The sequence below is a fragment of the Erpetoichthys calabaricus genome, chromosome 3, assembly GCF_900747795.2.
Source record: "Erpetoichthys calabaricus chromosome 3, fErpCal1.3, whole genome shotgun sequence".
NCBI lineage: Eukaryota > Metazoa > Chordata > Cladistia > Polypteriformes > Polypteridae > Erpetoichthys > Erpetoichthys calabaricus.
In genome coordinates this window covers 308,204,300-308,276,388 of record NC_041396.2, presented here as the reverse complement: position 1 = coordinate 308,276,388, position 72,089 = coordinate 308,204,300, and positions in this window count along the sequence as shown.

Genomic DNA, 72,089 nt, shown 5'->3' with positions numbered 1-72,089 from the left:
CTGCCCTGAACTTAACCGGGAGCCAGTGTAAGGATTTAAGAACTGGAGTTATGTGTTCGTATTTTCTTGTTCTTATAATAATTCTCGCAGCCGCATTTTGGATTAACTGGAGGCTGTATAAAGAACAGTTTGAACATCCAGTGAACACCGCATTGCAGTAGTCAATCCTACTAGAGATAAATGCATGAATTAGTTTCTCAGAATCCTGTTTATTTAAAAAGCGCCTTAATTTCCTAACATTTTTAAGATGGAAGAAACATGTTTTGGACAACTTTGTAATATGCGCTTTAAATGACATGCTAGAGTCAAAGATAACTCCTAGATTGCGGGCTGATTCAGTAAAATTGACTGGGATTCCCATTGAGTTAAATGATGACAAAATATTATTGTGATCAGCATCATTCCCTCCAACAATTAACATCTCTGTTTTTTTCCTGTATTTAAAGACAAGTAGTTCTCATTCATCCACTCCTTTAATTCACTAACACAACTAATTAAAGACCACATTGGAGAAACTTCATTTGATTTAAATGAAAGGTATAACTGGGTGTCATCTGCATACGAGAGAAAATTAACATTATGTTTCCTAATGATAGATCCCAGTGGAAGCATGTACAGTGAAAACAGTAAAGGTCCCAGTACTGAGCCCTGCGGGACACCATATTGAACTTCTGTGTATAATGATGGAGTACTGTCAGCACATTTCTGTACATATTGGAATCGATTTGATAAGTAAGAACTAAACCAAGCGAGCACGGTGCCTGTAAGCCCAACATCATTTTCTAGCCTGTGCAGTAAAATAGAATGGTCGATGGTGTCAAATGCTGCACTTAAGTCCAACAACATAATTACAGTGGAGTTTCCTTCATCAGAGGATATCAGAATGTCATTTACAACCCGTGTTAGTGCCGTTTCTGTACTATGACCAGTGCGAAAACCAGACTGGAATTTCTCAAATAAATTGTAATGCATAAGGTGTGTCTGAAGCTGACTGGCGACTACTTTTTCTAGTATTTTAGAGAGAAACGGTAAATTTGAAATAGGCCTATAATTATTTAGTATATGTGGGTCAAGGTCTGACTTTTTAAGTAATGGTTTAATGACTGACACTTTTAGTGTATCTGGTACTGTGCCATGCAATAATGAACTATTGATAATGTTTAGGATAGGCGCTGCAAGAACATCCATTGCACTTTTTACTAGTTTTGTTGGCACTGGATCTAGGGAACAAGTAGTGGGCTTCATTTTAGAAATTAAACTTAAGACTTCCTGCTCAGTTACAGGATTAAAATTACTAAAGTGCTGAGTGCAAGGTGAGACAGGGTCTGCTAAGCTAGTATTTGGTTTGTACTGTGATGCAGAGATCTGGGATCTTATATTTTTAATTTTCTCATTGAAGAAGTTCATAAAGTCTGTACTGCTAATGTCTGTTGGTATTTTGCACTGTTGATCTGAATTTCCATTTGTTAATTTAGCCACTGTTCTAAAAAGTGCCCGAGGATTTTTATTATTGCTATCTATTAATGTAGAATAATATTCTGACCGAGCTTTAAAGAGAGCTTTTTTATATTTATTAACACTCTCTGTCCATGCAATTTGAAAGACCTGTAGCTTTGTTGTTCTCCATCTGCGCTCCAGTTTTCGACACTCTAATTTAAGAGCTCGAGTGTTTTCATTAAACCAGAGAGAGTTTCTATGTGCTTTGATCACTTTTGTTTTAAGGGGAGCCGCTGTGTCCAGAGCATCTCTCAAGGTCACATTATAATGTGATGTTAGCTCATCTAAATTGTTTTCCGTGTTTACATTTGATGTTAACTGATCTAAATGGTTTTCCACAATTACACTCGACTTACTCAAAGTATCTATAAATTTTGAAGCAGAATTACAATCTAGATGCCGCACTGTCTTTGTTTTAATCTGGGAGTGTGTTCGCAAGGGCAGGACCAAATCAAATGTAATTAAGTAGTGATCAGAAATAACTTCATTTAATGGAGTAATAATTAAATTTTGAATTTCAACTTTGTAAGTTATAATTAAATCTAATGTGTGGTTATGATTATGAGTTGGACCTTTGACATTCTGACAAAATCCTACTGAATTTAACAAATAAGTAAAACATTTGCTAAAAGTGTCAGTTTCCACATCAATGTGTACATTAAAATCTCCCATCAGTACTACGTGATCATAATTTATAGCCAAGTCAGATAAAAGGTTGCTAAATTCAGACATGAACAATGAATATGGCCCTGGTGGTCTATAGACTAGCACTATAATTGTGTTGGAATCTGTTTTAATATTTAAAATGAATGCTTCAAAGGATGTAAAGTTGCCTAAATTTTTAGAAGTGATTTGCATTTTGTTACAATGAATTATTCCAAGGCCCCCTCCTCGACCTGAATCTCTAGACTTATGAAGGAACGAGTATCCATCTATTGACGCCTCAGCTAGGGGGACAGTGTCACATTTACTAAGCCAGGTTTCAGTGAGAAGACACAGATCAGATTTTGTACTTAATATAATATCATTTACCAAAACAGCTTTAGTGCCAAGAGAGCGAATGTTCAATAAGCAGCATTTAAAACTGTATGCTTCTTTCTGAATTGGTGATATACTTTTTGTTTTAATTTGTAGTAAATTTCTATTACAGATGCCCCTGGTGGAGGGTGTGGTTTTATCCCTTGGTCTAATTATACACCTTATTTTTTGGTTATCAATTAATTTAAGGTTTGTATCAAGACTAAATTTACTGGATGCCCCAAGACAAGGATTATGGGTAACAGCTTCAGGAAAGTAACAGGTGGGATAAACAACAGCCTGTGATTTAAGATCACATGACTGCGGCCTGGATGGTGCTCTAATCAGTCAACCAGGCAGTTTTGCTGCCATATTTTGGGATAATACATAAGATCCCCTCCAGTTAGGATGAAGACCATCTCTTCTGAAAAATCCAGGCCTTTCCCAAATATCATCCCAATTGTTCACAAATGCTATGCTTTTGTTTGCACACCAGGTTTCTAGCCAGCAGTGAAGGGAATGCAATCTGCTATAAATCACATCCCCTCTATATAATCTTGGTAAGGGGCCAGATACAACTAAATTCCGACATTTTCTTTTAGCTTTGATGCAAAGAGAGATGAAGTTCCTCTTTAATACCTCAGATTGCTGTGAATAAATATCATTAGTGCCGACATGCAGCAATAAGGTAGATACTTCATCGTCGGCGACACGGTCCAATGCGGCCTCTATGCCAGAAATCTTGGCGCCTGCGAGGCACTTAACATGAACTGCTGGTTTAACACAGTTTGGAATTCTAACATTCCGCACTATGGAATCGCCAATTATGAGCACTTTCTTATTCTCAGTTTCCACAGGCGCGCTGCGGAGTGCTGAGAATCTGTTCTGGGTCCGAATTGGTGACCTGGGTGCCGGGGGACTACATGCGAGCCACCAAAGAGCTGGAAGATGTCATGTCATGTCATGGAGAGCAGGAACAGGGAGGTTTGTTAACTTCTGTCCATATTTTTATTTTTCAGACTCCCAGAAAGAAACCATCACTGGAAGAATTAAAAGAACTGCCTTTGTGAAATAAAAACTAAACTAAAACTAAAAATACACGCTGAAGGAAAACTAAAACTAAACTGAATTTCTAAGTAAGGTCAGAAAAAACATAGAAATAAAAACTAATATAAAAAGGCAAAACTATAATAACCTTGCATAGCTGGTCTCATTAAAGTCCTGTAGACCTTTCTACTCATTTAGATATGTATTTGTGTGTATTTCTATACATATATATATATTGTGGCAGACGGCCAGAGTCCTTGCCCTGTTGGAACGCCTCCACGCTGGGAGGACCAGGGGAGGAAGCATGGCCAGAGCATTACCTTCCCCGGAACGCTAGATGGCAGCCCCCGAGTTTTCAGTGGCACCTAGGACTCCCGCAGGGCTCCATGGGAGTTGGAGTTTGGTGCAGCCGTGTTGGGATCCGTAGGCACCGCCAAGGGGGTGCTGCAGCAACTGCTGAGCCCTCATGGGCAGTTCTTCCACCACTCCTGGAAGTAGGTCATCAAACACATGCAGCACTTCCGGGTGCCTTATAAAAGGGGCCAGCAGACACTACTCGGTGAGTCAGAGTCGGGAGGAGTGGAGGAGGAGAAGAAGAAAAACAGAAGAAAGAGAAAGAAAAAAGGAGAATTGTGTTGATTATTGTGCTTGTGCTTGGGACTGTGTTGTTGTGCTTGTGGGAAACGGGGAAGACGTTTCTATTTTACAAAGAAAGGCAATAATATCTCTCTGTCTTATTCAACAGAAAAACAGAAGAGTAAACGCACCTTTTGGACTACTGGCAGACGATCTCACACGCTCAAGAACAATGGCATTCTTTCCAACCCCACCTGATGACCTCACTTCTGGCTTCAAGTTTTCCACGTCATTTCCGCCCTACAGTTGTTTCCCAGCATTTCCTCTGTGTCTAATTTGCTGCCAGTTCACTATAAAAATCCATTCATTTCAGACAATGTTGTCCTCTGTTCGATTAATTTCTTTGAATGTTTCAGGCTACTCTAGACCTGATACTATACGGAGCTACCACGCCAGATCTTTATGAGTGTGCTGTCTCGAATTATTTCTTCACAATGTGTATGTTTGTGGTTTTCTTAAGGGCCACATTTACTTGTTAGAACTTCAGTTTTCTGTCCTTTACACCAGTGTTTCCCAACCACTGTGCCGCGGTACACAAGTGTGCCGTGAGAAATCAGCAGATGTGCCGTGGAAGATTATCCAATTTCACCTGATTGGTACTCTAAGGCTGCCTGTTTGGTCTGCCTGTCACTAGAGGGCAGTACAACTTCTCGCTCCAATTAAGCGGGTTGCCAACCGCCAGTAAAACTGAAGAAGATGAAGAAGAAATATGAAAGTACATAGTCATGCTGCGAGTGAGACAACGCCGTAGGTAATAGTGATGGATAAATATTTGAAAAGAAAAAGTAGTCAATCTGACCTGGGTGCTGGAGAAAATTCCGACCCAGATGAAGGCCCTAGCATGAGTAGTGGTCAGAAGAAAGCGAAAAAGGTGAGTTCAAGACAATGCAATGAAAGTTATCATGCCTTTGGATTCACTTATACTGGGGAACCAATCGAGCCAATTCCGCTATGACTGGTGTGCGGGGAAATATTGTCAAACAATGCCATGGATACAAGTAAACTTAAACGCCATCTCCAGACAAAACACCCATCACTTCAAAACAAGAACACGGACTATTTTGTTCAACTGCATGAACAGACTGAGAAACAGACAGCGTTAATGAGGAAAACCACCAAGACGAGTGAGAAAGCACTTAAAGCTAGCTACCAAGTTATCGCTACCAGTAACCAAGCTACCAACTCATCGCTAAATCAAAACAGCCACACACCGTAGCAGAGACATTAATACTGCCTGCCTGCAAAATTATCTTAACCCCTTAACCGCCCCCTGCCGGATATATCCGGCACTGTTGTTTTATTGCTAACGCCATACTGCCGGAATTATCCGGCACATTTGCCTGTGGTTATGTGAATGCCTGGCATGTAGTACAACTGACAGTTTGGCGTGGGTATTATTACTACGTTGTATTTCGACAACTCTGCGCTTGTATTGGCCGATCACGTGATGTGATTCGAAAGTTAAAGCTGTGAATATGGCGAAACGTAAACTGACTTCAAGTGGGTCTTTGCAGGCGATTTTGGACAGTTCTGATCATGATTGTAGCAGATCTGAAGAAGATTTTAGCGACAGTGATGAGCAGCAACGTGCGCTGCATGATACTGTGAATGAAGACGCATCGGATGACGGCGCTGAGTGGGTGTATCCCCAGCATCTCAACTGGACTGCTGCCCGAGGTGAACTACCTTTTCTGCATCCGTTTGAGGGAACGTGTGGCTTTATTGTTGATGTAAACAATTACACTGCTGAGCAGTTTTATGAGCTGTTTGTGTCACCTGATTTGATCAGACATTTTGTTCATCAAACAAATCTGTATGCAGCACAGTTTATTGAGAAAAATCCCAATTTACCTCCACATTCCCGTGTTCGTGCTTGGGTAGACACTGATGAAAACGAAATGAAAAAATTCATTGGGATTTTGATGTTGATGGGAATAATCAGAAAACCAGATATTGAGATGTACTGGTCTACAGATCCTATGTATGCAACACCTATTTTTGCAGCTGTCATGACACGTAACTGATTCTCTTTGCTGCTGAAATTCTTTCATTTGAATGACAACAGAAATGAGCCAGATAAGAAAGATCCAAACCACAACCGCTTGTTCAAGCTACGTCCTTTGATTGATCATTTATTTGAAGCATTTCAGTTGCCCTACATGCCAGGACCGTCAGTTACAGTTGATGAAAGTTTATTGTTGTGGAAGGGCCGCTTACAGTTTCGACAGTATCTACCATTGAAAAGGGCACGGTTTGGTATCAAGATGTTTTGCTTAGCTGAGAATTCAGGTTACATTTATAGATTTTGTGTATACACTGGCAAAGAGGATCCTATGAGTAGTATTTCAGCAGTGTTGCCAGATGAATGTAAGGACTTTGGACTTTCAGAAAAATGCTGTCGTGTCTGTTCAAAGACGTCAAGACCTTCTGCTCAAAGTGTCCCAGCAATCCAGGACTTTCTGCAGTTCCCTGCTTTGGCCTGTGGCACAGCAAACTCAAATACTGGGAATGAAACTATGATTAACTGAACTACTTTTGACTTTTGAATTACTTTTGACTGTTCCGTTTTGTAGTAGACAATAAATCCAGAAGCCTGAGAAAAGGTACATTTTGTGTTTTATTATGTGTTTGCCCATTTCTAGAACTTGCACAACATTTAGTGGTCAATACTGCTTGAATAAATGTAAAAAATGTAAAAAAGTAAAAAAACGAAAATTGTTCAGATTTCGCCTGGCGTGGTGAATATTTAGGGAGTTGGCGGTTAAAGGGTTAAAAGAGATGATCGGCCCTGGCGCTGTTAAAGAAATAGCCCAAGTCCTTCTCTCAAATAATACAATTTCCAGACGTATTGAAGACATGCCTGCTGACATTGAAAAGATAGTTTTGGAAAAGTTGCGCATTAGTGGGAAATTGGCATTGCAAATCAATGAATCTACGGATATCAGTGGACATGCACAACTTATGGCAAATGTGCGCTTTGTACATGGAGACATCATCAGAGAAAACTTTCTGTTTTGCAAGGAATTGCCAGAAAGAACAACAGGAGAGGAAATTTTTCGAGTTGTGTCAGAGTACCTTGAACAAGGAGGACTGAAGTGGCAAAACTGTGTAGGTGTTTGCTCCGATGGAGCAGCCGCCATGCTCGGGCACACCAAAGGATTTGTAAACAGAGTGAAAGAGCAACATCCAGATGTCATTGCGACGCATTGTTTTCTGCACTGGGAAACACTCGTTACCAAGACATTGCCGGCAGACGTAGCTACTGTACTGGAAGATGTTGTGCACATGATAAACTTTGTGAAGACGAGACCAGTAAAAAGTCGCATTTTCGCATCACTGTGTGAGGAAATGGGAGCGCAACATAAAGATTTATTGCTCCACACGGGGATCCGGTGGCTGTCCCGTGGCAAAGTTTCAGACCATGTGCATGAGCTGAAGGAGGAACTTAAAGTGTTTTTGACAAATCAGAAGTATGATGACGCTAAGTTGCTCTCAAGTGACGAGTGGTGTGCAAGACTGGCATATCTGGCAGATATATTTCAACATCTGATTGACCTGAACTCATGAATGTAAGGCCGAAATGAAAACCTGCTCACAAGTACAGATAAAGTAAAGGGATTTTGTTCAAAGGTGCAGCTTGTTGAAAAGTGCCAACCTTAACATGTTCTTACACACCCAGAAACAGCAGGGTGTCAACAGTGCTGCACTGATAGGCAAACATCTGTAAAGTCTTGAGCAGAAGTTGTCATGTTATTTCACTTCACTTTCCACTGATTGCCTTGACTGGGTTAGGAACCCATAGAGCTCAACTGCAGTTGGAAAGGACAGGACTGTGCAGGAGCAGAAGGAATAACTGAGCTGAGACCAAATGGTGGTCTAAAACTGAGCTTTGCTGATCTACCTTTGGACAGTTATTGGCTGACTGCTGCCGAGGAGTTCCCCATTCTGGCAAACAAAGCTATTTCAGTTCTGCTCCCTTTCTCCACAACCTATCTATGCCAGGTGGGCTTTATAAACATGACTGCTATAAAGACGAAAAAAGGAGAGAGACTCCGAGCTGTTGAGGAAGATCTTCATGTGTGTCTTTCTTCAATTCCTGCAAGAATATCAGCTTTGTGTTCCACTAAACAGGCTCAGGTTTCACACTGAGTAAGTAAATTGAGTAAATTGAGACTACATTTTCATTATATTTCAATAAATATACTTTTTGTGACATTTTTGTTTGTGGTGTGCCTTGTGATTTTTCTAATGTGAAATATGTGCAGAGGCTCAAAAAGGTTGGGAAACACCGCATTAGACATTCTGAAAAGAAATAAAAACAAACATTAATATTACATTTCTATTTCAACTTCTGTTTATTCTTATTATCAACTTGGCTACTTTGTTATTAGTTTATATAATAAATAATATTCATTGTATTCTTTGATTGGGCTCCTTATTCTGATGTATAAGAATATCAGATGTATAAAGTGTACACATGTCCAACAATGGCACTGTGTTAAATAGTTAATGGTTGAATGAAAATAAAAAAAGAGACACTTCTAGGCTTTTGCTACAGTAATTATAAAGTTATCCTAGATTTTTGAACTCCATAAAAACAGAATTACTAAACTTGTCAATAACTGGGAGGATGAATAATAACATTACAGTATGCAACCAACCGCATACTATTAGGAGTCACAGAGGCATCGTCTTGTAACAGAACACAAAAACGGGTTACCTTTAAATTAACAACTACACCGGCAGCCATTCGTCACGCTCTCCAGGACAGCTCATCCACCTGAAGCTAAGAACATTCAGGCCCGTCCAGCACTTGCATGGACTGGTGCTGGAAGAGGCCAACAGGGGGCGCCGACCCAGTGGTCTGTGTGTGGATCCCAATGCCCCCCAGTGCAGGCAGTAAATATGAGGAGTAAGACAAAGGTCTCGACTCTCTTTTGTAAGGTGTGTCCCCATGTCCTGTCTAAATTGCCCACCACAGCCAAGTCACTCTGGCCTCCTGATCATCTCCTGCCTGCCCCTAACTGGCTAACTCTCTCTCTCATGCTGTCACCAGCTCATGTGTGGTAGGTGTACTGGTGCGAACATCATCCAGATGAAGCTGCACCTTGGTGGTGCTGAACTATAAGGCGCTATATACATGCAATTATGGTTAGTACTTTATATTTTCCCTAACTAGTCCCTGAAAAATTGCCCAGAAATAACGTTTGTATAACAGAATTTTATACAAGAGTAACGTCAGTAGTTTCACAAAAAGAAAGAACCAAAAGAAAACAACAACAAATAATAAATTATAATTAAAAGACATTCCAAAAGTAAATCTGAGACCAAGAGAAAGTCCCTCTAGTTTTTAACAAACATATCCTGAGGTCGAAGATGCTGGACAAAATAAACTTCGAGGGCTTCCAAGGCCAAAGAGTGCCAGGCCCCTGTGGACCTCGCAACGTACAGAAATGTGGCCTTGTGGTCCAATTACAGATCTATATGAGAAGGATCTTGAGAACGTTTCTTCTCTTTAGCATCAGCGGCAGTTACAGAGGACTTGACCAGGAGGCAGCGGCACCAAAACAAATGTACACCAAGAAATACGGAGTTACTTCCTGCAGCAAATCTTACGATTGTGTGCTGTACCACTCACTGTCTGTTAGCAAGTAATTAAGAAAGAGCGACATGTACAAAGTGGACTTGCCCTTTCTTTTATTGCAGTCCTACAGGGGACATGCAACCTGGGTTGTGATCCAAAGACAGGGGAAATGTGCTCAGTGCTTCAGAAGTTGGGGAGAAAAACAAATGGCAAAGACGCAGCCAATCCGGACCTGAGATTACAGATGGAGGGTTCTGGAGGTGCTGGGCAAGAGGGCCACCCACTAGTCTGACACGTCGCACATCTGTCCTTTCTTCTTCAAGTGCTGCTGTCTAATCCTCTAACTAGAACCAAAAGACAAACTTGGTGGATAAATGAGGACCAAAAAAATCACTAATGTTGACCCTTTGGTTCTCCCTCCTTTCTTAATGTACCCGTAGAGCAGCCAGCCAAGGCTCGGACGACAGGGGAGAACAAGTCAGATGTCTGTATGTGACGGCACACCATACAGCTCAGCACCTCATACGTTGAGATATTCTGAGATTAAAACGCAAGGTCTGCTGCATACTGCCCGTTTGTGAAAGGCGAACAGGTCTCTTAGGAGCCACCGACAAGACACAATCACTTAAGAGAAACGTTACTTACAACATGGAGTAACAGCCCTCTTTTGTTATCACTGGTACTGAGGAAAACAAGTGAGCTATTCCTCTGTAAAATGAAAAAGCCAGTGCTGCTTACAGGACAGAGTGAGCAAAGACAGAAGACAATATTCAGACCAGCAAAATATTACAGATCAAGTAAACCGAAATAGTAAAAAACCATGGGACGTCTTGGTGGAACTGTGAACAAATGAGCGCCTCAGAGTGTGAGTAACGCATCCAAGATGGACTGCACACAATCTCTGATGAGCCAGGAGCACCTGGGCAAAGTCAATCCCACTTCTGACACCAGACTGTGGAGACCATTCAACTTTGGTAAAGAGCTGAAGTCACTATGAGGACGGCTAGTAGAGCAGCTTTTTTTGGAGGAAAGCGTCAAGGAGCCGTGGCAGGTTGACAAGCAGTTCTGATCAGTTAATCACAGACAGTTTGTTTTATGTAGCATCTGGCAAATTCAACAACAACTTCACTTTTCCAAATCAATCTCTGCCGCCTACTCAACAATGTGCCAGTAAAATAAGGGAACATCTCAGTAATGTCCTTTCCATTTACAGCAGACTGCTGAATGGGCACTTGTAGCACAATCAATCCCACAAAGCATCGCTTCCTTTGGCTTCAATGTCTTGACATGACTTTAGTCAGTAAGGCCTACAAGTCCTGCAATGAACCAAAGTGGTCTTTTGTTCCCAGACTTTGTGACGTGTTTCTTAGAGCTGATGAGGAATAGAAAACCCTCAGGTGGGCACAAGTGGAATTGCGTAACGGACTGGTCAGGTGGAAATGGCATGCAGGCCTCCTGGACCCTCAACCCAAACTAAAACGAAGCCCACTTGGCAGTGGAACGGTCCTGTTACGTTACCATGTTTTTATTAGTGTTACTATTGTTGCTGTTATTATTGATTCAGTGTGTAAAACGACACACAATCACACACACGTATAGCGGGAAATAACGCAGAAAGGCAAAGGGTAACTGACTGACAAGCCGAGAGGGACAGAGTGGGCATCGTGGGGGGCAGAAAGGAAGACAACAAAAAGTGCGTTTGCTGCTCTGTGTTTGCTTGCTCTGCTAATTGTATTAAAATGGTAATCGTGTTTTATATGATCAGTGTGCCTCATGAGAAGTTGCACTGATATCTTCTGTCATCTAGCGCACGTCATGTCAAATGTGCACAAGAAACAAACTAATCGGCGATGGGAATGTCTGCGATGTTTTTAGTCGACTGTACAATTCCTAAGAATGTGAACCAGAGGTGTGATCAAGTCCTGCCCTTTCATGTCTGAAGTGATAAAGTTTATAGTCAAGTCAAGTCATTGTTGGGGAGGGGGGGGTTACAATCTCATCAGCAACTTGAATTATTGCAATGTCTGATAACACGAACATCTAAACGAGGAACAGTGAAAACAAATCTTAATGAGAAATAAGAGGAAGTGCTATAGAAATCTTGGCTTTGCTCTGCCGTAGTTGGCATTTGCACTACTGACTTTCCACAGCCTCTAAAGCACACCAGCTTTACAGAAACAGAATCTGGAAGCCACTTCATAGTAATGCACCTTCATACATAATCAACTTTCATTTCATAATAGCTTGTTGTATATTTCTAAATAAAAACAATCACATCATTTACCACACATTGCTCTTCACTTTGACAGGAGGATCCGATCACTGATTTGTGAACGGTGTGGCCGCATCTCAGAAGAGCTGCTCAACAAGGCGACTGAAGAGGCACTGCCAGTACTCTCACTGCCAAGGTGACCGACGAGCGAGAGTCACTTTAACGACAGCCCATAACAGTCGAGTTGGGCCTCTGCTTGTATGGCATGGATGCTCAAGTTTTCAATGCTTTGCTAAAGAGCGATTCATTATTTTATTTCAGGGACCCCAGGACAGGGCTCATCCACTCACAAACAGAGCCACGTAAAAGAGTGACAGATAAAGTATATGTTAACTAAAGAAAGGAAGAAACAAAAAACAATCAGTAAACAAATAACACGTACGAAAATCCCACCCAAATTACCCCAATGGCAATAATTACTTGACACACACTGAATAAATGAAATGGAACAAAACACTAGGCAGTAGACGATAAACAATGAACACGTAGGACAGTCTAAAACACTCCAGTCCAGCCTGTGCGGGTGACAATGGTGACTGGAATGACAAACTCCTGTGAGGGCCCTCTGAATGAAATGTACAGCTGTGTCCTACCAGGTTCCAAAGGTTACATGAAGATCTGCCCTGATTGGGAGTCCTCCTCAGATGAAGACGTCTGCAATCAGGACAACGTGACACAGAGAAGCAGGTCAATCCAGAAGGTACAGCCGAGGTTGTGTTTGTGAGTGTGAAGCGTAGAAACAAACAGACACAGATGGTCACAATCCCTCTTTCGGCTCCTTTTTAAAGACTCCTAGACGTCTAATCGTCCTTCTTGCCAGCAACTCATGTGCCACTCTGTAGGTGCCCAATGGCTGCCTACTGGACCTGCTGGCTGTTTGAGCAGCGCTGCCACACCTCAATTCAACCACTGCAACTTTCAGCTTTTTTGGGTTTTTTTTATGCATTTTATGATGGGTACTGAGTGCTACATATTACTGTACAAGTATGAAAGGCACAAAAAGAAAGAAAGAAAGAAAGAAAGAAAGAAAGAAAGAAAGAAAGAAAGAAAGAAAGATGGGCACTAAGTGGTATATATTAGTATCCAAGTATAAAAGGCACTAAAAGACAGCAATAAACAAATATGGACATTAACGAATTAAACGCTGATTTGCATCGTTGGATTTTATGACGCAATCCTTTGACAAATAAAGAAACAAACAAACATTTGAATGTCATTGGCTGGGTTGCGAGGGCGCTGGTGACGTCAGCCGCAGAGCGGGCAATATTGAAAGGTTTAGCGGTTTACCGGGCATTTTCCACCTAAGGACACAGCAGGGAGAGACGCGATTAGTGAACTCGGTAAGTTCCGATGCCGCTTCTTATGTTTCAGTACTAACAGCAGGTTTCATGTTTTTAAAAAGTTGCTTAAAGTTAACGGATTGCTATACACTTTGGGGTTTAACACTCACACCGTGCGGGCCAGCCGTTTCATTCAAGGGCGCCTTGGAATGTCATATCGTCAAATGAATGTGGTAGTTGTGACTCGGCGTCCTGATGTGCTCGGGGTTTGTGAACTGTTTGGAAAGTGCAGCTTTGTGTTTGTTGATATTTACTTGTTTAAAGACGGGGGGGATGGGGGGCCTTTTTTTTTTAAACACGTGCACGGTTTTTGTAATAACAAGTCAATGTTCGTAAATAACAGTGTTAACACGATCGGGCTCTTTCGGTTCGCAGTTTCAGGCCTCCTCGCCATCGCATCTTTTTGACTAATAAGCCGGACACTACGGCAACACTAATCTCACATAACTTGTGTGGCAAAACTCCCATGTCCAACATATGTCTGTGTCAGTGTCAACACGTGTGCATTTCTGTGGCTAAAATATTATTAGCAGCCACTTACTTCAACTTATTACTTTGAATGTTAATAAGGAAGTCTTCATTCCCACAGTGCCGTCAGTTTGAATTGCAAGACCCAATGATTTTCAGGTTTGACTGCGTTTTGCTTTATTGTTTTGTAAAAGAACAGAAAGACGTGCTAAAGGCTGCAGGAAAATCACAAAAGTTTTACTGGGAAAGGAACAAGAAAGAGTGAAAGTAATATACTGTGCAGAACTGGCCGAGTTTGATTTCCAATGTTTCATTAGCACAGTTCTGTTATGTACCGTTTGAACATCTTGCATTTCTTCATCGTATCAAAAAAGAAAATTATACAAAACAATCTTTAGAAAGCTTGAATGTACAACAGAGCATTCTAAGAATAAAAACGAAAAGTAAAAAGAGTAAATTTATTTATAGAGTACCTAATTTTAGAGTACAGTATATGATTTTTGAAAATAAATGACAAGAAAAAAAAAGAAAGCCGTTTGAACGTAAAATATATATATATATATATGTATACATATATAGAAGAATAACATATAATTTATATATATATATATATATATATATATTTGCAGCTGGAGATCCACAAAGGGGGATCCACAAAAAGTTAGCCGAGTCTTGGCTATCAAATGAAAACGCAATCAACAGACACTTGGACATAAATCCAGCATATCCTAACTTAAGAAGAACATGTACATAATAAATAAACTATACAACATGATCATACCGACTTAGTCACCTCCCCCCCCACTTTAATGTGTTGCTATATATTGCCTTTGATTCTTGTAAGTCTAAGCATTATCCTCTGCTGAAGACCCCTGGTAGGGGTTGAAAGCTCAGGAATAAAAACTACTTTATGATACGTGATTCATTTTTTCTCCCTTTGTGGATCTCCAGCTGCAAATATGCAAACCGTATCACAGACCTTCTCTTCCATTCATATATATATATATATATATATATATATATAAACGGGCAAATTACAAATAGAATACCTTGTGTATTTATCATTATTACTCAAAGTTACTTTTGACAACTCCCAGTGCTGACTTTAAATGCTAAATGTAAGTGTAGAGAATATTTCTTCTGTAGTGTGAGAATAAGGGCTGAAATAAAACCAGTAACTGTACTGTATGAGTGAATAATAAATGAATAAATGTATAATGGGGGGGGGGGGGAATTCAAGAGTTTATATCAGATGTTTTAACAGGTTTTATTAGAGGACAGAAAAATATCTGTTTTCCTGCATTTATTATTTGTTTAATTAGTTATACTATAAATAACACTTTCACATAGTTCTGTTATCCCATTGCTTAAAAAAATATTTAAGTAAGAAAATGTAAAAAATACCAAACAATTTAGCTTATGATATATCAATACCCTATATATACAGTATATATGTGTGTATATTAAAAACAGGTTTATACAGTGTGTTTGTTGTGTATAAATATTTTTGTTTTTAATAAAATAACTACATCATTATATGTTTATTATTACTTTATCATTTTTGGTCTGCAAAGGAATGTGCCCCTGGATGGCCCAGTTATAAGTAGGTCACTCTGTCAGACCCCCTTGACCCTCGTACCGCTTCCAGGGACACGAAAGCTGTGTGATGCGTAAGATGCTTCTGGATAATTCCTTGTCAGCCCGGTGGCTCCCCGTGTGGTAACGATGCAGACGTTTGGCCACACGTAGTTGACCAGTGCCTCTGTCTACTGACTGCTGCCATAATAGTAATAGTTCTACGCTGCAATAATATCACAGACATGCAGACCGTCAGCCATCGGTAGTAGGAGAAGACAGTATAACCGGGTTAAAGGGCGTTATACAGCTCTATTGAGTCTGGATGTTCAAATTTCATGGTCGATACTGTGAAAAAAATAAATAAATAATGCCACCACCCCAGAGTTTGCCTCCAGCAGTGTTTTTCAACAGTTTTGGCAAATGGACCACTTTTAAAAAGTTGAAATGTTTCATAGCCCAGCACTGCTGATTCGAGGACAAGTGTCTTACACCACCCCTCAGCCCACGGCTGCTCGTTTAATGTCAATCGATCATCCCTCCAGGGTTAGGGTGTCCACCTTGGAGTTCTGAACCGCTCGTTTAATGATGATCCATCATTCCTCCATTGATTCCTCTTGGAGTTTCAAGGCACTTGTTTAGGACGGCTCGTGTCCCTTTACAGGTCCGACAACGAGCAGCTCCTATCATCATAATACAGGAAGAGCATAACGGCTTGGCAATGCGTATGTGTGTGTGTGTCTGTGTGTGTGCGTGTGTGTGTATATATATATATATATATATATATATAATAGAGAGAGAGAGAGAGCATTCAGATGATGCTCTGGTCTGCTGTTTTGCTGACCATCAAAAATGTTCTACAGACCAGTGCTGATCTGTGGACTGGGGGTTGGGAAACACTGGCCTGAATGGTCGAGCCAGCACTGGGAACACTTTGGGTACATAAAATGCTTGTCTTTCTTTAGCCATTCACAATATCATCTGCTCATAAAAGGCACCCAATTAAGCTTGTGGTGATTACTTGTCAAGTTGAGCCAACTGTACCCAGTGGAGAATCACAGCCTACAGTACGTTAAAGTCCGCACACTGAGGTCCTGGCCATGGGTCCAAACGGTCCTAAGCATACGCACGGCATTTCAGCTGTGCCTGTGTTCATCAATGTAAACGTGTTTTGTGTCTGCATGTGTACTGTGTGTGTGAGTATAAAGCACACAGCCTACCAGAGTCCATTTGCCTTTATCTAGCATATTGTACTTTATACAGATACGCTCAACTAGTTATGCCTGATGAGAAGAGTGCAGCTTTAAAACTGACCAAGTTTCACTCACAGTGTGACATTGAGGCCAGTCTCTTCTCATTACACTGATTATATTATGTTTACAGTAACGATTCCAATTTAATTTTACTTTTACTCTAATCCTGTTGTTTGGATTTCATGGCAGCTTACGCATTACCTAATAGCTTATAAATGTGTGCTTGTTTTTGCAGATCCTGTACTTCTGACCATGGCATTCAATTCACGCAATCCAGGTAGGACTTCAGACCTGATCCACAGCCATTCAACTTCTCAGTTGTTATGATGTTTGTCCAGAAACTGAAGCTGTGTGTCTCTAAACTGGTGCACTCATTGGCATGTCACTACTGTGTAGGAGGACAGGCTGCCAGGCAGGGAGAAGGACATTCTGGAGAACGGCTATTCAGCTCGGGTGTACTGGTGTTTTCTGGTGTACTGGTCATCCCGCTGTGAACGCTGCTTATGCTAAGCTGGCGTGTAGAGTTCACATAAGACACCTTTTCTATCCAGCAGCACAAGCCCACCAGATTTCCTGATTTATGCCCTCATTTCAGAAGGACATAACTGACAGATTTCATAGGCCTTTAGAGACATTATTGTTTCTGATGACATCTTCTTACAGCTCCTGGAAATCTGAATACACACCACAATTCATAATCTCAATAGCATGACTAAATAGAGACTTTCTGTTTTTTAACACCATTCAGTGTCTGTGGCGTCTCCACGCTCTCCATCCATCTTGAGTTGGTCAGGTCCCTCCGATGGTGTAACAGCCAGTCAGACTGGCACTGAACTAGTGTACACTCTTAGTGATTCGCGAGGGTTTCATGGAGGGTGACCAGGCCTGGCTGGCAGGCAGGCATCTTTTTACACACTCTGTCCAGCCTCAGTTAGATGCACAGAGGTGGCAGGGTGTTTTTTATTACTAAATAAATGTTTTAGTTAACAAAGTAAACTTTAAGGCAAATGAACACATGCCATAGTTGTGAAATGTAACGTTGATTCCCAAACACCAAAGTTATCCTTTAAGCTCAGAGAACTGCATTTTCTCTTTTCCACATTCTCGTAGAGGACTTTATTGTCTTTTTTTCATTAAATATGGCTTCCTCCTCACCGCTTTACCATGCAGCGCAGACTGTTGAGCAAAAACAAATCCTAACCAGACTTTGGCAATCACTGGCCAAAATAAACTGGAGAAAATTAAAGAACAGCGTCATCACACCAGAGTTCAACAACTTGTTCTTTAAATTTTCAGCTTTCCCTTCAGCACTGCAGCCAATTCTTAACACAACATTTAAAATTCCCATGAATGCCCAGATGAAGTGTCTTTGCTTGCTTGCTTGCCATTGGAAGAAGTCACAATTAGCAGACTGCTGGGCTGACCATTCGGCCCCTGCTGCGTCCCCTCGCTTTGAGGAAGTCCAGGTTAATCACTGATTTCCTTACACATTGCTGCCTCCATTTTAAATGATTTATGATTTTTTTTCCTCTCGCTGTCTTTCGTCTTTCATTTATTTTTATGTATTTATTTATTTTTGAGAATCTTTCTCCATTCCCATCTGTCAAGCTGCATCTTGTGCTCCCTTCTTCTTTGCTGCACTTAGGCTCAGTGGGGTGAGTGATGGCAACTTAGATTGTGAGGATCATACGAGTGGAAAGGCACACCTTAGGGGTGGAGTGTGGCCTTCTCACATTGCACCTTTATCTCTTTATTTCTCTCTTTATCTCAAAGTCACTTACCCGATAGTATGGCCCATCGGGGGCACAGCCCACTGGGAATTACCCGTTTGCACCAGTAAACCAATACAAGTCATCTGTGCACTGGTGAGTTGCGGTTTACTCTACTGAGTCATCTGCTCTCTTTGCAGGTTCAGTTCTAATTTAAATTTTACCAACTCCTACTGTTTAATTTAACACCCTTCATGGGTTAATGAGTAACCCATTTTCCTCCTCTCATCATTATCATTTAAGATTTTGCTATTTATCTCAAAATAAATAGTATCAAGAGTGGTATTGTGATCCTTAGCCTCCTTTGGAGCTATAAATATGCTCTTACCACATGTACCATGGAGCAACGTCTGCCAAAAGCTCAGGTTCAGATGAGTGCATCCCGTTAAGCTGTGTGTCTCAGGTTTGGTTTGCTCTAAGCGTTTCAATCTGTGACTTTACACTTTGTTATGCGAGTGTCTTGGCCCGAGGGAAATAACAACAAACTGCTGGTCAAGGATTATGTCTGTCATCCTTAGATAGCACACACCCTGGTGTGTTTAATGTCGATCCCATAAAGAAGACTTGAGCTCAATTCTCTGCTTCTTCAAAAGGTGAATTTGAGGTCCTCTGCACAAGGGCACCCTGTTGTGTGTCTGAAACTAAACTCAGTAAAGACTCGGCTTGGAAAATGGGAGTCCTGCACCTCCATTTCTCCATTTAAAACTAACACACACTCTGAAATGAATCATTTAAAATCCATTCTAAACTATTTCAAGGGACTTGCAGCACTCCAGCTGTGCTACTCTAAGGTTAACATTTTCCTTGAAGGGTTTAACTTTTCTGATGACACAGCCGTCAATCTCTGTTGATACTACGAGTAAGGGAAAATGTTTGGGTCCTGATAGAAAATCCACAAGGAGTTTATGCTTTTTGTGGAAGCAGTGGTCTAATCCATTGTTTCAAACTGTAGTTCGGTCATTTTCTCTAGAATTAATAACCTCAGAATGAATAGAGCCCTTAATCTCTTTGCTTTACTGCCTGACCTCATTGGTTGAATACGAGGCCTACACACTGTTACTCATCAACTGATACACCCAGATCACACCGGCGTTTCGCCAAGCCTCTGATAACATCTTCTGTATGTAACTGTCAAGGCCCCTTTTCTCTGCTTGGAGAAGTAGAACTTGACGGTGTGATGGGATTAAGTGTAGAATTTATCGACATTGTCAAGGCTCACTGTTATTCTTTCAAACTCTAATATCTCCTCCTGTCTTCTTTTTACTTCCCAGTGGTGTCAGACACGGTTATCTCCACTCTTTGTTTATCATTAATCAATCTCTTAAATTTAATTTCTAACTCATGTTAAAACTAATATGACAAAGCTCACCATTTGTATTAAAGTAAATGAAATCGTTTAAGCTCATTGGCAACAGAAATTAGGCATCTTTAGCCCAGGGGAGAAAAATAAAAGAAAATTTGCAATAAGCAGTTGAAAATGACAGTTGGCAGCAGAGTTTATCAATTGATGAGTCACTTTATCAAAAGGATACGGCCTACTGTTTCTGAATCCTTGTCCAGAATGCCAAATGCTAAATGTTACTTTAAATTTAACTCCCACTAAACTCAAAAATACTGAAACCCATGGCCTGTTTGTCAAGTTTGCCATTGGAAGACAAGCTGTTAGTGTTGGACTTTTGCGGAGCTTTGTCTTCAAAATTCAACTGCAGAAGAGTTAAATGAGTCTGTAGGAAAACTGAGCTATGAGTCAGAATATGTAAAAAGCACATTTTCCATAAACACTTCCCCAAAGATGTCAGTCGCACCCCTGGACTCAAGGACAGATTTTATTCAATAGTCATTTGTTCTAACATTGACAATGACAATATGATCCTCCCTGTCTTTACCACGTCCCTACCTACAATTCCAGCAGGAAGGCCCACCATACGAGCCTCTCTGGTCTTAGAGCACATCATCTTTCTAATGACGAGTCCCCCACCATCACTACTTCTCTCCTCCTGGGGACTGGTTTTGAGATGAGGTGTTGAGATTCCTCACGCCTGCCTATCATCTGAGAGTTAACTGATTCTTCATCCTGCTCTGCATGGCTGTATAGAAGTGAAGATGCTTTCTTAAAGTCCTAGACTGGCACATTTGCACTTATTGTAGAGTGGAGCAGATGCTGTAATGCTGAGGTGACGTGTTCATTTTCTTTTTATATCTAATTGTTCTGTTTTGCTCATTAGGTCCAGGGGGAGATCAAAGAGGCCCGCCAGGAGTAAGTTTTTGTTTCTTTTAAATATCTCATAATTTAATGTGCATTGTGATTGGAACTTTATGGCTGCTTGTTAAAGTTCATCTCTTCAGGCAGGAAAACAGCTGAATTGAAATCCAATTTTAAAGCTTTGAGTTCTCACTGCATTGTCATGTGTTTGCTTGAGCTCGTCCGTTTGCCTGTTCTCCCTGCTGCAGTTCTCTCCATTCTCTGGTCACTAACTCACTTCCTTCCATTCTCTGGTCCAGTGTTTCTCAAACTGTGTGCCGCGGAAGATTTGCAGATGTGCCGCGGGAGTTTCTACAAATATTTGAAATTTATACAGGTTTTCAGAACGCTACACGTGCAGCGTTACACAGGTCTGCCTACTATTACATTTTTATCCTACGTTGCGATGATGTCCCCACTTGCAACGACCAGTAATAGTAGCCCGCACTCTCCCCTTTTTTCTGCCCTGCTAAATCGGAACGCTACATTTTGACGGAAAGGGGTGTTAGATATTCAGGTTATGGAATTTTCCACTATACATATATTATTATAATGACTAAAATGTAGGCCGCCCTAGCAGACGCAAAGCAGTTTTTGAATTGGTAACGATAATAATAAGCGATGTGTTTCATTTAAATTTTTTAGGTGTATGCTAATAATAACAAATTATCAATAAGCGTTATTCATTGTTATCCATGGAGAAATACGTTAGCAAGAATGAAACTGCGAAAGCGTTAAAAAAAAAGCAAGGAACCAAACGAAGGTACAAAGAAGATTACATCGGATATGGTTTCATATCTTCGGGACCTGAAGATGCTCCATTGCCATTCTGTCTGATCTGCAATTCAGCTCTGTCGAATGAGGCGCTTGTTCCAAACAAATTGAAGAGACACTTGGAAACAAAACATCCAGCTGTAAAAGCGCAACCGAAGGAATACTTCGAAAACATCAGGGCTCAACAAAATAAACAAGCTAAGAAACTTACGAACTACCTAAAGCTGCCAGAAAAGGGATTGATTGCAAGTTATAAGGTTGCTCAGTTATTAGCAAAACGCAAGAAAGCGCATACAGAGGCTGAATCAGTCATTGCACCAGCTTTAGCAATAGTTGTTGAAACTATCCTTGGACCCGATGCCGCCGAAAAAGTTAAGAAAGTTCCTTTGTCAAATGATACTATCTCACGCAGAATTGAAGACTTATCGTCAGATTTACAAGATCAAATCTGCGAACACTTTGACGCGCCTGACGATGAAGTGTCTCTGATGTGGTCTCTTCAAGTTGATGAATCCACTGACGTTAGCGGTAAAGCCCAGCTGCTAACTTTTATTCGGTTCATAAAGGATGAAAAATGTGTCAACGAATTCTTATTTTGCAAAGACTTACAAACTACGACCAAAGGCAAAGATATTTTCAATGTGGTGAACGAAAACATTTTGCTCTTCAAACTACAGTGGAAAAACTGTGTCAGCATTTGCACCGATGGCTGTCCTTCCATGCAGGGAAATAGAAAGGGATTCATCACTCTTGTGCGTCAAGAAAATCCAAATGTATTAGTTGTTCACTGCATGATCCACAGAGAAGCTCTTGCCTTCAAATCTTTGCCGAAAGATTTGATGTCTGTTCTGGATCAAGTGATTACAGTTGTAAACTTCATCAAATCTCGACCGCTTGCATCCCGACTTTTCTCTCAGCTCTGTGAAGCAATGGATTCAGACTACAAATGCCTCCTGTATCACATCAACGTTCGTTGGCTCTCCAGGGGAAAAGTGTTAAAGCGTGTCGTCCAACTCAAGGCTGAGCTGATTTCATTCTTGGAGGCTGAAAAAAAAGACTTTGGATTTTCTATTCATGACGAGATCTGGTGGGTTAAGGTGACATTTCTCTCTGATTTATTTGACAAATTAAATTCACTGAATTTAAGTCTTCAAGGACCATCGGAAAACATCATCACTGCATCCTCAAAACTGAAGTCATTTGGTGAAAAATTGTCGTTGTGGCAAAGTAAGATCTCGAAAGGAGTCTTCGACTGCTTTCCTACTTACAATGAATGTGCTTCAAATAAAGAAATCACCCCCGAAATTCTGTACACTTTGACACACCTGCAGTCAGCATTGCAGCATTATTTCCCAACAGTTGGAAGTAATGAATATGGATGGGTCAGCTATCCATTTGGAAACAATGAAGCTACAAATCTTACAACTGAAGAAGAAGAGCAGCTCATTGATTTTAAAAACGATGCAGTTCTTAAGTCAAGTTTTGCCGAGAAAAGCCTGGATGTGTTTTGGATTTCAATCAACAAGTTATATCCTGCAATCAGTTTAAAAGCAATCAAAACAATTCTTACATTTGCATCTTCATGGTTTTGCGAGTTTGGATTTTCAGCACTGACTGAAATCAAGTCTAAGAAAAGAGAGAGACTTCTTACAATAGACGCTGAAATGCGAGTTTGTTTGTTGACTTTGGAGCCTCGCTTAGATCGCATTTGCTCTCAAAAACAGGCACATCCTTCACATTAAATGTAATACTTAAAAACAGGTAAAATAAATTTTCATTTTATTATAAAACAACTGTTGTTCTTCCTGGTGTGCCACAAAATTTTTTTAGTTTTTTTACTGTGCCAACAGACAAAAAAGTTTGAGAAACACTGCTCTGGTCACTAACTCACTTTCTTCTGTGAATAGCCAGCTTCAGGGTTCAGCGCAGATGACCTCTGCCAGCCTGAGAATTGAAATTCTTTTATGTCAGCTGTCTATTTCAGAGGCATGGAAACCAGATGGGAACATGTCTAAAAAAAGGGGCATTTATTGGGTACCCAGACCTAAAAGAGAAGAGATTGGGCAGGAGAATCTTGTCCAAAGCCAAAGTTATACTGAACAGGAGTGTCCATCACCTCTACAGTCCGCTTAGGGTGCTGTTGTCACTGTCATACGGTCATCAAAAAGAGTTAGAGTTCAGTTTCTGGGTGGGGATTGGACACTTTGAATTTTGCATGGGTTCAGTCCAAACCCTCTCAGTTTTTCTGTCCATCCAGTTCAGGATCATATGGAGCTGGGTGCAGACCACACACTGCCCTGTCCTACTGCAGGGCACATTTACACTTACACCCACAGAGACACACACAGAGGAAATTAAAGAGCCGTGAATCAGCCTATCCTAACATTATGGTATGTCACCAGAATAAAGTTATTGTTTTATAGTGCATTACAGGATGTTGGCGTGAAGGCCTGAAAAACAAGGGGCTTTACACCGAGTTTGGCATAGTGGCCACACTGGCCGCTGTCTCCATTAGGAGTGATGTGTCCATACGTCTGTCACATTGGAGCAGTCAGATCCACTTGTAAACTTGACGTGTCGCTACATACGTGTACAAGTTGTTATGTTAAAATCTGTAACTTTCCAATTTCTCAACCAATTAGTCAGTTTATGTAGCGTATTATTTGTAACACTTTTGCAGGAAGCAAGGACAGTATGAGCCTTATTGTTTTAGAGCTAAATAATAAATAAATATCAAACCTATTCAGTTTTCTCTGAAGAGAGTCAAGGCTGGGGGGCTGTCAAAAGGCAGGGCCTGTTAAAGCCCACTGCGGCACTCCTGTATGATTCAGAGAGAGACCCCTTTCCAGGTAGATGAGGCGTGCAATGGGTGTCAAAAAAGGGATTAGTACAATATAATACACAGAAGAGGACTCAAGTAATCCTCAGTACAATGCATGGTAACAGTACAAGTACAAAACTAACTGCATGAGTGCCTGTTAAGGTCCGTGTGCTCTTGTAGTGACAGGACAGCAGGCAGGCAAAATGAGGACGACATTATGAAAGGTTATAGTGGCCCTGACTAATGGGGACAGGTGGGAGGAAGTAGTAGTTACAAGCTATAAGTGCCATATGGGATGGACGGGCATGCCGGCCAGGACCGTGAAGGGGTCTTTACCAGGATGGGATGCCCCAAGTAGATGGATAGGCATCCTGTCCACAATGAATTCTAATACCTTCCCTAGCAGGGATGAAAGGGAACGAGAACTAATGACGGTTTCCAGGAGCAGCCTAGCCCACCAGGATAACAGCTGCCCTGTATTCCATGCAGACTCCAGCAAGGAATGGCAGGAGTTGTAGTTCAGCATTCCAGCCCTGCTGGGGTCCAGGGGTGCTACAAGAGGGCACTGCAGGGACATACTCCCTATTCTCGACTTCCGTATGTCTCAGTAGTGTATCCAGTTGGCAGAGTCGTACTGTCAGGTTCTAAACTGAAGGAGCTGCACTGCCTTGTCGAGAGAATCGAAACTGGGAGGAAAAAAGGCAACAGTCGACTGGAAGAGGGCAGTGCAGTAGAGAGAGAGAGAAGGAGAAGAAGAGGTGATGGGAAGAGAGACAACTTGTGCTTTGATACTTTTCTGGAGGTATCTGTGGAATAAACATCCTTTGTTTGAACCCGGGACTGTCTTGTGTGTTCGTGTTTGGGGCTCACTGGCACCCCCAATCTATCACAATGCAGTGGCCAGAAACTTCAATATCTAAGGACGGACCCCAAGCTTCTCTCTCACTCTCTCTGTCTCTGCAAGAAGGTGTAAATGGCCAATAAAGTGAATTATTGATATCATATCATAACACCACCTCCAAATGTCAAGTTAGTGTGAAGATGACCACCGTGAAGGTCACTACCACAGGTGTGAGGGAGCCCTGCCATAGGCACGGCTCAGTTCACTGTGACAGACATTGAGGGATATGAAAGTGCTTGGGACTGGCATACGTAGTTGATGGACATCTTTGGAAGAACATCTCCTCATTGACAACTGAAGACGTATTCAGAACACGTTCAGTAGGCGATAGTAGGAGGGTGCAGGCTTTACTTTTACTAGAGAGGGTATGGGTGATATTTTCTGCCAAAACCAAAATGAAATGAAAGTTATAAAATGAAAATGCAACCTCCTGTTACCAAAAGGACGATTAGAGAAAGATTGTGAGAGTGTCGTCTCGGGTTAGGAAGGGCATTTTTTTTAACACAGCCGACACACACAACAGCCAGGCATCTTTACTACGGCGGCTGGAACTTGAACCTCCCTACAAGCTCTTCCCAACGGCCTCAGATTCCCCATAAGACACATCGACTTTTGTCCTACATTCTCCACAAAACTTGAATATTTTCAATTTCACAAAAATGGAATTGTTTGTTACAGGAGATACAGTATGTAATGTTTCACTTTACATTCTTAGGAGGCACCTAATAAAGTGACAGTCCTTCGTATATTCACATGTACTGTAAATGTACCTTTGGCTGTCTACACTTCTTCCAGTAATGTGGAGCAGATCTGTCTTGGTGGGAACTTGACGTCATAGTTTCCTTTATGCAGGGAGAATACGTCATCTGTAAAGGATCTGCTTGACTACAGTCAGGTCAATGTACTGACGTGGGCATAAAGTACAAGAACCTTAAGATAATTACGAGCACACATTGGGTTACCTTAACGGTACTTGAAGCTGATGTGGTGTCCGTGTCCACTGACGCTGAGCTTAGGTGAAGTACAAACTCACGTAAACAGGGCCGGCCCAAGCCTTCATGGGGCCCTAAGCAGAACAAGCCGCCTTGGCACTGCCAAATCTACTATTGTCAATGCTTGATCATTCACACACCTACTATAAATTTAACACAGCCATTTTATTAGTTGTTTCCATTGTCAGCCTGGCCTGTTTTCACCCTTCTGTGGTTTTTACTCTTAAAATGTATTAAACTTTTGCAGCATGCTTATGCGTAGACTTTAGAAAATAAACGTCACACACGTGTGCTTGGGGGGCAGTCAGTGGGCTCAACTGAGCAAGGGGCTGTGTCCAGAGAGCTGTTACAAAGTGCAATAATGCCTGTGCTCCTTCATCTACAGATGCTCAGAAAACTCACTCTGAAGGCCCTCCCACTAACTGACCTCCTTTCCGCCCATCTGGCCCTCCTCTTCCTCCTTCACCACAATATATGAACGCCATGCACTTACTGCGGGCCGTCTGCGTTTTGACTTCGTCTCCAGTGACTACTCTCTGCAAGTTTTACAATCTGTTTTCTCTCCTTCTTTTTTTGACAGTATATGGAGTGGTCCCCCAAACCTTTTCCGTGGTCTTCCCTCTTCATTTAAAAGAGATTGCCTTTTCATTTTATAATGTTAAGTTTTTGTTTGTTTGGTTTTTTTTTTTCCAGAAAATGCCCCCCCATACACTGCTTAGAAAAGTCTTCCTAAATGCAGTTCAGTGTGCACCTCCAGCGTCTTTGTCCTTCTAATTTTGTGAAAGAGTTTCGGTTGAGTTATATTGTGACTTCAAGTCGGCTACATTCGTAGTCAATGTTGTTTGAAAAGAGGGCAAGAACAGGAAGGTTCATTAACTTCTGTGTTTATTTTTACTTTTCAGATTGGTGAAAATGAAGCACAATTGCGACGTTTCACAAATATAACATTACAACATTTGAGACAGTTAAGAGCGGAAAACAATAGTTTGTCAAGTGACATTCGACAGAGGGAAAATGACCTCCTCCAGCTGAATAATAACATCGTTGGCGTAAATAACCAGATTCATCTCTATCTCAATGATATGGAAAATATTTTTTCATCGCTTGTGCAACGCAGAATAAACTAAAATTAATTGTAAGTATAACATTATATGTGCTAAAGATGTGAGATGTAAAACCAAATTAGCCAATATGGCCATCAACTGTTGCCATCAGATCATCCGTCCTTTGTTTGTCACTTGTGGTGACATTAAATTTGGACAGGTGGATACAAACCTGTAAAGTCCATCCAGAGAGTGACTGGGCAGGCTGGGATACCACTGACATCTTGGCTCTGTGCACAACTTGCTCTGCGTTTGTCCGCTTTGCTTTACGTGCTCTTGGATTAGTCGCAGTGAGGGTCAAATCGGCAAATCCAGCGGTGAAACACACAAATTATCTGAATCTGACACCAAACAGCAGACCTGTGCAGTGACACAAATGTCCCCAGATCTGAGGGCGATGGCTGTGTGTGTGACGGAATGTCCTGGAAGAAGCACGTCTAGTGATTCATTTCTCTCTCGTTTTTTCTTTGTAGGTTGGAGCCACCTGGACGTTTTTGGAATTCTTTGTGATGTTCTGTTCATTTTAACTTTGTTCTGTTTAAAAATGTAATTAAAAGAAATGTTTATGAAGTTCTTGTGAGGTCTTCTGTCTTAGCTGAGGGGGTTTGGGTGTCAGGATGGCAGTACCCAGTAGCACAGAAGATTCACGGAGGTCCCACCGTCAGGCACAAGCAATACACCCGGATTGATGGCGTGCGCTCCATGAGTAAGGTGGGCATCAGTAGGCAGACGGACAGATGGAGATTTAGAGGATGAAACCAGAGCTGCCCGTGGGATGAGGAGAGCCAGAGCCGCGTCTTTACTTGTCAGGTCAGTGGCAAATTCCCTTCAGCCCACTCCAGTGAAAAGGAACAATTCAAATCAATCAAAATAACCTCAGCCATACACAGACAGCATGTACCTAAATATATATGTGTGTGTCTGCCTGTCTACTTAAATGTTCTAAAGGTGGAGGGTCCATCGGCAGTAGAGGAGAGAACTTCAACCCACATGATGCCATAGGACTGAATTTCAACAGTTTACTTCATGGCACTCCATTGAAGGGGTTGTGTCACATGCTCTTATTTTACTGTGGCAACAAAGAACCTTTGTTTGGCTGCTTTGCTTTTGCTTCATCTTCAATATGTGCTGGAGGAGGAAGAAGAGCTGCTGGTGGTCCTGTAGCAGGGCTGATGCTGGCCATAAGGCACTGTATTTTTGGGGGGCAAGGTGCTACACTGTCTCCACGTTGTTACCCACATCAGTAGGTAAAGGGCTTTGTGACGCCGGTTTCGCAAGTTCCATGTACACTCAGGGCTGTAAAAAGCACATTGTACTTTATACAGATACGCTCAACTAGTTATGCCTGATGAGAAGAGTGCAGCTTCAAAACTGACCAAGTTTCACACACAGTGGCATAGGGGCGATGAAGGGAATTCATTTCAAACTGTACACTTAGAAAGGAAAATGCAACACACTGTCCTTCTATTCTACACACCACAGACAGTTTAAATTTGGCTTAGGTAAGAAGCCATCTATTGTCACCTACTTTTTACTTGTCTGTGTGTGAAACTCACTTCTTCTGTGGGTTATCAGCAGCTGAGCTCCTCTCCAAACTGTGGCTGAGCCCGTTGGATCTAAAGTCCTAAGACTTCAACTTCTTGTCTCTCTGTCTTTTGTCAACAGGCAGAAATGTAGAGTTTGTTCCATGATATAATTGATAATCCGCTCCTTACCTCACCTGAGCAAACGGAGAAAGAAAGTTTCTCATGCAGAAATGCAGTTGTGACATTGAGGCCAGTCTCTTGTCATTAAACTGATTATATTATGTTTACAGTAACGTAACCTGTGACCTTTTTTAAATCAGATTCCGATTTAATTTTACTTTTACTCTAATCCTGTTTGGATTTTATGGTGGCTTATGTATTGCCTAATAGCTTATAAATGCGTGCTTGTTTTTGCAGATCCTGTACTGTAGGCCATGGAAGGCGCAAACTGGCGTACTCATTGGCATGTCACTGCTGTGTAGGAGGAGAGGCTGCCAGGCAGAGAGGTTCTTCAGTCCAAAGGAACGAGACAAACACTGCGGTCTGAATGGACAAAAATGGCTGAGTGAAGTGCAGTCGTCAGCACTGTTTGACTACACTGTAGCTTTTATAACTTAAAAGTCTAGGCAGGGATGAGCCCGTGCAGCAGTGATACACTGACTTCTAGCTTTGAATCGTTTAGAAAATCTGATGTCATGAGGAACGTCACGACTTCTAATTGGGTCAGTAACACTGAGAACACAAGAGTCCGGAGGCACGCTCAAATGTAGATAAACACTTATTCGGGAAATTCCATCCTCTGAATAAAGTCCACCACATTTACATTTGGTCCAGTGATACTGAACACTTGAGAGGTGAAGGCAAGGGTTCGATATCAGAGGCAGGGTGAAGAAAATTCTGGAGAACGGCTATTCAGCTCAGGTTTTTCTGGTGTACAGGTCATCTCGCTGTGAACGCTGCTCATGCTAAGCTGGCGTGTAGAGTTCACTATACACACCTTTTCTATCCAGCAGCACAAGACCACTTGATTTACTGAAGTATGCCCTCATTTCAGAAGGACATAAGTGACAGATGTGAACTAATTAAGAAAAAGTCCACTTGAACATCTTGATAGGACAAAACAATCTTGACTTGGCATTTCATAGGCCTTTGGACACATTATTGTTTCTGAGGACATCTTCTTACAGCTCCTGGAAATCTGAATACACACCACAATTCATAATCTCTATAGCATGACTAAATAGAGACTGTTTTTTAATAAAAGAAGTCCTGTAATTTCTAGGAGTTCTAACGCAGGTTTAATTGACCTGTTATGTCAGTGTTTGCGTTCCTACTTTTGGCTCAGGTCCTTCCTACCACCTGGTCTCTTACTGTTGTAACAGACCCCATAGCCCTCCCCTCTAAACTGGGCCCACAGAACAGATGTATGAAGGTACAATCTGTCACATAACGGATCATCTACACCAACTACACCATTCAGTGTCTGTGACGTCTCCATGCTCTCCATCCATCTTGAGTTGGTCAGGTCCCTCCGATGGTGTAACAGCCAGTCAGACTGGCACTGAACTAGTGTACACTCTTAGTGATTCCTGAGGGTTTCATGGAGGGTGACCAGGCCTTGCTGGCAGGCAGGCATCTTTTTACACACTCTGTCCAGCCTCAGTTAGATCCACAGAGGTGGCAGGGTGTTTTTATTACTAAGTTAATGTTTTAAATAACAAAGCAAACTTTAAGGCAAATGAACACATGCCATAGTTGTGAAATGTAACGTTGATTCCCAAACACCAAATTTATCCTTTAAGCTCAGAGAACTGCATTTTCTCTTTTCCACATTCTCGTAGAGGATTTTATTGTCTTTTTTTTCATTAAATATGGCTTCCTCCTCTCCACTTTACCATGCGGCGCAGACTGTTGAGCAACAACAAATCCTAACCAGACTTTGGCAATCACTGGCCACATTAAACTGGAGAAAATTAAAGAACAGCGTCATCACACCAGAGTTCAACAACTTGTTCTTTAAATGTTCAGCTTTCCCTTCAGCGCTGCAGCCAATTCTTAACACAACATTTAAAATTTCCACGAATGCCCAGATGAAGTGACTTTGCTTGCTTGCCATTGGAAGAAGTCACAATTAGCAGACTGCTGGGCTGACCACTTATACACTCGGCCCCTGCTGCATCCCCTCGCTTTGAGGAAGTCCAGATTAATCTCTGATTTTCTTACACATTGCTGCCTCCATTTTGAATTGTTTTTTTCCCCCCTCGTTTCCTTTCGTCTTTCATTTATTTTTATGTATTTATTTACTTTTGGGCGGCACGGTGGCGCAGTGGGTAGCGCTGCTGCCTCGCAGTTGGGAGATTTGGGGACTTGGGTTCTCTTCCCGGGTCCTCCCTGCATGGAGTTTGCATGTTCTCCCTGTGTCTGCGTGGGTTTCCTCCCACAGTCCAAAGACATGCAGGTTAGGTGGATTGGCGATTCTAAATTGGCCCTAGTGTGTGCTTGGTGTGTGTTTGTGTGTGTCCTGCGGTGGGTTGGCACCCTGCCCAGGATTGTTCCCTGCCTTGTGCCCTGTGTTGGGTGGGATTGGCTCCAGCAGACCCCCGTGACCCTGTGTTCGGATTCAGCGGGTTGGAAAATGGATGGATGGATTTACTTTTGAGGATCTTTCTCCATTCCCATCTGTCAAGCTGCATCTTGTGCTCCCTTCTTCTTTGCTGCACTTAGGCTCAGTGAGGTGAGTGGTGGCAACTTAGATTGTGAGGATCAAACGAGTGGAAAGGCACACCTTAGGGGTGGAGTGTGGCCTTCTCGCATTGCACCTTTATCTCTCTATTTCTCTCTTTATCTCAAAGTCACTTACCCGATAGTATGGCCCATCGGGGGCACAGCCCACTGGGAATTATCCGTTTGCACCAGTAAACCAATACAAGTCATCTGTGCACTGGTGAGTTGCATTTTACTCTACTGAATCATCTGCTCTCTTTGCAGGTTCAGTTCTAATTTAAATTTTACCAACTCCTTCTTTTTAATTTAACACCCTTCATGGGTTAATGAGTAACCCTTTTCCTCCTCTCATCATTTTCATTTAAGATTTTGCTATTTATCACAAAATAAATAGTATCAAGAGTGGTATTGTGATCCTTAGCCTCCTTTGGAGCTATAAATATGCTCTTACCACATGTGCCATGGAGCAACGTCTGCCAAAAGCTCAGGTTCAGATGAGTGCATCCCGTTAAGCTGTGTGTCTCAGGTTTGGTTTGCTCTAAGCGTTTCAATCTGTGACTTTACACTTTGTTATGCGAGTGTCTTGGCCTGAGGGAAATAACAACAAACTGCTGGTCAAGGATTATGTCTGTCATCCTTAGACAGCATACACCCTGGTGTGTTTAATGTCAATCCCATAAAGAAGACTTGAGCTCAATTCTCTGCTTCTTCAAAAGGTGAATTTGAGGTCCACTGCATGAGGGCACCTGTTGTGTGTCTGAAACTAAACTCAGTAAAGACTCGGCTTGGAAAATGGGATTCCTGTACCTCCATTTCTCCATTTAAAACTAAGGTATTACCAACAAACACTCTGAAACTAATCATTTTAAATCAATTCTAAACTATTTCAAGTGAATTGCAGCTCTCCAGTCACGTTTTTCTTGAAAGGTGTAACTTGGATGTCACACCTGCCATAAAGATTCTGTACATTGAACGAAGACCAGGGGACCCCTTACTGCGAGGGAGCAGCACTACCGCCACACCACCAGCATGTTTAATACCTGCTTTAATGCATTTCATCATGAAAATGACATCAAGTATTTATCTTAGCATTCTAAGTGACCAGACAATAGGAATATCATGAAGTGAATGGATTCTGTGCGGTGATCGCTGCTGGCGCCTCCTCAGTGCAGGAAGAAGTCAGTTAAATAAGAGCGTAGTGATTAACAACTGGAACACTTAATATAAAACATTTAATGTGCTACATGAACTTATGATGGAGTTTGAGAAAATCTGGGAAATTAAACATTGATTTTAAGATGAAGTTTAGTTTACGACATTCTACTAACAAAATAAATGACAAGATTAAAGTGGAATTGTCGAAAATAAAGTCAACGTGTCGACATATAGGTTTATTTTTTCATCTTTCTTCACCATGATCTTAATACGCTTCAGTATTAAACAGTTGGCCCTAACGGTGTGCTCAAGCTTAACTTTGGCGTCCATGAAATGGCCGTTAAAGCGCATCTTTGGTGAGAACATGGCGAATACCTGCGTATCCATAGCGATACAAATGAAACCCGATGCAGCTTATTTTACAGATCAAAAACAAAATATGTCGCGATATCAGAAGAACTGTTCAAAATTGCCATTACCTGGTAACTATCCACTTGACAGGTTTGGCAGAAGATCATAGTGTGCCATATATTTGAGTATGTCTCATTGGACTAAAGACTGTACGATTAAATGTGAATGAGTAAAACTCACAGAGGATAATGTAATGTATGTAAATAAGGAGGACATTGAACAATGTAACGTTACACTGTATTCAAATGACTCTGTCTCTGATGCTGAGATTTTTGTCGTTGAATCTTTGGACTCTGCAGTAATTGACACTGTGTGCACTCGAACTGTTTGTGAGGAAACATCGTTTGATAGTTTTGTGAGTGAGCTCAGTCAGAATGAAGCGGACAAGTTGATTGAAGTGCCAGGCATCAGAGCTTTTAAATTTGGTGAAGGAAAGATTGTGCAGGCTACTAAAAGAATTAAAATTCCTGCCAAAATTGGACACACCAAATGGAACATTGAAACAGATGTGATCACTGCAGATATCTCTTTGCTCTTAAAGAGAGCTGGAACTGTGCTTGACATTGAAAATGACAGCGAGTAGTGAAGTTTAACACTAGATATACCAAAGCTTACGAAAAATGACCTTAAATCTTCTCGCACCTCAACGTCAGCGCCTTTTGTCTTGTAAATGTCTCGATAACCAAAGCAGCAAGCAGCCTACTATCCCATCCTCCCACCACCACAGAAAGTACAAAAATCGCTCTCCCAGCTGATGTCTGGTTTATCAGGGAGTGAAGTAGCATCTAGAGCTGTATAAGCTAAAAAAATATATCGTTATTTGGAACACATGCATGAAAGGAAATACAAGAAATGGTGAACCAATACCTAAAAGACAAACTTTTTCCATGATTTAGTACCAACGATAAAATATAGACATGAAGTGTATAATGTGTGAAGACTGAAGTCCAAATATCAAATAAGAACTTTCAGAAAAGATATAAATATAACAGAAGAAGTACGCTTTTATTCAAAACTATAACCAAAGAAAAAGAATTCAGGTTACTGTGGGTCATTGTAGCGACTTCTTTGCTGGTAAGAGCTGCTGACTCCTAAACAAAGGGTCGCTGGTTTGAGCCTCCACGCATCTCAAAATAAACGTTTTGAGTAGTCAGCTGCTCTTATTGTTGCTGTTATACCATAAAAACATACATTTGATTTGAGTCTGTAACAGCCGGTGTAAATGTATGGCTACTTGTAAAGATTAGCGTTTTTTTTATTCAGTTTGATTCTCTCAGTTGCGTTCAAGCTCCTCCTGATCTGACACTGTTAGTTTTCAAATAAAGATGTGCTATAACAGAGGTGAACTCGGATGAGGACGAGAGTTCTACATCGGACAAAGAGAACAGAAGCACCTCCACACCCCACAACAAACGTTCAATCACATATAAGAACAACGCAGCTGTACCAAGCGTAAAGGCGAAAAATGGCACCGTTTAAATGCACACTGAGGTCCCCTGAGCAGCAATGTGTTGAGGTAATTCTTGGTAGCGAGAACAAATCAGATTGCTTTCCGCTACCAACATTCTACCAAGAAATGAAAGCTCGGGCCAATCACAGACCGTATCGGCTTCCAAGAATTGGTCAATGACGGCTCGGTCAGCTACCAACAATTGGAGAATTATGGCTCATGTCGGCTACCAAAACTAAGAAAGGGCGGACCAGCCTCTCGTCAATTAATTAATGTATTCTACAAAAGCTTGTTCGAGTCGGCACACAGACGCTTTGTGATCTGCATTTATTTTTGAACTTTCTAAAAAAGTTTTTCATGAGTGTCGGGTTGTGCAGATTTATTTACATTCACATACACATTTTTTTAAACATTCTTGGTGCAGTTCATTACAGATATTAAATATGTGTACAAAACGTGTGAAAACAGATATAATAAGATACAAATATAACAAACACTGAATTGTATAATCATAGTTTCATTTTACAGAATGTGCTTTAAAAATAAAGATAATATGAAGTGCAGTATAATTATAAAAATACAAATCATAGAAAGTAAAAACTATTTTTTTTTTAATTCATTGTTTGGGTGAGTTCATTTTTATCTGAAAAGACAGATGAACTGCGAGTACAAATTACCTACAGAAGACCTGAGGAAAGTCTTTCTGGTATATAAGGACCAATTACTGCAGTAAAAATTATATAAATACTGTATACATATATATAAAAACAAGTGACTGGTATTTTTATTTTTTATACTTTACATTCATTTCACCAATCGTTCATATCAATACTAATATAGAATAATAATAATTATAGTTATACTCTTTATTAACATTGATGTTATAAAATATGCTTATAAAATAGACCTACACCTTTAATACTCAGACAATTCTAATCACGCTGTAGAACTGCATATATATACAGGTGCTGGTCATAAAATTAGAATATCATGACAAAGTTGATTTACTTCAGTAATTCCATTCAAAAAGTGAAACTTGTATATTAGATTCATTCATTACACAGACTGATGTATTTTAAATGTTTATTTCTTTTAATGTTGAAGATTATAACTGACTACTAATGAAAGTCCCATAAGTCTGCATAATTTTTATTTTTTATTAATGATGGCTTAGAAACTAAGTACCACCTTGCATTTGCAGTTGCATATTTTAAAATTAACAAATAATTCTTCTGATAAACGTCAATGTGAATCTGTAGTTTTGTATTGTGCCAACTGTGTTTAGCTTCTCAGATTTGTCTTTTCAGGTTGTAGTGCTCCTCTGTTTTTGTTTTCTTTACCAGAAATAGTTTTGACCATTGATAATATTTGTAATTTTATGACTGAAATTATCAACCAGATTATTAAGAAAAGCTCAAGGGGGGGGGGGGGCAGATATTAAAGAATAAAGATTTCATAAAATATAGCGCTTATGTTGTGATTATATGTGGCACAGAGTGAACCTCATCACCAGCATCACCAGATAAATAAATAAAATACTCCAATGATCTGATAAAGCAACATCAGCCAATGTCACCCAGAGATGTCTACAGCCTTGTAGATGTGCAGGCCTTCCAGTACGTGTCTTACTATAAACAGGTTCATTTACAAGTCGAGACGCTTGTCGTTTGTTGGTGCACACGATCTTCTTGGGTCAGGGTTTTACCTTAATGCCCCCCGGGGCTCTCCTCTCCTGTTTTAAGACCCTAAACTAGATCAGACTGATTTCACAATGGTATGTTGGACTTTTCTCTGTCATTTTCATTACTTTTCATTACATAATAAGCACAATGGCCTACTGAGTGCTGAAGGCAGGTTATTAGGTGGTGTTTCCATTCATTTGTGAGGAGATAAGAGCTTTACTTGTGATTGCACTTCTGCATTCTAACCCACTATCTCTTTGCTTTTTCTTTTTGTTATCATGAGCCTTTCTCAGCCGCAGTACAAGTGTTTCAGTGGTATGAAGCTCAATATCATCACTATATGTGAAATATAGAGAAACTACATTATTTGGACTGGGCAATTGAGTTTCGAACCCAAGTTTCTCATGAAAGAAGAGGTCTGCTTCGTCATTTAAGCAATGATCGAACACTGTATCAGCAGGACTTTGGAAATTAAAGGAGAAATAAGTAAGATAAGGATTCAAATCTATATTACTAAACAAAGGTTGTATATATACACGGATGCCAGAAGCAAGCCGTGCCGAAAGCGTACAGCGCCACAGAGTCAAACCCAGCGGCTTCCCAGAGTCAGTAGGTGGCGCACAAACAACACAACACAACCTGTAAACTAAACTTGAGGTAAAGTGTGCACGCCAGGTTGTATATATGCATGGATGCCAGAGGCCAGAAGCAAGCTGTGCACAATACAACCGTCGCCCGAACACAAACGCGCACACCACCGCATATGCAACCTTCGTTTAGTAATGTAGATCTACAAACCCAGATCCGCCGCCATGGTCACTTCAGCATGCGAATCCGCAGTCGTCAGAAAACGACTTCTAGCTAACGACACAGCCATAGAAAAACAAAAACGAGACTGCATGGATAAAAACAATGAAGGAAGGCGCCTACAATGCACTTCTGAAACACCAGAACCAAAGGAGTCACGGCTCCAAAAAGAAACAACTTTAGTACAAATATATTTATTTAATGAAATGAAAACTTTCCCAGGACGCACCCACCCTCCATGATTTTTCATCCCTCCAAAGCTCGAATGGAACAGAAAGTGATTGCCATTCTTGGATTTGCGATTCTTTCGAGAATCAGGGGTTTACTGGTTGTCTCCTAATAAAGTCACCTTTAGATTAAAAAGCAGACGCACCAATGCATATTCACTCCCTGTGTTCTTAAGAATTGAAATGGTACATTTGAGCAGTTATGAGAAGAACAATCTACTCAGCCCATCAAGATCGCCAAGTTAATTCCTTAAAATAGCCGTCAAGTCGAGTCAAGTAGCACACTTCTAGGAAATCACTCCATGTAACTCTTACTCTCAGTGTCATACTGTATGTCCCCTTAATGAGTTTCCACCGGTGCTCCCGTATTCCTGCTACCGTTCATTTCAAAGTGCAGTTCAATTCATTTTATTTTTGTCTAGCGCTCTTCTCTGAGTGAAGGCTCAGAGTGCAGTAACGAGTTCATAGGAAAATTGCAATTATAAAATTAACAAAGCACAAAAATGAGACAAACAGGCGCTTTAATTTTATTGCATTGCATTTTCATTTTAGAATTTTAATATGCAATTACTATTTTGCAGAAAACACCTCCCATACTAGCAGGCACACTTAGAAAAGTCATCCTGAATGCAGCTCAATGTGCACGTCCATCCAGGCGTCTTTGACGTTCTGACTGTTGGGAAAGATTTTCAGTCAGGTGGGCTTTAGTTCGGCTGCATTAATAGTCGTTGTTGGAATTACGTCAAAAGAGCAGGAACAGGAAGGCTCATTAACTACTGACCTTATTTTTATTTTTCAGACTCTCAGAATGAACTCACTATTGGAAGAAATAAATAAGAAATGTTTGGCAGATCTGAGATCAGAACACGAACGCAATGTGAGAATTTTAAATACAATACAATACAATACAGTTTATTTTTGTATAGCCCAAAATCACACAGGAAGTGCCGCAATGGGCTTTAACAGGCCCTGCCTCTTGACAGACCCCCAGCCTTGACTCTCTAAGAAGACAAGGAAAAACTCCCAAAAAAACCTAGTAGGGAAAAATGGAAGAAACCTTGGGAAAGGCAGTTCAAAGAGAGACCCCTTTCCAGGTAGATTGGGCGTGCAGTGGGTGTCAAAAGAAGGGGGTCAATACAATACAGTACAGTACAGTACACAGAACAATTTCTCAATATAGTAAGAAATAAAAAAAATATATATATAAATTTTAGAAGTACAGAGCAGAATTTAACAGTAGAAGATATATCCCATAATAAGATTTGTATTTGTATAGAGTCCTGGAGACCTCATCCTTCAAGCTGCCTCCCCCATTTGGCCATTCCACAGCTGAAACAGTGCTGGGCCAGCCAATCCGATGAAAGGACCCCTCTCTCCCACGATTCCTGCGATCCTCCATCTGGGATGACTTTTCCTTAGGCAGGCAAAACAACTTGGCAGGTGGGCCGTGGCACCAAGTGCCACATTTGAGTACCGAGAAGAAAAACAGAATAAGTGAGGGTTAGTATACAATTATAACTGTCATGTTACTTATGTTTAAGTGCTAATGACTAACAACAGAGATGCAGTCTGTACAGTTAACCAGCAGCTCTAGTCAGGATATGCTAAACTGAAGTAGTGAGTCTTCAGCCGGGATTTAAAAGCTGTGACCGAAGGGGCATCTCTTATAGTAGCAGGCAGACCATTCCACAGTTTAGGGGCCCTGTAACTAAAAGCTCGACCCCCCACTGTTATTTTATTAATCCTTGGAATCATAAGCAGACCGGCATCTTGAGATCTTAATGTGCGCTCTGGTTTGTAAGTCATGATAAGTTCAGACAAGTAAGCCAGACCTCGACCATTTAATGATTTATATGTTAAAAGAAGGATTTTGAAATCTGCCCTGAACTTAACCGGGAGCCAGTGTAAGGATTTAAGAACTGGAGTTATGTGTTCGTATTTTCTTGTTCTTGTAATAATTCTCGCAGCCGCATTTTGGATTAACTGGAGGCTGTATAAAGAACAGTTTGAACATCCAGTGAACACCGCATTGCAGTAGTCAATCCTACTAGAGATAAATGCATGAATTAGTTTCTCAGAATCCTGTTTATTTAAAAAGCGCCTTAATTTCCTAACATTTTTAAGATGGAAGAAACATGTTTTGGACAACTTTGTAATATGCGCTTTAAATGACATGCTAGAGTCAAAGATAACTCCTAGATTGCGGGCTGATTCAGTAAAATTGACTGGGATTCCCATTGAGTTAAATGATGACAAAATATTATTGTGATCAGCATCATTCCCTCCAACAATTAACATCTCTGTTTTATCTGTATTTAAAGACAAGTAGTTCTTATTCATCCACTCCTTTAATTCACTAACACAACTAATTAAAGACAACATCGGAGAAACTTCATTTGATTTAAATGAAAGGTATAACTGGGTGTCATCTGCATACGAGTGAAAATTAACATTATGTTTCCTAATGAGAGATCCCAGTGGAAGCATGTACAGTGAAAACAGTAAAGGTCTCAGTACTGAGCCCTGCGGGACACCATATTGAACTTCTGTGTATAATGATGGAGTACTGTCAGCACATTTCTGTACATATTGCAATCGATTTGATAAGTAAGAACTAAACCAAGTGAGCACGGTGCCTGTAAGCCCAACATCATTTTCTAGCCTGTGCAGTAAAATAGAATGGTCGATGGTGTCAAATGCTGCACTTAAGTCCAACAACATAATTACAGTGGAGTTTCCTTCATCAGAGGATATCAGAATGTCATTTACAACCCGCGTTAGTGCCGTTTCTGTACTATGACCAGTGCGAAAACCAGACTGGAATTTCTCAAATAAATTGTAATGCATAAGGTGTGTCTGAAGCTGACTGGCGACTACTTTTTCTAGTATTTTAGAGAGAAACGGTAAATTTGAAATAGGCCTATAATTATTTAGTATGTGTGGATCTAGGTCTGACTTTTTAAGTAATGGTTTAATGACTGAGACTTTTAGTGCATCAGGTACTGTGCCATACAATAATGAACTATTGATAATGTTTAGGATAGGCGCTGCAAGAACATCCATTGCACTTTTTACTAGTTTTGTTGGCACTGGATCAGGGAACAAGTAGTGGGCTTCATTTTAGAAATTAAACTTAAGACTTCCTGCTCAGTTACAGGATTAAAATTACTAAAGTGCTGAGTGCAATGTGAGACAGGGTCTGCTAAGCTAGTATTTGGTTTGTACTGTGATGCAGAGATCTGGGATCTTATATTTTTAATTTTCTCATTGAAGAAGTTCATAAAGTCTGTACTGCTAATGTCTGTTGGTATTTTGCACTGTTGATCTGAATTTCCATTTGTTAATTTAGCCACTGTTCTAAACAGTGCCCGAGGATTTTTATTATTGCTATCTATTAATGTAGAATAATATTCTGACCGAGCTTTAAAGAGGGCTTTTTTATATTTATTAACACTCTCTGTCCATGCAATTTGAAAGACATGTAACTTGGTTGTTCTCCATCTGTGCTCCAGTTTTCGACACTCTAATTTAAGAGCTTGAGTGTTTTCATTAAACCAGGGAGAGTTTCTATGTGCTTTGATCACTTTTGTTTTAACGGGAGCCACTGTGTCCAAAGCATCTCTCAAGGTCACATTATAATGTGATGATATCTGATCTAAATTGTTTTCCGTGTTTACATTTGATGTTAACTGATCTAAATGGTTTTCCACAATTACACTCGACTTACTCAAAGTATCTATAAATTTTGAAGCAGAATTACAATCTAGATGTCGCACTGTCTTTGTTTTAATCTGGGAGTGTGTTGGCAAGGGCAGGACTAAATCAAATGTAATTAAGTAGTGATCAGAAATAACTTCATTTAATGGAGTAATAATTAAATTTTGAATTTCAACTTTGTAAGTTATAATTAAATCTAATGTGTGGTTATGATTATGAGTTGGACCTTTGACATTCTGACAAAATCCTACTGAATTTAACAAATAAGTAAAACATTTGCTAAAAGTGTCAGTTTCCACATCAATGTGTACATTAAAATCTCCCATCAGTACTACGTGATCATAATTCATAGCCAAGTCAGATAAAAGGTTGCTAAATTCAGTCATGAACAATGAATACGGCCCTGGTGGTCTGTAGACTACCACTATAATTGTGTTGGAATCTGTTTTAATATTTAAAATGAATGCTTCAAAGGATGGAAAGTTGCCTAAATTTTTAGAAGTGATTTGCATTTTGTTACAATGAATTATTCCAAGGCCTCCTCCTCGACCTGAATCTCTAGACTTATGAAGGAACGAGTATCCATCTAGTGACGCCTCAGCTAGGGGGACAGTGTCACATTTACTAAGCCAGGTTTCGGTGAGAAGACACAGATCAGATTTTGTACTTAATATAATATCATTTACCAAAACAGCTTTAGTGCCAAGAGAGCGAATGTTCAATAAGCAGCATTTAAAACTGTAGGCTTCTTTCTGAATTGGTGATATACTTTTTGTTTTAATTTGTAGTAAATTTCTATTACAGATGCCCCTGGTGGAGGGTCTGGTTTTATCCCTTGGTCTAATTATACACCTTATTTTTTGGTTATCAATTAATTTAAGGTTTGTATCAAGACTAAATTTACTGGATGCCCCCAAGACAAGGATTATGGGTAACAGCTTCAGGAAAGTAACAGGTGGGATAAACAACAGCCTGTGATTTAAGATCACATGACTGCGGCCTGGATGGTGCTCTAATCAGTCAACCAGGCAGTTTTGCTGCCATATTTTGGGATAATACATAAGATCCCCTCCAGTTAGGATGAAGACCATCTCTTCTGAAAAATCCAGGCCTTTCCCAAATATCATCCCAATTGTTCACAAATGCTATGCTTTTGTTTGCACACCAGGTTTCTAGCCAGCAGTGAAGGGAATGCAATCTGCTATAAATCACATCCCCTCTATATAATCTTGGTAAGGGGCCAGATACAACTAAATTCCGACATTTTCTTTTAGCTTTGATGCAAAGAGAGATGAAGTTCCTCTTTAATACCTCAGATTGCTGTGAATAAATATCATTAGTGCCGACATGCAGCAATAAGGTAGATACTTCATCGTCGGCGACACGGTCCAATGCGGCCTCTATGCCAGAAATCTTGGCCCCTGCGAGGCACGTAACATGAACTGCTGGTTTAACAGAGTTTGGAATTCTAACATTCCGCACTATGGAATCGCCAATTATGAGCACTTTCTTATTCTCAGTTTCCACAGGCGCGCTGCGGAGTGCTGAGAATCTGTTCTGGGTCCGAATTGGTGACCTGGGTGCCGGGGGACTACATGCGAGCCACCAAAGAGCTGGAAGATGTCATGTCATGTCATGGAGAGCAGGAACAGGGAGGTTTGTTAACTTCTGTCCATATTTTTATTTTTCAGACTCCCAGAAAGAAACCATCACTGGAAGAATTAAAAGAACTGCCTTTGTGAAATAAAAACTAAACTAAAACTAAAAATACACGCTGAAGGAAAACTAAAACTAAACTGAATTTCTAAGTAAGGTCAGAAAAAACATAGAAATAAAAACTAATATAAAAAGGCAAAACTATAATAACCTTGCATAGCTGGTCTCATTAAAGTCCTGTAGACCTTTCTACTCATTTACATATGTATTTGTGTGTATTTCTATACATATATATATATTGTGGCAGACGGCCAGAGTCCTTGCCCTGTTGGAACGCCTCCACGCTGGGAGGACCAGGGGAGGAAGCATGGCCAGAGCATTACCTTCCCCGGAACGCTAGATGGCAGCCCCCGAGTTTTCAGTGGCACCTAGGACTCCCGCAGGGCTCCATGGGAGTTGGAGTTTGGTGCAGCCGTGTTGGGATCCGTAGGCACCGCCAAGGGGGTGCTGCAGCAACTGCTGAGCCTTCATGGGCAGTTCTTCCAGCACTCCTGGAAGTAGGTCATCAAACACATGCAGCACTTCCGGGTGCCTTATAAAAGGGGCCAGCAGACACTACTCAGTGAGTCAGAGTCGGGAGGAGTGGAGGAGGAGAAGAAGAAAAAGAGAAGAAAGAAAGAGAAAGAAAAAAGGAGAATTGTGTTGATTATTGTGCTTGTGCTTGGAACTGTGTTGTTGTGCTTGTGGGAAACGGGGAAGACGTTTCTATTTTACAAAGAAAGGCAATAATATCTCTTTGTCTCTTATTCAACAGAAAAACAGAAGAGTAAACGCACCTTTTGGACTACTGGCAGACGATACCACACGCTCAATAACAATGGCATTCTTTCCAACCCCACCTGATGACTTCACTTCTGGCTTCAAGTTTTCCACGTCATTTCCGCCCTTCAGTTGTTTCCCAGCATTCCCTCTGTGTCTAATTTGCTGCCAGTTCACTATAAAATCCATTCATTTCAGACAATGTTGTCCTCTGTTCAATTCATTTCTTTGAATGTTTCAGGCTGCTCTAGACCTGATACTATACGGAGCTACCACGTCAGATCTTTATGAGTGTGCTGTCTCGAATTATTTCTTCACAATGTGTATGTTTGTGGTTTTCTTAAGGGCCACATTTACTTGATAGAACTTCAGTTTTCTGTCCTTTAGACCAGTGTTTCCCAACCACTGTGCTGCGGTACACAAGTGTGCCGTGAGAAATCAGCAGATGTGCCGTGGAAGATTATCCAATTTCACCTGATTGGTACTCTAAGGCTGCCTGTTTGGTCTGCCTGTCACTAGAGGGCAGTACAACTTCTCGCTCCAATTAAGTGGGTTGCTAACCGCCAGTAAAAGAAGAAATAAAAGAAATATGAAAGTACATAGTCCTGTAATAGTGATGGATAAATACTTGGAAAAAAAAAAGTAGTCAATCTGACCTGGGTGCTGGAGAAAATTCCGACCCAGATGAAGGCCCTAGCATGAGTAGTGGTCAGAAGAAAGCAAAAAAGGAGAGCTCAAGACAATGCAATGAAAGTTATCTTGCCTTTGGATTCACTTATACTGGGGAACCAATCGAGCCAATTCCGCTATGACTGGTGTGCGGGGAAATATTGTCAAACGATGCCATGGTTCCAAGTAAACTTAAACGCCATCTCCAGACAAAACACCAATCACTTGAAAACAAGAACACGGACTATTTAATTCAACTGCATGAACAGACTGAGAAACAGGCAGCGTTAATGAGGAAAACCACCAAGACGAGTAAGAAAGCACTTAAAGCTAGCTACCAAGTTATCGCTACCAGTTACCAAGCTACCAACTCATCGCTAAATCAAAACAGCCACACACCGTAGCAGAGACATTAATACTGCCTGCCTGCAAAATTATCTTAAACGAGATGATCGGACCTGGCGCTGTTAAAGAAATAGCCCAAGTCCTTCTCTCAAATAATACAATTTCCAGACATATTGAAAAAATGTCTGCTGACATTGAAAAGATAGTTTTGGAAAAGTTGCGCATTAGTGGGAAATTGGCATTGCAAATCAATGAATCTACGGATATCAGTGGACATGCACAACTTATGGCAAATGTGCGCTTTGTACATGGAGACATCATCAGAGAAAACTTTCTGTTTTGCAAGGAATTGCCAGAAAGAACAACAGGAGAGGAAATTTTTTGAGTTGTGTCAGAGTACCTTAAACAAGGAGGACTGAAGTGGCAAAACTGCGTAGGTGTTTGCACCGATGGAGCAGCCGCCATGCTCGGGCACACCAAAGGATTTGTAAACAGAGTGAAAGAGCAACATCCAGATGTCATTGCCACGCATTGTTTTCTGCACCGGGAAACACTCGTTGCCAAGACATTGCCGGCAGACGTAGCTACTGTACTGGAAGATGTTGTGCACATGATAAACTTTGTGAAGACGAGACCAGTAAAAAGTCGCATTTTCGCATCACTGTGTGAGGAAATGGGAGTGCAACATAAAGATTTATTGCTCCACACGGAGATCCGGTGGCTGTCCCATAGCAAAGTTTCAGACCATTTGTATGAGCTGCAGGAGGAACTTAAAGTGTTTTTGACAAATCAGAAGTATGATGACGCTAAGTTGATCTCAAGTGACGAGTGTGCAAGACTGGCATATCTGGCAGATATATTTCAACATCTGATTGACCTGAACTCATGAATGTAAGGCCGAAATGAAAACCTGCTCACAAGTACAGATAAAGTAAATGGATTTTGTTCAAAGGTGCAGCTTGTTGAAAAAGTGCCAACCTTAACATGTTCTTACACACCCAGAAACAGCAGGGTGTCAACAGTGCTGCACTGTGTGAGACAATAGGCAAACATCTGTAAAGTCTTGAGCAGAAGTTGTCATGTTATTTCACTTCACTTTCCACCGATTGCCTTGACTGGGTTAGGAACCCATAGAGCTCAACTGCAGTTGGAAAGGACAGGACTGTGCAGGAGCAGAAGAAATAACTGAGCTGAGACCAAATGGTGGTCTAAAACTGAGCTTTGCTGATCTACCTTTGGACAGTTATTGGCTGACTGCTGCCGAGGAGTTCCCCATTGTGGTAAACAAAGCTATTTCAGTTCTGCTCCCTTTCTCCACAACCTATCTATGCCAGGTGGGCTTTATAAACATGACTGCTATAAAGACGAAAAAAGGAGAGAGACTCAGAGCTGTTGAGGAAGATCTTCATGTGTGTCTTTCTTCAATTCCTGCAAGAATATCAGCTTTGTGTTCCACTAAACAGGCTCAGGTTTCACACTGAGTAAGTAAATTGAGTAAATTGAGACTACATTTTCATTATATTTCAATAAATATACTTTTTGTGACATTTTTGTTTGTGGTGTGCCTTGTGATTTTTCTAATGTGAAATATGTGCAGAGGCTCAAAAAGGTTGGGAAACACCGCATTAGACATTCTGAAAAGAAATAAAAACAAACATTAATATTACATTTCTATTTCAAATTCTGTTTATTCTTATTATCAACTTGGCTACTTTGTTATTAGTTTATATAATAAATAATATTCATTGTATTATTGGATTGGGCTCCTTATTCTGATGTATAAGAATATCAGATGTATAAAGTGTACACATGTCCAACAATGGCACTGTGTTAAATAGTTAATGGTTGAAGGAAAATAAAAAAAGAGATACTTCTAGGCTTTTGCTACAGTAATTATAAAGTTATCCTAGATTTTTGAACTCCATAAAAACAGAATTACTAAACTTGTCTATAACTGGGAGGATGAATAATAACATTACAGTATGCAACCAACCGCATACTATTAGGAGTCACAGAGTCATCGTCTTGTAACAGGCCACAAAAACAGGTTACCTTTAAACTAACAACTACACCGGCAGCCATTCGTCACGCTCTCCAGGACAGCTCATCCACCTGAAGCTAAGAACATTCAGGCCCGTCCAGCACTTGGATGGGCTGGTGCTGGAAGAGGCCAACAGGGGGTGCCGACCCAGTGGTCTGTGTGTGGATCCCAATGCCCCCCAGTGCAGGCAGTAAATATGAGGAGTAAGACAAAGGTCTCGACTCTCTTTCGTAAGGTGTGTCCCCATGTCCTGTCTAAATTGCCCACCACAGCCAAGTCACTCTGGCCTCCTGATCATCTCCTGCCTGCCCCTAACTGGCTAACTCTCTCTCTCATGCCGTCACCAGCTCATGTGTGGTGGGTGTACTGGTGCGAACATCATCCAGATGAAGCTGCACCTTGGTGCTGTTGAAGTGTAAGGCGCTACATACATGCAATTACAGTATGGTTAGTACTTTATATTTTCCCTAACTAGTCCCTGAAAAACTGCCCAGAAATAACGTTTGTATAACAGAATTTTATACAAGAGTAACGTCAGTAGTTTCACTAAAAGAAAGAACCAAAAGAAAACAGCAACAACAACAAATAATAAATTATAATTAAAAGACATTCCAAAAGTGAATCTGAGACCAAGAGAAAAGTCCCTCTAGTTTTTAACAAACATATCCTGAGGTCGAAGATGCTGGACAAAATAAACTTCGAGGGCTTCCAAGGCCAAAGAGTGCCAGGCCCCTGTGGACCTCGCAACGTACAGAAATGTGGCCTTGTGGTCCAATTACAGATCCATATGAGAAGGATCTTGAGAACGTTTCTTCTCTTCAGCATCAGTGGCAGTTACAGAGGACTTGACCAGGAGGCAGCGGCACCAAAACAAATGTACACCAAGAAATACGGAGTTACTTCCTGCAGCAAATCTTACGATTGTGTGCTGTACCACTCACTGTCTGTTAGCAAGGAATTAAGAAAGAGCGACATGTACAAAGTGGACTTGCCCTTTCTTTTATTGCAGTCCTACAGGGGACATGCAACCTGGGTAGTGATCCAAAGACAGGGGAAATGTGCTCAGTGCTTCAGAAGTTGGGGAGAAAAACAAATGGCAAAGACGCAGCCAATCCGGACCTGAGATTCAGATGGAGGGTTCTGGAGGTGCTGGGCAAGAGGGCCACCCATTAGTCTGACACGTCGCACATCTGTCCTTTCTTCTTCAAGTGCTGCTGTCTAATCCTCTCACTAGAACTCTCCCTCCTTTCTTAATGTACCTGTAGAGCAGCCAGCCAAGGCTCGGACGACAGGGGAGAACAAGTCAGATGTCTGCATGTGACGGCACACCATACAGCTCAGCACCTCATACGCTGAGATATTCTGAGAATGTAACGCAAGGTCTGCTGCATACTGCCCGTTTGTGAAAGGCGAACAGGTCTCTTAGGAGCCACCGACAAGACACAATCACTTAAGAGAAGCGTTATTTACAACATGGAGTAACAGCCCTCTTTTGTTATCACTGGTACTGAGGAAAACAAGTGAGCTATTCCTCTGTAAAATGAAAAAGCCAGTGCTGCTTACAGGACAGAGTGAGCAAAGACAGAAGACAATATTCAGACCAGCAAAATATTACAGATCAAGTAAACCGAAATAGTAAAAAACCATGGGACGTCTTGGTGGAACTGTGAACAAATGAGCGCCTCAGAGTGTGAGTAACGCATCCAAGATGGACTGCACACAATCTCTGATGAGCCAGGAGCACCTGGGCAAAGTCAATCCCACTTCTGACACCAGACTGTGGAGACCATTCAACTTTGGTAAAGAGCTGAAGTCACTATGAGGACGGCTAGTAGAGCAGCTTTTTTTGGAGGAAAGCGTCAAGGAGCCATGGCAGGTTGACAAGCAGTTCTGATCAGTTAATCACAGACAGTTTGTTTTATGTAGCATCTGGCAAATTCAACAACAACTTCACTTTTCCAAATCAATCTCTGCCGCCTTCTCAACAATGTGCCAGTAAAATAAGGGAACATCTCAGTAATGTCCTTTCCATTTACAGCAGACTGCTGAATGGGCACTTGTAGCACAATCAATCCCACAAAGCATTGCTTCCTTTGGCTTCAATGTCTTGACATGACTTTAGTCAGTAAGGCCTACAAGTCCTGCAATGAACCAAAGTGGTCTTTTGTGCCCAGACTTTGTGACGTGCTTCTTAGAGCTGATGAGGAATAGAAAACCCTCAGGTGGGCACAAGTGGAATTGCTTAACGGACTGGTCAGGTGGAAATGGCATGCAGGCCTCCTGGACCCTCAACCCAAACTAAAACGAAGCCCACTTGGCAGTGGAACGGTCCTGTTACGTTACCATGTTTTTATTAGTGTTACTATTGTTGCTGTTATTATTGATTCAGTGTGTAAAACGACACACAATCACACACACGTATAGCGGGAAATAACGCAGAAAGGCAAAGGGTAACTGACTGACAAGCCGAGAGGGACAGAGTGGGCATCGTGGGGGCAGAAATGAAGACAACAAAAAGTGCGTTTGCTGCTCTGTGTTTGCTTGCTCTGCTAATTGTATTAAAATGGTAATCGTGTTTTCTACGATCAGTATGCCTCATGAGAAGTTGCACTGATATCTTCTGTCATCTAGCGCACGTCATGTCAAATGTGCACAAGAAACAAACTAATCGGCGATGGGAATGTCTGCGATGTTTTTAGTCGACTGTACAATTCCTAAGAATGTGAACCAGAGGTGTGATCAAGTCCTGCCCTTTCATGTCTGAAGTGATAAAGTTTATAGTCAAGTCAAGTCATTGTTGGGGAGGGGGGGGTTACAATCTCATCAGCAACTGGAATTATTGCAATGTCTGATAACACGAACATCTAAACGAGGAACAGTGAAAACAAATCTTAATGAGAAATAAGAGGAAGTGCTGTAGAAATCCTGGCTTTGCTCTGCCGTAGTTGGCATTTGCACTACTGACTTTCCACTGCCGCTAAAGCACACCAGCTTTACAGAAACAGAATCTGGAAGCCACTTCATAGTAATGCACCTTCATACATAATCAACTTTCATTTCATTATAGCTTGTTGTATATTTCTCAATAAAAACAATCACATCACTTACCACACATTGCTCTTCACTTTGACAGGAGGATCTGATCACTGATTTGTGAACGGTGTGGCCGCATCTCAGAAGAGCTGCTCAACAAGGCAACTGAAGAGGCACTGCCAGTACTCTCACTGCCAAGGTGACCGACGAGCGAGAGTCACTTTAACGACAGCCCATAACAGTCGAGTTGGGCCTCTGCTTGTATGGCATGGATGCTCAGGTTTTCAATGCTTTGCTAAAAAGCGATTCATTATTTTATTTCGGGGACCCCAGGACAGGGCTGAACCCAACTCATCCACTCACAAACACAGCCACGTAAAAGAGCGACAGTTAAAGTATATATTAACTAAAGAAAGGAAGAAACAAAAAACAATCAGTAAACAAATAACACGTACGAAAATCCCACCCAAATTACCCCAATGGCAATAATTACTTGACACACACACTGAACAAATGAAATGGAACAAAACACTAGGCAGTAGACGATAAACAATGAACACGTAGGACAGTCTAAAACACTCCAGTCCAGCCTGTGCGGGTGACAATGGTGACTGGAATGACAAACTGCTGTGAGGGGCTTCTGAATGAAATGTACAGCTGTGTCCTACCAGGTTCCAGAGGTTACATGAAGATCTGCCCTGATTGGGAGTCCTCCTCAGATGAAGAGTCTGCAATCAGGACAACGTGACACAGAAGCAGGTCAATCCAGAAGGAACAGCCGAGGTTGTGTTTGTGAGTGTGAAGCGTAGAAACAAACAGACACAGATGGTCACAATCCCTCTTTCGGCTCCTTTTTAAAGACTCCTAGACGTCTAATCGTCCTTCTTACCAGCAACTCATGTGCCACTCTGTAGGTGCCCAATGGCTGCCTACTGGACCTGCTGGCTGTATGAGCAGCGCTGCCACACCTCAATTCAACCACAGCAACTTTCAGCTTTTTTGGGTTATTTTTTTTTGCATTTTATAATGGGTACTGAGTGCTACATATTACTGTACAAGTATGAAAGGCACAAAAAGAAAGAAAGAAAGAAAGAAAGAAAGAAAGAAAGAAAGAAAGAAAGAAAGAAAGAAAGAAAGAAAGAAAGAAAAAGAAAGATGGGCACTAAGTGGTATATATTAGTATCCAAGTATAAAAGGCACTAAAAGACAACAATAAACAAATATGGACATTAACGAATTAAACGCTGATTTGCATCTTTGGATTTTATGACGCAATCCTTTGACAAATAAAGAAACAAACAAACATTTGAATGTCATTGGCTGGGTGGCGAGGGCGCTGGTGACGTCAGCTGCAGAGCGGGAAATATTGAAAGGTTTAGCGGTTTACCGGGCATTTTCCACCTAAGGACACAGCAGGGAGAGACGCGATTAGTGAACTCGCTAAGTTCTGATGTCACTTCTTATGTTTCAGTACTAACAGCAAGTTTCATGTTTTTAAAAAGTTGCTTAAAGTTAACGGATTGCTATACACTTTGGGGTTTAACATTCACACCGTGCGGGCCAGCCGTTTCATTCAAGGGCGCCTTGGAATGTCATATCGTCAAATGAATGTGGTAGTTGTGACTCGGCGTCCTGATGTGCACAGAATTGGCCGAGTTTGATTTACAGTGTTTCATTAGCACAGTTCTGTTATGTACCGTTTGAACATCTTGCAGTTCTGCGTCTTATCAAAAAAGAAAATTATACAAAACAATCTTTAGAAAGCTTGAATGTACAACTGAGCATTCTAGGAATAAAAACGAAAAGTAAAAAGAGTAAAATTGTTTATAGAGTACCTACTTTTAGAGTACAGTATATGATTTTTGAAAAGAAATGACAAGAAAAAAAAGAAAGCTGTTTCAACGTAAAAAAAAATATATATATATATATATACATATATAGAATAATAATATACATATATATATACATATAAACGGACAAATTAGAAATAGAATACCTTGTGTATTTATCATTATTACTCAAAATTACTTTTGACAACTCCCAGTGCTGTCTTTAAATACTAAATGTAAGTGTAGAGAATATTTCTTCTGTAGTGTGAGAACAAGGGCTGAAATAAAACCAGTAAGTGTACTGTATGACTGAATAATAAATGAATAAATGTATATTTGGGGGGGAAAAATTCAAGAGTTAATATCAGATGTTTTAACAGGTTTTATTAGAGGACAGAAAAATATCTGATATCCTGCATTTATTACTTGTTTAATTAGTTATACTATAAATAACACTTGAAAATGACAGTTGGCAGCACAGTTTATCAATTGATGAGTCACTTTATCAAAAGGATACGGCCTACTGTTTCTGAATCCTTGTCCAGAATGCCAAATGCTAAATGTCACTTTAACTTTAACTCCCACTAAACTCAAAAATACTGAAACCTGCGGCCTGTTTGTCAAGTTTGCTATTGGAAGACAAGCTGTAAGTGTTGGACTTTTGTGGAGCTTTGTCTTTAAAATTCAACTGCAGAAGAGTTAAATGAGTCTGTAGGAAAACTGAGCTATGAGTCAGAATATGTAAAAAGCGCATTTTCCATAAACACTTCCCCAAAGATGTCAGTCGCACCCCTAGACTCAAGGACAGATTTTATTCAATAGTCATTTGTTCTAACATTGACAATGACAATATGATCCTCCCTGTCTTTACCACGTCCCTACCTACAATTCCAGTAAGAAGGCCCACCATACGAGGCTCTCTGGCCTTAGAGCACATCATCTTTCTAATGACGAGTCCCACACCATCACTACTTGTCTCCTCCTGGGGACTGGTTTTGAGATGAGGTGTTGAGATTCCTCACGCCTGCCTATCATCTGAGAGTTAACTGATTCTTCATCCTGCTCTGCATGGCTGTATAGAAGTGACGATGCTTTCTTAAAGTCCTAGACTGGCACATTTGCAGTTATTGTAGAGTGGAGCAGATGTTGTAATGCTGAGGTGACGTGTTCATTTTCTTTTTATATCTAATTGTTCTGTTTTGCTCATTAGATCCAGGGGGAGATCAAAGAGGCCCGCCAGGAGAAAGTTTTTGTTTCTTTTAAATATCTCATAATTTAATGTGCATTGTGATTGGAACTTTATGGCTGCTTGTTAAAGTTCATCTCTTCAGGCAGGAAAACAGCTGAATTGAAATCCAATTTTAAAGCTTTGAGTTCTCACTGCATTGTCATGTGTTTGCTTGAGCTCATCCGTTTGCCTGTTCTCCCTGCTGCACTTCCTTCCATTCTCTGGTCACTAACTCACTTTCTTCTGTGAATAGCCAGCTCCAGGGTTCAAAGCAGATGACTTCTGCCAGCCTGAGAATTGAAATTCTTTTATGTCAGCTGTCTATTTCAGAGGCATGGAAACCAGGTGGGAACATGTCTGAAACAAGGGGCATTTATTGGGTACCCAGACCTAAAAGAGAAGAGATTGGGCAGGAGAATCTTGTCCAAAGCCAAAGTGATACTGAACAGGAGTGTCCATCACCTCTACAGTCCACTTAGGGTGCTGTTGTCACTGTCACATGGTCATCAAAAAGAGTTAGAGTTCAGTTTCTGGGTGGGGATTGGACACTTTGAACTTTGCATGGGTTCAGTCCAAACACTCTCAGTTTTTCTGTCCATCCAGTTCAGGATCATATGGAGCTGGGTGCAGATCACACACTGCCCTGTCCTACTGCAGGGCACATTTACACTTACACCCACTGGGACACACACAGACGAAATTAAAGAGCCGTGAATCAGCCTATCCTAACATTATGGTATGTCACCAGAATAAAGTTATTGTTTTATAGTGCATTACAGGATGTTTGTGTGAAGGCCTGAAAAACAAGGGGCTTTACACCGAGTTTGGCATAGTGGCCACACTGACCGCTGTCTCCATTAGGAGTGATGTGTCTATACGTCTGTCACATTGGAGCAGTCAGATCCACTTGTAAACTTGACGTGTCTCCACATACGTGTACAAGTTGTTATGTTAAAATCTGTAACTTTCCAATTTCTCAACCAATTTGTCAGTTTATGTAGCGTATTATTTGTAACACTTTTGCAGGAAGCAGAGACAGTATGAGCCTTATTGTTTTAGAGCTAAATAATAAATAAATATCAAACCTATTCAGTTTTCTCTGAAGAGAGTCAAGGCTGGGGGGCTGTCAAAAGGCAGGGCCTGTTAAAGCCCACTGCGGCACTCCTGTATGATTCAGAGAGAGACCCCTTTCCAGGTAGATGAGGCGTGCAATGGGTGTCAAAAAAGGGATTAGTACAATATAATACACAGAAGAGGACTCAAGTAATCCTCAGTACAATGCATGGTAACAGTACAAGTACAAAACTAACTGCATGAGTGCCTGTTAAGGTCCGTGTGCTCTTGTAGTGACAGGACAGCAGGCAGGCAAAATGAGGACGACATTATGAAAGGTTATAGTGGCCCTGACTAATGGGGACAGGTGGGAGGAAGTAGTAGTTACAAGCTATAAGTGCCATATGGGATGAACGGGCATGCCGGCCAGGACCGTGAAGGGGTCTTTACCTGGATGGGATGCCCCAAGTAGATGGATAGGCATCCTGTCCAGAATGAATTCTAATACCTTCCCTAGCAGGGATGAAAGGGAACGAGAACTAATGACGGTTTCCAGGAGCAGCCTAGCCCACCAGGATAACAGCTGCCCTGTATTCCATGCAGACTCTAGCAAGGAATGCCAGGAGTTGTAGTTCAGCATTCCAGCCCTGCTGGGGTCCGGGGGTGCTACAAGAGGGCACTGCAGGGACTTATACTCCCTATTCTCGACTTCCGTATGTCTCAGTAGTGTATCCAGTTGGCAAAGTCGTACTGTCAGGTTCAAAACTGAAGGAGCTGCACTGCCTTGTCGAGAGAATCGAAACTGGGAGGAAAAAAGGCAACAGTCGACTGGAAGAGGGCAGTGCAGTAGAGAGAGAGAGAGAGAAGGAGAAGAAGAGGTGATGGGAAGAGAGACAACTTGTGCTTTGACACTTTTATGGAGGTATTTGTGGAATAAACATCCTTTGTTTGAACCCGGGACTGTCTTGTGCGTTCGTGTTTGGGGCTCACAGGCACCCCCAATCTATCACAACAGTGGCCAGAAACTTCAATATCTAAGGACGGACCCCAAGCTTCTCTCTCACTCTCTCTGTCTCTGCAAGAAGGTGTAAATGGCCAATAAAGTGAATTATTGATATCATATCATAACACCACCTCCAAATGTCAAGTTAGTGTGAAGATGACCACCGTGAAGGTCACTACCACAGGTGTGAGGGAGCCCTGCCATAGGCACGGCTCAGTTCACTGTGACAGACATTGAGGGCTATGAAAGTGCTTGGGACTGGCATACGTAGTTGATGGACATCTTTGGAAGAACATCTCCTCATTGACAACTGAAGACGTATTCAGAACACGTTCAGTAGGCGATAGTCGAAGGGTGCAGGCTTTACTTTTACTACAGAGTTAGGTATGGGTGATATTTTCTGCCAAAACCAAAATGAAATGAAAGTTATAAAATGAAAATGCAACCTCCTGTTACCAAAACGACGATTAGAGAAAGATTGTGAGAGTGTCGTCTCGGGTTTGGAAGGGCATTTTTTTTAACACAGCCGACACACACAACAGCCAGGCATCTTTCCTACGGCGGCTGGAACTTGAACCTCCCTACAAGCTCTTCCCAACGGCCTCAGATTCCCCATAAGACACATCGACTTTTGTCCTACATTCTCCACAAAACTTGAATATTTTCAATTTCACAAAAATGGAATTGTTTGTTACAGGAGATACAGTATGTAATGTTTCACTTTACATTCTTAGGAGGCACCTAATAAAGTGACAGTCCTTCGTATATTCACATGTACTGTAAATGTACCTTTGGCTGTCTACACTTCTTCCAGTAATGTGGAGCAGATCTGTCTTGGTGGGAACTTGACGTCATAGTTTCCTTTATGCAGAGAGAATACGTCATCTGTAAAGGATCTGCTTGACTACAGTCAGGTCAATGTACTGACGTGGGCAGAAAGTACAAGAACCTTAAGATAATTAGGAGCACACATTGGGTTACCTTAACGGTACTTGAAGCTGATGTGGTGTCCATGTCCACTGATGCTGAGCTTAGGTGAAGTACAAACTCACGTAAACAGGGCCGGCCCAAGCCTTCATGGGGCCCTAAGCAGAACAAGCCGCCTTGGCACTGCCAAATCTACTATTGTCAATGCTTGATCATTCACACACCTACTATAAATTTAACACAGCCATTTTATTAGTTGTTTCCATTGTCAGCCTGGCCTGTTTTCACCCTTCTGTGGTTTTTACTCTTAAAATGTATTAAACTTTTGCAGCATGCTTATGCGTAGACTTTAGAAAATAAACGTCACACACGTGTGCTTGGGGGGCAGTCAGTGGGCTCAACTGAGCAAGGGGCTGTGTCCAGAGAGCTGTTACAAAGTGCAATAATGCCTGTGCTCCTTCATCTACAGATGCTCAGAAGACTCACTCCGAAGGCCCTCCCACTAACTGACCTCCTTTCCGCCCATCTGGCCCTCCTCTTCCTCCTTCACCACAATATATGAACGCCATGCACTTACTGCGGGCCGTCTGCGTTTTGACTTCGTCTCCAGTGACTACTCTCTGCAAGTTTTACAATCTGTTTTCTCTCCTTCTTTTTTTGACAGTATATGGAGTGGTCCCCCAAACCTTTTCCGTGGTCTTCCCTCTTCATTTACAAGAGATTGCCTTTTCATTTTATAATGTTAAGTTTTTGTTTGTTTTTTTTTTCCAGAAAATGCCCCCCCATACACTGCTTAGAAAAGTCTTCCTAAATGCAGTTCAGTTTGCACCTCCAGCGTCTTTGTCCTTCTAATTTTGTGAAAGAGGTTCGGTTGAGTTATATTGTGACTTCAAGTCGGCTACATTCGTAGTCAATGTTGTTTGAAAAGAGTGCAAGAACAGGAAGGTTCATTAACTTCTGTGTTTATTTTTATTTTTCAGATTGGTGAAAATGAAGCACAATTGCGACGTTTCACAAATATAACATTACAACATTTGAGACAGTTAAGAGCAGAAAACAATAGTTTGTCAAGTGACATTCGACAGAGGGAAAATGACCTCCTCCAGCTAAATAATAACATCGTTGGCGTAAATAACCAGATTCATGCCTGTCTGAATGAAATGGAGGATATTTTTTCATCGCATGTGCAATGCAGAATAAACTAAAATTAATTGTAAGTATAACATTATTTGTGCTAAAAATGTGAAATGTAAAACCAAATTAGCCAATATGGCCATCAACTGTTGCCATCAGATCATTCGTCCTCTTTGTTTGTCACTTGTGGTGACATTAAATTTGGACAGGTGGATACAAACCTGTAAAGTCCATCCAGAGAGTGACTGGGCAGGCTGGGATACCACTGACATCTTGGCTCTGTGCACAACCTGCTCTGCGTTTGTCCGCTTTGCTTCATTTGCTCTTGGATTAGACACAGTGAGGGTCAAATCGGCAAATCCAGCGGTGAAACACACAAATTATCTGAATCTGACACCAAACAGCAGACCTGTGCAGTGACACAAATGTCCCCAGATCTGAGGGCGATGGCTGTGTGTGTGACTGAATGTCCTGGAAGAAGCACGTCTAGTGATTCATTTCTCTCTCGTTTTTTCTTTGTAGGTTGGAGCCACCTGGACGTTTTTGAAATTCTTTGTGATGTTCTGTTCATTTTAACTTTGTTCTGTTTAAAAATGTAATTAAAAGAAATGTGTATGAAGTTCTTGTGAGGTCTTCTGTCTTAGCTGAGGGGGTTTGGGTGTCAGGATGGCAGTACCCAGTAGCACAGAAGATTCACGGAGGTCCCACCATCAGGCACAAGCGATACACCCGGATTGATGGTGTGCGCTCCATGAGTAAGGTGGGCAGCAGTAGGCAGACGGACAGATGGAGATTTAGAGGATGAAACCAGAGCTGCCCGTGGGATGAGGAGAGCCAGAACCGCGTCTTTACTTGTCGCGTCAGTGGCAAATTCCCTTCAGCCCACTCTACTGAAAAGGAACAATTCAGATCAAACAAAATAACCCCAGCCATACACAGACAGCATGTACCTACATATATATGTGTGTGTGTGTGTGTCTACTTAAATGTTCTACAGGTGGAGGGTCCATCGGCAGTAGAGGAGAGAACTTCACACTCAAGTCCATTTGACCTTTGCCAGCAGGCGACTGTGTCCCTCTCTGGACGCCCCAGTCGCTGTTGTTCATCTCATGAGGCTGCGACACTGATGACGGCAGCACATTCCCTTCAAGGTCTGCCAGAGACCTGGCGTCACCACGAGGCAGCTACAGGATTTCCAAGTGCCCATCCATATTCCAGGCTGATATGATGCCATAGGAATGAATTTGAATTTGAATTTAATTTCATGACACTGCATTGAAGGGTTTGTGTCAAATGCTTTCATTCTGCTGCGTGTGCTTCATCTTCAATATGCGCTGGAGGAGGAAGAAGAGCTGCTGGTGGTCCTGTAGCAGGGCTGATGCTGGCCATAAGGCACTGTATTTTTTAGGGGGGCGAGGTGTTACACTGTCTCCACGTTGTTACCCACATCAGTAGGTAAAGGGCTTTGTGACGCCGGTTTCGCAAGTTCCATGTACACTCAGGGCTGTAAAAAGCACATTGTACTTTATACAGATACGCTCAACTAGTTATGCCTGATGAGAAGAGTGCAGCTTCAAAACTGACCAAGTTTCACACACAGTGGCATAGGGGCGATGAAGGGAATTCATTCCAAACTGTACACTTAGAAAGGGAAATGCAACACACTGTCCTTCTATTCTACACACCACAGACAGTTTAAATTTGGCTTAGGTAAGAAGCCATCTATTGTCACCTACTTTTTACTTGTCTGTGTGTGAAACTCACTTCTTCTGTGGGTTATCAGCAGCTGAGCTCCTCTCCAAACTGTGCCTGAGCCCCTCAGATCTAAAGTCCTAAGACTTCAACTTCTCGTCTCTGTGTCTTTTGTCAACAGGCAGAAATGTAGAGTTTGTTCCATGATATAATTGATAATCCGCTCCTTACCTCACCTGGGCAAACGGAGAAAGAAAGTTTCTCATGCAGAAATGCAGTTGTGACATTGAGGCCAGTCTCTTGTCATTAAACTGATTATATTATGTTTACAGTAACGTAACCTGTGACCTTTTTTAAATCAGATTCCGATTTAATTTTACTTTTACTCTAATCCTGTTTGGATTTGATGGTGGCTTATGTATTGCCTAATAGCTTATAAATGCGTGCTTGTTTTTGCAGATCCTGTACTGTAGGCCATGGAAGGCGCAAACTGGCGTACTCATTGGCATGTCACTGCTGTGTAGGAGGAGAGGCTGCCAGGCAGAGAGGTTCTTCAGTCCAAAGGAACGAGACATACACTGCGGTCTGAATGGACAAAAATGGCTGAGTGAAGTGCAGTCGTCAGCACTGTTTGACTACACTGTAGCTTTTATAACTTAAAAGTCTAGGCAGGGATGAGCCCGTGCAGCAGTGATACATTGACTTCTAGCTTTGAATCGTTTAGAAAATCTGATGTCATGAGGAACGTCACGACTTCTAATTGGTTCAGTAACACTGAGAACACAAGAGTCCGGAGGCACGCTCAAATGTAGATAAACACTTATTCTGGAAATTCCATCCTCTGAATAAAGTCCACCACATTTACATTTGGTCCAGTGATACTGAACACTTGAGAGGTGAAGGCAAGGGTTCGATATCAGAGGCAGGGTGAAGAAAATTCTGGAGAATGGCTATTCAGCTCAGGTTTTTCTGGTGTACTGGTCATCTCGCTGTGAACGCTGCTCATGCTAAGCTGGCGTGTAGAGTTCACTAAACACACCTTTTCTATCCAGCAGCACAAGACCACCTGATTTCCTGATGTATGCCCTCATTTCAGAAGGACATAAGTGACAGATGTGAACTAATTAAGAAAGAGTCCACTTGAACATCTTGATAGGACAAAAGAATCTTGACTTGGCATTTCATAGGCCTTTGGACACATTATTGTTTCTGAGGACATCTTCTTACAGCTCCTGGAAATCTGAATACACACCACAATTCATAATCTCTATAGCATGACTAAATAGAGACTTTCTGTTTTTTAATAAAAGAAGTCCTGTAATTTCTAGGAGTTCTAACGCAGGTTTAATTGACCTGTTATGTCAGTGTTTGCGTTCCTACTTTTGGCTCAGGTCCTTCCTACCACCTGGTCTCTTACTGTTGTAACAGACCCCATCGCCCTCCCCTCTAAACTGGGCCCACAGAACAGATGTATGAAGGTACAATCTGTCACATAACGGATCATCTACACCAACTACACCATTCAGTGTCTGTGGCGTCTCCACGCTCTCCATCCATCTTGAGTTGGTCAGGTCCCTCCGATGGTGTAACAGCCAGTCAGACTGGCACTGAACTAGTGTACACTCTTAGTGATTCGTGAGGGTTTCATGGAGGGTGACCAGGCCTGGCTGGCAGGCAGGCATCTTTTTACACACTCTGTCCAGCCTCAGTTAGATCCACAGAGGTGGCAGGGTGTTTATATTACTAAATGAATGTTTTAGTTAAGAAAGCAAACTTTAAGGCAAATGAACACATGCCATAGTTGTGAAATGTAACGTTGATTCCCAAACACCAAATTTATCCTTTAAGCTCAGAGAACTGCATTTTCTCTTTTCCACATTCTCGTAGAGGACTTTATTGCCTTTTTTTACTTTAAATATGGCTTCCTCCTCACCTCTTTACCATGCAGCCCAGACTGTTGAGCAACAACAAATCCTAACCAGATATGGCAATCACTGGCCACATTAAACTGGAGAAAATTAAAGAACAGCGTCATCACACCAGAGTTCAACAACTTGTTCTTTAAATTTTCAGCTTTCCCTTCAGCACTGCAGCCAATTCTTAACACAACATTTAAAATTCCCATGAATGCCCAGATGAAGTGACTTTGCTTGCTTGCCATTGGAAGAAGTCACAATTAGCAGACTGCTGGGCTGACCACTTATACACTCGGCCCCTGCTGCATCCCCTCGCTTTGAGGAAGTCGAGATTAATCTCTGATTTTCTTACACATTGCTGCCTCTATTTTGAGTTGGTTTTTTTTCCCTTCGTTTCCTTTCGTCTTTCATTTACTTTTATGTATTTATTTACTTTTGAGGATCTTTCTCCATTCCCCTCTGTCAAGCTGCATCTTGTGCTCCCTTCTTCTTTGCTGCACTTAGGCTCAGTGGAGTGAGTGGTGGCAACTTAGATTGTGAGGATCATACGAGTGGAAAGGCACACCTTAGGGGTGGAGTGTGGCCTTCTCGCATTGCACCTTTATCTCTCTATTTCTCTCTTTATCTCAAAGTCACTTACTCGATAGTATGGCCCATCGGGGGCACAGCCCACTGGGAATTAACCGTTTGCACCAGTAAACCAATACAAGTCATCTGTGCACTGGTGAGTTGCGGTTTACTCTACTGAGTCATCTGCTCTCTTTGCAGGTTCAGTTCTAATTTAAATTTTACCAACTCCTTCTGTTTAATTTAACACCCTTCATGGATTAATGAGTAACCCTTATTCTTCCTCTCATCATTTTCATTTAAGATTTTGCTATTTATCTCAAAATAAATAGTATCAAGAGTGGTATTGTGATCCTTAGCCTCCTTTGGAGCTATAAATATGCTCTTACCACATGTGCCATGGAGCAACGTCTGCCAAAAGCTCAGGTTCAGATGAGTGCATCCCGTTAAGCTGTGTGGCTCAGGTTTGGTTTGCTCTAAGCGTTTCAATCTGTGACTTTACACTTTGTTATGCGAGTGTCTTGGCCTGAGGGAAATAACAAGAAACTGCTGGTCAAGGATTATGTCTGTCACCCTTAGACAGCATACACCCTGGTGTGCTTAATGTCGATCCCATAATAAAGACTTGAGCTCAATACTCTACTTCTTCAAAAGGTGAATTTGAGGTCCACTGCATGAGGGCACCTGTTGTGTGTCTGAAACTAAACTCAGTAAAGACTCGGGCTTGGAAAATGGGATTCCTGTACCTCCATTTCTCCATTTAAAACTAAGGTATTACTAACAAACACTTTGAAACGAATCATTTTAAATCAATTCTAAACTATTTCAAGGGAATTGCAGCTCTCCAGCCACGTTTTCCTTGAAGGGTGTAACTTGGATGTCACACCTGCCATAAAGATTCTGTACATTGAACGAAGACCTGGGGACCCCTTACTGCGAGGGAGCAGCACTACCGCCACACCACCGTGCATGTTTAATACCTGCTTTAATACATTTCATCATGAAAATGATATCAAGTATTTATCTTAGCATTCTAAGTGACCAGACAATAGGAATATCATGAAGTGAATGGATTCTGTACGGTGATCGCTGCTGGCGCCTCCTCAGTGCAGGAAGAAGTCAGTTAAATAAGAGCGTAGTGATTAACAACTGGGTCGGGGAACACTTAATATAAAATATTTAATGTGCTATATGAACTTATGATGGAGTTTGAGAAAATCTGGGAAATTAAACATTGATTTTAAGATGAAGTTTCGTTTATGACATTCTACTAACAAAATAAACAACAAGATTAAAGTGGAAATGTCGAAAATAAAGTCAACGTGTCGACATATAGTTTTTTTTTTTTTTTTGTCCTTCTTCACCATGGCCTCAATACGCTTCAGTAACAAACAATTGGCCCTAACGGTGTGCTCAAGCTTAACTTTAGCCTCCATGAAATGGCCCTTAAAAGCGCATCTTCGGTGAGAACACGGCGGATGCCTGTGCTTCCATAACGATACAAATGAAACCCGATGCAGCTTATTTTACGGATCAAAAACAAAATATGTTGCGATATCAGAAGAACCTTTCAAAATTGCCATTACCTGGTAACAATCCACTTGACAGGTTTGGCAGAAGATCACAGTGTGCCGTATATTTGAGTATGTCTCATTGGGCTAAAGACTGTACGATTAAATGTGAATGAGTGAAACTCACAGAGGGTAATGTAATGTATTTAAACAAGGAGGACACTGCATAATGTAACGCTACTAAAAGAATTAATATTTGGACACACCAAATGCAACATTGAAACAGAAGTGATCACTGCAGATATCCCTTTGCTCTTAAGCAAACCATCTTTAAAGAGAGCTGGAGCTGTGCTTGACATTGAAAATGACAGAGCAGTGATGTTTAACACTAGATATACGAAAGCTTACGAAAAAACTTAAACTTAAATCTGCTCGCACCTCTCTGTCAGCGCCTTTTGTCTTGTAAATGTGTCGATAAGCCGAAGCAGCCTACTATCCCATCCTCCCACCGCCACAGAAAGTGCAAAAATCGCTCTCCCAGCTCAAGTCTGGTTTATCAGGGAGTGAAGTAGTATCTAGAGCTGTATAAGCTAAAAAAATATATTGTTACTTGGAACACATGCATTTCACGTGTGTTCCGTGTCTACAAAGATCTATGTAAGTATAGAATGACAGGAAATGCAAGAAATGTTGAACCAATACCTAAAAGACAAATTTTATCCATGATTTAGTACCAACGACAAAATATAGACATGAAGTGTATAATGTGTGAAGACTGAAATCCAAATATCAAATAAGAACTTTCACAAAAGGTATAAATATAACGAAACAAGTGCGCTTTTACTCAAGACTATAACCAAAGAAAAAGAATTCAGGTTACTGTGGGTCGTTATAGCGACTTCTTTGCCGGTAAGAGCTGCTGACTCCTAAACAAAGGGTCACCAGTTCGAGCCTCCCCGCATCTCAAAATAAACGTTTTGAGTAGTCAGCTGCTCTTATTGTTGCTGTTATACCATAAAAACATACATTTCATTTGAGTCTGTAACAGCCGGTTAAATTTACGGTACTTGTAAAGGTTAACGTTTGTTTGGTTGTTTTTTTTATTCAGTTTGATTCTCTCAGTCGCGTTCACGCTCCTCCCGATCCGACACTGTTAGTTTTCAAATAAAGATGTGCTATAACAGAGGTGAACTCGGATGAGGACGAGAGTTCTACATCGGCGAAAGAGAACAGAAGCACCTCCACACCCCACAAGAAACGTCCAATCACATATAAGAACAACGTAGCTGCACCAAGCGTAAAGGCGAAAAATGGCACGGCTTAAATGCACCCTGAGGTCCCCCGAGCAGCCATGTGTCAAGGGAATTCTTGGTAGCGAGAACCAATCAGATCCCTTTCCGCTACCAACATTCTACCAAGAATTGAAAGCTCAGTCCAATCGCAGACCGTATCGTCTACCAAAACTTGGAAAGGGCGGGCCAGCTACTTGTCAATTAATGTATTCTGCAAAAGCTTGTTTAAGCCGGCACACAGACACTTTGCGATTTGCGTTTATTTTTTAACTTTCTATAAAATTTTTCACGAGTGTCGGTTTGTGCAGATATACTGTATTACATTCACGTACACATTTTTTGAATGATTTTTAAAACATTCTTCATGCACTTTATTACAGATACTTAATACGTTTGCAAAATGTGTAAAGAGAGTTATAATAATGTATAAATATAATAAACAATGAACTGTATAATCAAAGTTTCATTTTACAGAATGAGGTTTATTAATAATAATAATAATAATAATAATAAAATAACAATAATAATAATATGAAGTGCTGTATAATTGTAAAAATACAAATAATAGAAAATTAAAACTTTTTTTTCTTGACTTCATCTTTGGCAATTTAAAAACTTTTTTTTTTTAATTCATTTTGTGGGTGAGTTTTTAAACTGTTTGTACATACTTCCTACAGAAGACCTGAGGAAAGTCTTTCTGGTATATAAAGGCCAATAATTATTAATGAATTACTGCAGTAAATATTATATATATACTGTATAAATACATATATATATATATATATATATATATATATATATATATATATATATATATATATATATATATACTGTATATATACCTGTTAAATCAAGTGACTTTTTTTTATTACTTAACGTTAATTTCAGAAATCATTCATATAAATACTAATATAGAATAATAATTATAGTTACATTGTATATTAACACTGATGCTATAAAATAGACCTACACTTTTAATACTCAGACGATTCTAATCATGTTGTAGAACTGCATATATAGATATATATATATATATATTAAATTAACTACGTGGTGTGTGTGCTGTTCACTATATCACAATATAGTTGTTTTGTGCTAAGTATATAAACATTTCCCTTTGCAATATTTCCAAATATTTATTTTTACCTACTTTAAATGAATTAAATGTCAGCATCAACTAGAATCAGTTACTTCCCAAATTTTATAAATATATACAAAAACAAGGTTGTGCACTATTATTATTTATTCATTCTTATTGTGCTCTCATTTTTATTGTACTCCTCTTGATTATTTGTGCAGCCATCTTAGAGGTCGGTAAAGGTGCAATACAAGGAAGTGAAATGCATTATTATTTGTTATCATTATGATTCAATAGAAAGGGCAGGCAGTTTGTTTAAGTGTGATTTTTAACAATGCTTGTTGTCCATGTGTTCCTTGACAAATCAATCAATTCATTAAACTTTTTTTTTTTTTTAAATCAAAAATGAAAAATAAACAACTACATCTGCAATGTAGGATTCAAAGCACCGTTTGTTGAAGAGAATTTTTTTTCAAATTATTTTAGAGATATCTTCTTCTATTCAGCAATGTGCCGTGAGTGGGATTTGAACCTGGTTGACTGCGATAATTTCTGGTAGATCATCTCTCAGGAATCACAGCTATACATCGACTAATACGCGCAATCCTGAGGAGCCCCAGAGCAGCCATTAGTCGAGGTCATTCTTGGTAGCGAGAACCAATCAGATCCCTTTACACTATCAAGACTCTACCAAGAATTGAAAGCTCAGTCCAATCGCAGACCGTATCGTCTACCAAAACTAAGAAAGGACGGGCCAGCCTCTTGTCAATTAATGTATTCTACAAAAGCTTTGTTCAAGTCAGCACACAGACACTTTGCGATTTGTATTTATTTTTTAACTTTCAATAAAATTTTTCACGAGTGTCGGTTTGTGCAGATATATTTACATTCACGTAATTTTTATCTAAAAAGACAGAACTGTGTGTACATAATTCCTACAGAAGACCTGAGGAAAGTCTTTCTGGTATATAAAGGCCAAAAAATATTAATGAATTACTGCAGTAAAAATTATATATATATATATATATATATATATATATATACTGTATAAATATATATATACCTGTAAAAACAAGTGTCTGGTATTTTTTTTGTATATACTTAACACTAATTTCAGAAATTGCTCATATAAACACTAATATAGAATAATAATTATAATTACATTGTATATTAACATTGATGTTATAAAATATGCTTATAAAATAGACCTACACCTTTAAGACTTGGACAATTCTAATCATGTTGTAGAACAGCATATATATATATATATATATATATATATATATATACATATATTAAATTAACTACGTGGTGTGTGTGCTGTTCACTATATCACAATATTGTTGTTTTCTGCCAAGTATATAAACATTTCCCTTTGCAATATTTCTAAATATTTATTTTTACCTACTTTAAATTAATTAAATGTCAGCATCAACTAGAATATATTATTTCCCAAATGTTATAAATACTGTACATAAAAAAACGCCATTTTTAACTATGCTTGTTGTCCATGTGTTCTTTGACAGATCAATCATTCATTAAACATTGTTTTTAATCAAAAAAGAAAAATGAACAACTACATCTGCAATGTAGGATTTAAAGTAGCATTTGTTGAAAACAAAGCTTTTAAAAAAATTATTTTAGAGATATCTTCTTCATTTCAGCAATGTGCCGTGAGCGGGATTCAAACATGGTTCACTGTGATAGTTTCTGGTAGCTCGTCCCTCAAGAATCGCAGCTATACCTCAGCTAATCTGCACAATCCTGAAGTCCCCCGAGCAGCTGTGTCGAGGAAATTCTTGGTAGCGAGAACCAATCACATCGCTTTCTGCTATCAAGATTCTACCAAGAATTGATAGCTCGGGCCAATCGCAGACCGTATCGGCTACCAAAAATTGGCGAATCACGGCTTGTGTTGGCTACCAAAACTCGGAAAGGGCGGGCCAGCCTCTGTCAATTATTTAATGTATTCTGCAAAAGTTTGTTCGAGTCGGCACACAGACACTTTGTGACTTGCATTTATTTTTGAACTTTCTAAAAAAGTTTTTCATGAGTGTCGGGTTTTTGCCGATATATTTACATTCACGTACACATTTTTTTAATGATATTTTAAACATTCCTGGTGCAGTACATTACAGATATTAAATATGTGTTCAAAACGTGTAAAAAGAGATATAACCTGGTATAAATATAATAAACATTGAATTGTATAATCATAGTTTCATTTTACAGAATGAGCTTCAAAAATAAAAATAATGCGAAGTTCTGCATAATTATAAAAAAAAACAATCATAGAAAGTGAAAACTTTTTTTTTCTTGACTTCATCTTTGCCAATTTAAAAACTTTTTTTTAAATTCATTTTTGGGTGAGTTCATTTTTATCTGAAAAGACAGATGAACTACGAGTACATATTAACTACAGAAGACCAGAGGAAAGTCTTTCTGATATACAAAGACCAATAATTCTTAATGAATTACTGAAGTAAAAACTATACATATATATATACATACTGTAGACATATATATACCTGTAAAAACAAGACTTTTTTTTTTACTTAACACTAATTTTACAAATCGTTCATATAAATATTAATATAGAATAATAATTATAATGCATATTAACGTTGATGTTGTAAAATATGCTTATAAAACAGACATACACCTTTAATACTCAGACGATTCTAATCATGCTGTACAACAGCATATTTATATATATATATATATACATATATATATATATATATATTAAATTAACTAAGTGGTGTGTGTGCTGTTCACTATATCACAATATAGTTGTTTTGCACTAAGTATATAAACATTTCCCTTTGCAATATTTCCAAATATTTATTTTTACCTACTTCAAATGAATTAAATGTCAACATCAACTAGAATATGTTACTTCCCAAATTTTATAAATACATACAAAAACAAGGCTGTGCACTATTATTATTTATTCATTCTTATTGTGCTCTTATTTTTATTGTACTCCTCTTGATTATTTGTGCAGCCATCTGAGAGCTCAGTAAAGGTGCAATACAAGGAAGTGAAATGCATTATTATTTGTTATCATTATGATTCAATAGAAAGGGCAGGCAGTTTAAGTGTGATTTTTAACAATGCTTGTTGTCCATGTGTTCCTTGACAAATCAATCAATTCATTAAACTTTTTTTTTTTTTTAATCAAAAACGAAAAATAAACAACTACATCTGCAATGTAGGATTCAAAGCACCGTTTGTTGAAGAGAATTTTTTTTCAAATTATTTTAGAGATATCTTCTTCTATTCAGCAATGTGCCGTGAGTGGGATTTGAACCTGGTTGACTGCGATAATTTCTGGTAGATCATCTCTCAGGAATCACAGCTATACATCGACTAATACGCGCAATCCTGAGGAGCCCCAGAACAGCCATTAGTCGAGGTCATTCTTGGTAGCGAGAACCAATCAGATCCCTTTACACTATCAAGACTCTACCAAGAATTGAAAGCTCAGTCCAATCGCAGACCGTATCGTCTACCAAAACTAAGAAAAGACGGGCCAGCCTCTTGTCAATTAATGTATTCTACAAAAGCTTTGTTCAAGTCAGCACACAGACACTTTGCGATTTGTATTTATTTTTTAACTTTCAATAAAATTTTTCACGAGTGTCGGTTTGTGCAGATATATTTACATTCACGTAAACATTTTTTGAATGATTTTTAAAACATTCTTGGTGCAGTTTATTACAGATATTTAATATGTTCGCAAAATGTGTAAAGAGAGATATAATAAGGTGTAAATGTAATAAACATTGAATTGTATAATCATAGTTTCATTTTACAGAATGAGCTTTAAAAATAATAATATGAAGTGCTGTATAATTATAAAAATACAAATTATATAAAGTGAAATTTTTTTTTTCTTGACTTCATCTTTGTCAATTTAAAAACTTTTTTTTTTAATTCATGTTTTGGGTGATTTAATTTTATGTGTATATATTTCCTACAGAAGACCCGAGGAAAGTCTTTCTGCTTTATAAAGACCAATAATTCTTAATGAATTACTACAGTAAAAATTATATAAATACTGTGTTAATTTTTATCTGAAAAGACAGATGAACTATGAGTACATATTACCTACAGAAGACCAGAGGAAAGTCTTACTTTCTGGTAGCTCGTCCCTCAAGAATCACAGCTATACCTCAGCTAATCTGCACAATCCTGAAGTCCCCCGAGCAGCTATGTGTCAAGGTAATTCTTGGTACCGAGGACCAATCACATCGCTTTCTGCTACCAAGATTCTATCAAGAATTGATAGCTCGGGTCAAAAGCAGACCGTATTGGCTACCAAAAATTGGCGAATCACGGCTTGTGTTGGCTGCCAAAACTCGTAAATGGCGGGCCAGCCTCTGTCAATTATTTAATGTATTCTGCAAAAGTTTGTTCGACTCAGCACACAGACGCTTTGAGACTTGGGTCTATTTTTGAACTTTGTAAAAAGCAAGCAACTGACACGCAGGTAAACAGACTTGAGCTGAGAAAACTGTGCGGCGGTGGGGGGGATGTGATAGCAGGCCGCTTGCTGTTTGCTGCTTATCCACACGTTTAGAGGACAAAAGACGCTGACGGAGAGGTGCAAAGTGTTTTAAGGGGGGTCGGATCTACGAGTTTTTTTGTAGGCTCTGGTAATTCTAGTGTTAATGATCGAGGGTCAGAGTATTTCTGCAATTGAAACCATGAAAGAAATAAATCAACTTAAAGACAATTTGGCCTTGAAACAAAGTACTTTCTTTCTTCCCCACTCCGTTCGTAATTTAATGGCAAAATTGCAAGAAAATGACTGCAGTGGTGTTGACGAAGAATATATGAAAACTATAGCTGCTGAGTTCTATAAAATAAGCAAAGAATATTTGGAACAGTGGACTTTGTTCTGTGAAGAATTAGAAATATTTGAATGGGCGAATATAACCAAAATACCTACGTGGGAAGACATTCAAAGTGTAATGGATGTATTGATTGAAAAGAGATTTATTAATTGTAACCAAGATACAGAAATATTTGATGAGTATTCACTTACTTCTAACTACATTACCTTGCAAAAAGTGACAGAATGGAACACTGGGAGTGTTTCAACCGAAAGTCATTGGGAGCAATTGTTCAAACACTTTCACACCAATAATTTGAATCATATGAACTTTAGTATAATTATTGAATATATTTTATGTCTGCCTGGCACTAATGCACCCGTAGAAAGGGTCTTTTCTCTTATGAATAAGTTGAGGATGAGCGAAAAAACACAGTTGTAAGTCGCAGTTCTTAATGCAATGTTAATTACCAAAGTAAATTTTAAGAAATCCTGCCAAGAATTTAATTCTTATTTGGAACACCAAATATACTTAAGAAAATTTATTCTTCAGAAAAATATAAGACCACATAAATTATTTATTTTCATGTATTCATTCTTGTTCTTTTTCATTAATAAATAAAAACTATGAAGAAATACGCGTTTTCTTGAATACACATACTATTACCTAAAAATTAGTAGCTGTCCCGTTTTAAGGAAAAAAATTAATGGTCACGTTAAGCATGATTAGAATTGTCTGAGTATTAAAAGTGTAAGTCTATTTTATAAGCATATTTTATAACAGCAATGTTAATATAGAGTATAACTATAATTATTATTATTCTATATTAGTATTGATATGAACGATTTGTGAAATTAATGTTAAAAAAAAAAATACTAGTCACTTGTTTTTACAGATATATTTATACAGTATATATTTAAATATATATATATATATATATAATTTTTACTGCAGGAATTCATTAAGAATTATTGGTCTTTATATACCAGAAAGACTTTCCCGGGGTCTTCTTTAGGAAATATTTACTCATAGTTCATCTACCTTTTCAGATAAAAATGAACTCACCCAAACAATGCATTAAAAAAAAAGTTTTTAAATTGCCAAAGATGAAGTCAAGAAAAAAAAATTTTCATTTTCTATGATTTGTACTTTTACAATTATACAGCACTTTATATTATTATTATTATTATTATTCATAAACCTCATTCTGTAAAATGAAACTATGATTATATAATTTAATGTTTTAATTTTATACATTATTATAACTCCCTTTACACATTTTGCAAACATATTAAATATCTAATAAACCAAGAATGTTTTAAAAATCAATTCATAAAATGTGTACGTGAATGTAAATATATCTGCCCAAACCGACACTTGTGAAAAACATTTCTAGAAAATTCAAAAATAAATGCAAATCGAACAAGCTTGTGCAGAATACATTAATTGACAAGAGGCTGGCCCCGCCCTTTCCAAGTTTTGGTAGCCGACACAAGCCGTGATTCGTTGATTTTTGGTAGTCGATACGGTCTGCGATTGGCCCAAACTTTCAATTCTTGGTAGAGTCTTGGTAGGAGAAAGCGATGTGATTGGTTCTCGCTACCAAGAATTACCTCGACTCATGGCTGCTCGTGGGACCTCAGGATTGCGAGTATTAATTGAGATAAAGCTGCGATTCCTGAGAGACGATCTACCAGAAATTATTGCAGTGAACCAGGTTCGAATCCCGCTGACTGCACATTGCTGAATGAAAGAAGATATCTCTAAAATAATTTCAAAAAAAAAATTCTCTTCAACAAACGGTACTTTGAATCCTACATTGAAGATGTAGTTGTTTATTTTTCTTTTTTGATTAAAAAAAAAGTTTAATGAATGATTGATTTGTCAAGGAACACATGGACAACAAGCATTGTTAAAAATCACACTTAAACAAACTGCCTGCCCTTTCTATTGAATTGTAATTATAACAAATAATAATGCGTTTCACTTCCTTGTATAGCACCTTTACCGAGCTCTCAGATGGCTACACAGATAATCAAGAGGGGTAAAATAAAAATGAAATAACAATAAGAATAAATAAATAGTAGTGCACTGCCTTGTTTTTGTATATATTTGTAAATATTTTCTACTTGATGCTGACATTTATAGGTAAAAATAAATATTTGGAAATATTGCTAATGGAAATGTTTATATACTTAGTGCAAAACAACTATATTGTGATACAGTAAACAGCACACACACCACTTGGTTAATTTAATATATGTAAATATATATATAAATATGCTGTTCTACAGCATGATTAGAATCGTCTGAGTATTACAGGTGTAGGTCTATTTTATTAGCATATTTTGTAACATCAATGTTAATATACAATATAACTATAATTATTGTTATTCTATATTAGTATTTATATGAACGATTTGTAAAATTAGTGTTAAGTAAAAAAAATATATATATATACCAGT